At 41.0% G+C, this 68,910-nt stretch overlaps 1 long non-coding RNA gene across 1 annotated transcript; it reads left to right on the top strand.

Moving 5' to 3' along the window:
- Window positions 1–21,095: 21,095 nt before the first annotated feature.
- On the top strand, window positions 21,096–42,627 carry LOC139363717 (uncharacterized). The gene is made up of 6 exons (XR_011624515.1): window positions 21,096–23,878; window positions 24,289–24,489; window positions 28,545–28,706; window positions 30,992–31,109; window positions 33,139–33,304; window positions 41,133–42,627. It is a non-coding gene; the product is annotated as an uncharacterized lncRNA (long non-coding RNA).
- The last annotated feature ends 26,283 nt before the right edge of the window (window positions 42,628–68,910 follow it).

Here is a 68,910-nt window from a genome sequence, read left to right as displayed (position 1 = left end):
TCCCCCTCAAGCCAAACTGGAAAAGGAATGAATTTTCCCCAGTCTTCCACAGTCCCAGAAAATAGGAGGATTGTTGCCTGTGGAGGATTAGCTGAAATAGGTCCATAATGAGCCAGCCCTGAGTCATTCACAGCACTTGGCACTTAACTGTGAGGAGCAAGACTTATTTTCTAAGCTCCTACCTCGCTGGTGTACCTCAAAGCTTCCCAGGCCAACAATCCTAATAAGTATGTTTTTTCTTCCTCACCCTCTGCTGCACTGAGGCTAACTGAAAGCTTCCTGCCCCTGTGTTGATATTTTAGGCCATGCCAATTGCAGGGCTTTCTCAGACACACAATTGAAACCTAAGGCATCTTTGGTGAAAGCTCCCCTTCTACCCAATGTCATTCTTAAGAGTGGAGGAACTTGTGCCTCACAGGGTTTATTATCATTGATCTCTGAAAATCATAGCTAAGAAATGTGAGACCCTGCTGCCCTTTGGGTGGGTGTTTTGTTTGTTTTAGTGTTGTTGCCAATTGATCAGGTATTAAGAAGAGGAGTCTCTGTCACTCAATGCTGGGTGTCTCCTCTGTCACTTTGCTTGCTTTGTACTTTTGCCTGCAATGTCCTCCCTCCTTTCAAGGGTCATGTCTTCCAGGAAGCCTTCTCCAGTAATGCTAGACCACAGCACTCCATCTCCTTCCTGACCTGCTCATAACTCTTACCAATTGCTCTGTACATTTTGGTATTTTATTATATTGTTTTTTGTGCATTTTTTTTCAGATGCATATCTCTCAGTTCTTTATCAAGATTACAACTTGGTAATAGGCCAATAAATACTTGTTGAACGTATTAATGACATATAAAGGTCAAGGACAAGGACTAAGTTATATCAATCTTTGCTTGTTCCTATATACTGAGTCCATTGATGGGATCATATGAAATATTCAGTAAATATTTTTGAAGCAAATTATTAATGAATCAACTGAAGCTAGACTAGAAAGTGTTGTATCACAGTGATCAAGAGCATAGAGTATGGAATCAGGCAATTCCAAGCTACCAGCTGAAGACATAGACAAGTTCAGTAATTTCTCTGTGTGTCAATCCTCACATGGAGATTGCAGTGGTTTCCACTTAAAAAGGTGTTACTGAGATTAAATAAGATAATGCCTGTGCACAAAGCTAAATGACAGCTAAGATTATTTGCAAATGAAACTGTGAACAACTTTACTTGTGAAGGTTGAGGGTTTAAACAGAGCTTTCAGAGTGTAAAAGGAAAAAAAGAAGTGAAAAATTTTGTGGGATCCTAGAATCAACCTCAAAACACAAAGTTTCAGGAACTATTCCCTGGTGGGTGACAGGTAAGAGATGGTATAGGAGAGACAGGATGTCACAGGTTAGTACTTCCCAAATTCACACCTGTCCTACCAAGCCAATGCAGTTATTCCTTTTTCATTCCTTTTCCATCCTCTTAAAGAAAACTTTGATGGACTTTTTGTTTGATGGAATCTTAGACTGCTGGTTTCTATCCTTGTTCAGCCCCTCTTGAACCCTTGCTAATTTCTTTTTTTGTGGATGAGAGTATTTGCTTCCATCTCTGATCCTTTGATAGATCATTGCATTTCAACCAGAATTTAATTATAGCTCTGCTGTTTATTTTATGGCTATCTTTTATTTCATTTAATTAGTAATACTATTTTTTATCTATTAATGTTTAGTTATGTAATATTTCTTTTTACATTTATTTTTCGTAAAAAAAAAAAAAAGATCAAGTAAATGGGAGTCTAGAAGATTCATGGATCAATAAAATATCATGAAGGTGAAACACAAATGACCGATTAGAAAATCTGTGTGTTGATGATTAGAAGTGACCAGATTTGGGCCGGGCGCGCTGGCTCAAGCCTGTAATCCCAGCACTTTGGGAGGCCGAGACGGGCGGATCACGAGGTCAGGAGATCGAGAGCATCCTGGCTAACACGGTGAAACCCCGTCTCTACAAAAAAATACAAAAAATTAGCCGGGCGCGGTGGCGGGCGCCTGTAGTCCCAGCTACTCCGGAGGCTGAGGCAGGAGAATGGCGTAAACCTGGGAGGCGGAGCTTGCAGTGAGCCAAGATCCGGCCACTGCACTCCAGCCTGGGCGACAGAGCAAGATTCCATCTAAAAAAAAAGAAGTGACCAGGTTTGTACATACCAGTTCTGCCCTTAAGTAGATATGCAACCTTGGAAATTCATTTCCCCTGCCTAAGCTTCCCATTTTCTGATCTATAAAGCAATTGAATTGGACAAGAGAGAATTACGATGGTTCTGTCTAGCTTACGTGTTCAGACAATTGGCTGGGGAAGGTGTCAGAAAATTCTCCTTGATGGTGGTGGTGGTGGAGGGCTGACTTGATGTGGAAGGACCTGCTTTGCAGAAAGGTGGGCAGTGTTGAGGCTGAACAGAGGCATCATGCCAGAGACATGTAGAGTGTATTTATTTTCTGAATATATTTATTGATGTTTATGAGCCCCAGGATGCCATCCTCATTTTAGGACCGAAAATGTTCATTTCAGAGACCCAAATTTGGAATTGGCAAGTCAATTGACAACAACATGTGGTCAATTTAGATACTTCCTTATTTCCCCCTGATTTCCTTTCTTTATAACCTTGGAAAAATAACGTTTTCACCCCTTTTAAAGAAAATGCCTTAGGTGGGTCCAACTCTCTATTTCCTGTCTATTATACCAAGAACTATCATTTACCAAGCTTTTAGCATGTACCAAGCACTCTGCAAAGCACTTTAAGCATATTATATTGCTTAATCTTGCAACAATTTGGAGAGGAAGATATTGCTATTATCCCTGTTTTACAATGAGGAAACTAGGGCTCAGACAGCTTGAGTGATTTGCTCAAGGTCAAATAACTTCTAAGAGGTAGAAATGGGATTCAAGTACATGTCTGTTGGATTCCAAAGCCTATCCTCTGAAACCCTTAAGTCATGCATTGCTAGTATTTTTCGTATCAGTTTTTTCAAATGCTAAAGCAAAAATCAAAGTGTCAAAGATCAAAAACTGAGTTTCTTTTTTTAACTTAAATGCATTCAAGAAATGTTAACAGAATAGAATACTATCAGGTTATTAAAATAACAAGAACCTGGGCCATGCCAGTGCACAAGAATGTTTATGTGAAATATCATTTGTGAAAACCAGTGTGAAGGGGAAGGTACGTACTAATTGCAATTCTGTGATAGAATTTTCAATATACATTGGCGAAGGCTGTACAGAACCTGAAGGATACAGATTGTTCGGAGTTTAATGTGTTTTAGACTTTTTTCCTGCAAGTTATTTAATTCCTAAATGTACAAAAGAGGAGTAAGGAAGTTGTTTTTCATTTTGTTTTGTTTTGAGTAAATCTGAAATAATTCTTAAAGGATTCCAGCTGTGGCTGGACCTCTGGACTGACACATCATGGACCCACCTAAAGTATTTAGTGAGCAAGTGACTCCTGTTTGAGACCAGACTGAATTACAAATCTCTCCTGAACTTCCCAGTCCCTTATTGTTTTGAGTCAACTCTATTGAATCAGAATTTTGGGAGAAGATTCCTCTTCCCAGAAGCTCATAAACATTTTGGTAACCAACCTCGAGAAAAAATGCACGCGTGCACATACATATGGTACTTTGGCAGCAATTACAGTGGACGCATGGGTCCCTGGGCAGGTGGAGCAGCCTACTAAGGAATCTCCTTCTGAAGACCCAGATTGGATGGTTGGAATGAAGTCAGAGTGAACCTGAAAGGGTCTGGTCTCACGGCAAGAAGGCAGAGCTGTTTATTCTGGCGGCCTCTGCTGGTGAGGCCTTGAGGGTTTTACAAAGGTCTTCTGTGACTGTTTTATCTTCAGAACCACCTTCTGGCTGGACAGAGCAAATGATGCTGTAATTTTTAGAACGTAGACTCTGGAGGCAGTGGCTGGGATTCAGGTGCTAAGTTTGTTACGTATTACACATGTCAAAGTGGGCATGCCACTTAATTTTTTGAAGCCTCTGTCTCTTCTGTAAAGTGGAGATGATGATAATGATGATGATAAAGAGGACTTTGGGTAGCTCACTGGCTGGCTGCAAAAATTCATTGATACGTGTTGGGTAAGCACTTAGCACAGTGCCTGTCACAGAGAAAACTCTGAGTAAATGATAACACATTTGCTTAAGATAATATAGCCAGTGGTGATCAGGGTTGAGACTGTATCTCAGATCATTTGTCAACTCCAAGTCTACTTCTCCTTGTTACAAATTATAATGCATTCATTTATTCATTCCCTACCTATCTACTACATATAATTACATAGCTATGTATAATTATATATTTTTTCCTTTTTTTCTCCTTTCACGTAAATTAAGCATCTTTTCAGAGAAATCAGTAACCTGATCAGGAAGTATTTCTGTCAAGTCTTATTTCATAGCAAGATTAAAAGTTTTTTCTTAAGATATATTTGGAGACTTTGTCATTTAATCAAGGACTTCACTGTATGCCTACATGGGATAAAGCTTGCCAATAACTTATGGGAAATTGCTGGTGATTAATCCAACCCCATTTCTGCCATGCTGCCCCTTGCTCTCTCCAAGGGCCTCTATCCCTGATCCTGCCCTTCCCAGTGTCTACAACGTGGATTCCTCCCCACCCTCTTACCTCTCAGAGCTCGGTTCAAATGTTGCTTCCTCCATCTTCCTCCCCGCTTCCCTGATCTCAGTCTTTCTCCCATCTTCACCAAGCTAGCAGTTGCTCTGCTGAAATTCTCACAAAATTGCATTCCTTCCCTTTATTGTGCTTATCTCTGTTTCTAAATAATTTGGGGGATTATTTGATTCATATCTGTTTTCTGCATCACATTATAATGGACAGGAAAACAGGGCCGGGATATTGCACGTCCACTCTTGTGCATAACTTTTGGTTGAAGAAACAAGTGATTTTTTGGGGGCACTGACTCTGTGCCTGGCCCCTAGAGTAACACATACTCTCATCCTTACAGTAAATTTTCAGGCGGGCAGCATTTTCTTCATTCTATACTCCAAGGAAGAGGAGGGTCAGAGAGGATAAATAACCTGCCTTAGATTTCAGAGTAGGTAAATGACAGAGACTCCACTGCTTCTATGATCTCTCTCGAGGCCCAGGGACCCTCAGATGGTGAAAGGCAAGAGTCTGCAAACCCCTGGAGGCCTGGAAGCAGGATTCATGGAGTTCTTTCCCCAGAGAGGAGCAGTCAGCTCCGAGTCAATTAGCAGAGCAATCATCGGCAATCAAGTCCCTGACTAATGAGGTGCCTGAAATTGAGATGTCACTTGTAATCTCTTTTCTTCTAAACTATCTGGATTAAGATTCCAGGGTATTAAGAAATCATTTTTATTTTTCTCAGGGAAATTTAAACACTTCAATGTTACAAAAAATCTTGTTATTGGGGAGATAAGTAAAATGGGCTTCAGTATTAACTTCTTAATGATTTTTGAAATATGCAGATCTTGCTGGAGCAGACATGCAAAATGGATGGTTTCCAGTGTCCCTTTAAAATCTGGGATGCCTTGGAGGCTATAAAAATAAAATTCTAAACACAAATTCATCCTGGCAAAGGCTGGGTAGCCATTCTAGATTGAACCAAAATATCTAATTGGCTCAGGCACAGAGGATCAATGCTGTTCTTCAATTGGTGAACTTCTTATGTGGAGATTAAATGGAATCATAAGATTGTAATTAGTTGTAATCATATAAATAGTGTCTTCTGGTTTTGTCTCTTTGCTGAGACAATTGCTTGGGATGGCTTTGGAAAAAACTTGTTCCTGAGGCCAGGAAGGGCTCTGAAAAGGAAGTTTTCCAGTCAGCTCTCAAATACCCCACTTATGCCCTCAAACAAAAAATGAGTTTCTTTTAGGATGATTTATTTCAAAGGCTTTTTATTTCTTCTCCCTTAAACTGCAGCCGTTTGGCCCTGCAGGGGTTTGGGAAGGCAAGGAGGCCAGCTACAGGTGCAAAGCAGCTTCATCGCTGGAGGGACACCATGCCCAAGGTGGGAATGGTAATAATGATGAAATAGACCAGAGAAACATCCATTCACTTGGAAGAGCCAGGAGTAAGAACCTACTGCTCTTGCACTAGGCCCATGTCATGCCCACTTCTGCGCTCTTTTCCAGTTATGGGGTTTTAATTTGAGGGTAAATTACCCTACCAGGACGTCTGGAGCACATCCGCTATGGGAGACTGATTTCACTCTTTCATTTCCCATCCAATTGCTGAGTTTCATTATTCCATTATTTCCTTCCATTCGGTAAGATAATTCTTGGGTGAAAATATCCACCATGTCACTCTTTTTGTAAGCCCATTCTCTAAAGAGATATAAAGTAACATCAGCCCTGCCAGGTCTGCACATGAAAAAATCTAGAAATCCGTTACCCAAAGCAAAAGTATACTCTTTGTCTGATTCGAGGCCCTATTGAGGTTTAGAAACATAGAAGACAGGGTAAGAGTGTATTTGCAGTTTATCTTGGAGCCCTTTGGAAGGAAGCTCTGTCTTGTGGAGTTTCTATTCCTCAGAAGTAATAATAACAAGCAACAATTATATAGCAGTGACTCTGTGCCAGTCACTCAACAGATTTTCATTGCGTGCACACTTGTCAACACCATTGAAGCCACTGGGAAGAAGGCAAGGAAACCATTACTGACCCTATCCCTACCCTCGTGATGCTTATACTGCATTGGGGAGCTGGACTTAAGTGTTTGAAGTTCTGCACACTGGAAGGGGAATTAGACTTTCTGGGTCCTTCTGGGAATTACAGGGAGGAGGGAGTGGAAATTACAGGGAGATGGATGGGATTAAGTCACCTGTGCAAATTCTCAGACCCCACCCTACATCTACTGAGTCAGAAACTCTGTGGGTAAGACCAAGCAAGGCAAGTTTCACAAACTCTACTCTGATTCTTATGTGCACTGAAGTTTGAGAACCACCTGGATTTGACATAAGGAGAATACTCTACCCAGTGGAGTTTTCCAACAGCAAAATGAGCTGCCACTGCTGGTGGCATAGCATTCTCCATTGTGTGCAAACAAGACCACTCGAAACAGAAGGAATGAGGGTGTGGATTTCAGCGTTTCCCAAGCACATTTAATGATGAAATACTGTTATAATTATGAGGTGCTGACAGGACATCAATAGGAGCTTGACAATTATGCATTAAAGTCTATTGCAAAAAATACTCCCAAATGAAATAATTGCTGCCGGAAATTGTCAAAAGTTGTTCTTATACTTTATAACATACAAACAAAACAAATTAGAGAAATAAGGTCATTTTAATTTATTAATACATTAATGTGAAGATTACTAAACTAAACAGCCTCTTCCATTCCCCCTGCCCCCCATCCCCCGCCCCAGAAATACCTATGACTGTATCAAGGATGGAAAAATCAAATGCTCTGATGTTCCTTCCAATCTGGGACAACATACTTTAGAAAAAATACTGGAGGGGAGCAAACATTGTATTTGAAATCACCTTGACCTTTTCTGTGACTTCTCCGGCTCTCCATCACTTTCTTTTCCTCTTTTCTGGGCAATACTCCATCCTTGCCTCCAAGCCCCCTAGGACCTAGGTGCCATGTCTTCATCTCTCTCTCCCACCCGAACCTTCCCAATTTCCTTTGTATTTGCTCCCAGGAGGCTCATGTTCAGTGCTGTAGTCTATCCGTCCTTCTCAGCCCAGTGCTCTTCCCTCAGAGTGCAGTGCAGCCATCTGCTCAGGAACCTGTGCTGATGGGATAGCAGTTGCTAATGAGTTACTTGTTCATCTCCTGGGTAACCTGTTTGCTTTTTAACTGGAGGCTTCTAGGGCCAGCACCTGTGAGGGGAAGAGCTTTAGAATGTCAGCCTGAGAGAGGGGCACCGTGTGGAGAGAATTTCTCAGTCAAGTCCAAACTTGATCTGTCTAGTGTTTTCCAGGTCTCTGGAGTTCCATCTGCGTCCAGAACTGAAATCAAAGGTGAAACATAACCACGAGCTTGGCCTGAATTAGATAGGGGCTGCAGAGGAGAGGATTTCTTGCCACACTTCTGTTACTCAGGCAGTCTCAATCAGCTACCTCCTTGGGGTTATAATTCTGTTGGCTTTTTTTCCCAGTTGGTCCAGAAAGGGGAATGACAAGATGAAGACAGGAAGACAGGAACACTTTTCTCTGCTTTTCCCATAATCTCTGCATGTGAGTGGAGACCTGTTTATGATCATTTGTTACCATCCCCTGTCTCCCCCCGATATTTTGGCCTCATTTACAGTAGGGATTAACATGATCTAGGGCAGCCTTCTGGGTTCCTTTGTGATCATCTAAAAATGAACAAAACCCAAAGGATCCATTTCTTCTTCCCATTAATTTGAAGAAAGGCAGATGGTGCCCAATAACCTGATTTGAATTGCCAATAAAGTGCATCATCTTTTTACTAACTTGCCATTAAATTTTAACGGACGGTGTCCCTGGTGCAGAATGAGCTCCGAGAGAGGTTATTCAAAGCCTGTGGGGTGGGAGAGTGAGCAGTCAGTCTGTGTCCACACAACCTCCCTGAGGAGGAGGAGATTTGGAGCAATGAGAGAGGCTGCGGAGGGGTCTGAACTGTTGAGACTCTAGGGAAAAATGTGGCAGAAAGGGGTGAGCTGGCAGGAAAGTGGTAGTTTCCAAGAAGCTTGAGACTCATGTTGTAAATTTGAGGGCACCAACCGTATGTCACCTATTGCTAGTTCTCCACTACATTAGGTGTTTGGAGGGCAGTCACTAAAGGCTGGCTGAAGGAGTGATGAAAACTTTTGATGGATGGAAAGCATAATTTTAGTGAAGAGGGAAGAAAATACAACCAAGATAAGAAAAGGAGATACCTCCCACAAGGTACTGCAGAGTTGAAAGAAAGAGTCCTAGGCTTGGGGACTTGGGTTCTACTCCTGACTCTAATAGTACATCACTGAGAAAAGTCTTGTAAGTCTCCAGATGGAGGAAGATAGGTACCAAATTGCTGAAGGGACTTGCCTCCTTCATCTGCAACCAGAAACCAAGACTCCTAAACCTTCTAGTGATACTTCCACAAACGAACATGCTCGCTCTTTGCTTACGTGCTCAGTGAATGGTTTATTGAATTTCCTGACTCAAAATGGTTAATTCTGTTGATTTTTCAAAATGTCAAAATTAAATGGCTGGACTGGAAGATCAATAAGATCCTTTTCAACCCTAAAATTCCATGGTGTGGTCTACAATGTTTGTAAAAAGTCAAGTTTTCTTTTGTTTCACTAGTGCAGAGCATCAGGGTCCTCAAGCCAGCATAATTCAGTTATGGTATGGGAATAAGGATGTTCCATCATCTGGGAGGAGAATAAATTGTAGCATGGCCATCTCTGCTCTACGAGTTAGACATGTTGCTCCAATATGCTGGACTTAGGTAGTTTTCCCTGCTTGTTATCCTTTCCTTCTATTCTTTTCAGCTCTCCCCTTTGGAGAACCGCCTCCCTGCCATTCTCATTCCATGTAGTGATGGAGTGGCTGACCTTCTCACCCATTAGTCAAGTGGACACTTGACTAATATTCAGCCAACCAGCATATTCTACACCCTCTAGCCACAGTATTTGGTTCGAGAGTGAGAGCTTAAGAAAGCCTAATGAAAATCAGCCTCAGGATTTTTGCCAGAACAATTGAGAATGAGACTCTCCCTTTTCTTTAGACTCACTAAACTACATGGATATAAGCTTGAAGCTGCAGGTGGCCATCAACTCTTGAGGGCATCCTGGGCCTGAAAATGAAGCTAACATAAAGGGAAACAAAACTGAGGCACAGAGAGAGATGAATTCCTTGAACATGGCGCCTGAAGGTAGATTTGCCCCTGGATGTTTCAGTCCAATGAGCCAGTAAATTCCCTCTTTTACTTAAGTTGATTTTAATTGGGTTTTGTCACTTGCAATGAGAAATGTCCCAACGAACACAGTCACCTTGATACTCAGGGTGATATGCAGGGAGAGGAGAAAGAGACACCTGCAATGTAGTGAGCACATTCAGTGAGCAATAGCATAAATACAGCTAAAATACAACTGATCAGTTAATGCTTGACCTGTTATAGTCACAGTGATAATGTGGTGGGGAGGGTTTGGTAAAGTAGAATCCTCAAGCAGTTGGCATCAGGGTCATCCAGGGAGGTTGCTTTGTTTTGTTTTGTTTTTTTCTTTCTTAAGAATTTAGATTCCAGGGCTTTACCCAGACCTGCTATTTAGAATCTGTGAATAGAGGCCTGGAATTTGTTTTCCTAAAAGATTCCCAGAGTGTAAAGTTTGAGATTCACTGTCACAGTAATGAGAGCTCAGACTTTGAAATTAGAAGGTTTGGGTTTAAATCTAGTCTCTGCCATTTACTACTTGTATGACCTTGGGCTAATAACCTTCAATCTCAGCTTTTTCAGCAGTTAATAATGCCTCATAGGGTTGTGAGAATAAATAAGAAAATGTATTCATGTAAAGTATTTGCCCTGCTGCATTTTTATATAGGGAAATTTAGAAACTATTGTTATTGGTAAAACCTACACCTATGAGAGAAGGGAGCAGACTTACGAAATGCAAAAGGAACATATAAGCATTACGTTTGAATTACAGTGCTCCTTAGAATCTATGACATAGCAGGCATAGTGGTTAAGACTGAAGTCTCTAGAGTAGGAATGTCTGAATCAAACTCTGATTCTGCCACTTGCCAGCTATGTGACCTCCTATTGAGCTGTTTGTGCCTTTGTTTTTTCATCTGTAAAATGGGATTAATATTGGTACTTAACTCACAGCTTTTTCGGGGGTAATGATGATGAAATAAGATAACGAATGAGAAGGGCATAGACGATACTGACTAGTTTTATTACGACCATCTTCTTCTTTTCCAATTACATTAATGCTTTTCCCTTGTGGTTAATCCCCATATAGCCTTATTCCTCTGAGATCCTCTTCCACCGGTCCCTGCTCTTTTTGTTAAATAAAAAAATTAGATTCACAGATGGCCTCCCATTCCCAGCCTTGAACTTGAGTTCAGTCTCCCTAGAGAGGGCCCCAGGCTGGGGAATGGTGGAGACGCCTGCTTTGTGCTATGGGGCCCTGGTTTTTATGCTGACAGCCTACGTGCTTGGAGAAGTGTCTGGAACTTCAAGTTGACATTTGCAATGTGTCAAAGCCCTGAGCATTTCCTTTCTAACTGAGCCCTAGGAAACCTCAGGGCCCAATATATTAAGCAAATGAAGAACTCAGGGCCCAATGTATTGAGCAAATGAAGAAAAAGCAGCCGTCTTTGGGCTGTAAGTTATGCTGATGGATATAGCACTCCAGTCCTGCCTACTGTATCTGTGTAGGTATTGAACATCCAAAGATCTGTTCCATACAACTTTTCAAGTGAAAAAAAAATATCAGCAAGCCTCATAACAAGAAAATAATTGCAGGAGCAAAATGACAATGTTTGGCAGTGCTGCAAAAGTGCTTGGAAGAATTTGAGGAAATATCTGTACCTGAAATACAAGTAGTGCCTCATCTTCCTCATTTATTAAATTAAAACATAATATTTAATGTTGCTTTTAATCTGGATTATTTAAGATTCTTAGATTCAAGATTCTATGACATTATCCAAAGGCACTTCTCTTAGGAAGTCTCTGTTCCCACTGGTTTCCAACAGTGGGAGGTGGGATGGGTGACATCTGCAGATAAAACCAGGCCGTGCTGTTGAACAGTTGGCAAATCCAAGTGATTCTCTTCTCCCTGGAATGGGTGCAGAGTTGCATATTAATTTACAATTACTCATAAAGTAGACAGCAAAGGTTTCTCTTTTGTCAACACTTAGACATACAAATTAGGTAATATTGAATGGGCAATGAATATTTCATTTCCACCTTGCCTCCTGGTGCCAATCACTGTAAATGAGGCTAGATTAATATCCGAAGTGACTCACACTCCGTTAGGTATCCAAGTCTGGGCCTCTCGGACTCGCTCATTTTGGCCTTAATTTGTCAGCTGAATTTTGTTAGTGACTATGCAAGACAGAAGCAGGAACATGTAGTTTACCTCAACTTTATGCTGGACATGAACTTCAGTTTTTCAAAGTGATCTTTGGTTCTGATAATACGGCAGAGCAAACTTGTACAAAGGATGAATAAAAAATAGAAATAGAATTTTTAAAAATACTCTGGCATAAAAGAAAAAAAAATCCCCAGGTACAAGAATTGAAGAGAGAAATCAAAGCCAGGACAGTAATGGAGAGTTGGTATTTCAGCAAAATTTTCTGACCCAGATATAAGCCCTAAGAGCTGAAGGTTGGGGATTTAACACCCACTGGGGTACAGGAAATGTGGCCTCAAGCCCTTGCTAGGTAGGGAAAATAGAACTGAGCTTCAGCATAAAGCCATGAGCCTTGAAAAGTTGCGTTGTCCGTGGGATGGTGACTACAAAAACTCCACATCTGAGTCCAGGAAAGCAGCAAGTAAGCTTGCCACCCATCTAGAACCCCAGTTAAAAAAAAAAAAAAAAAGAAAGAAAAGAAAAGAAAAAGAAGTTGTGTCCAAAAAATCAAAACCCCAGGTCTGAGCCACATATGGGCATGGTGTCTAAATGTATACCAGTGATAAGTTAGCACACGTTGCCTAAGTCTATGAAACCCCTAGGATATAATAGGGGAAATTGTGAAACTGCATTGTTGGGACATTTTTACACATCAGGGCATGAAAGACTCACACCCGGAAATTTACCATCATAAAGAAGATACTAAATGCTTCAAAAGGATAATTAGCACCTTAAAGATTCGAAATAATAGACATATCTTTATGAGACTATAAAATAAGAGCATTTAAAATTATTAAAGGTAAAAGAAGTAGTATGATACAAGAAGCAGAAAATTTAAAAGAAATACATAAATGGGAATCATGCATAAGTTGGTTTGCCCGGCACGAAGGCATTTCTCAGGAGACAAGGTTCTCAATATTAAGGGAGACTCTCATTAGGCAAAGCATGTGGTGGTCATGTTACTTCCACTGGGTAACCAAAGAGATTTTAATGAAGAGACTGTTTACAAACATGTGGACAGAGTTTGGGGAAACCAGCAAGGAACAATATAGTGCCCTGGACCTAACCACAGGGAGCCACTACTACCAACTCTGGGAGGGAAAACGGCTGATAGGAGGCAGGACTAACTTACAGCTCCCACTCGGACAGACAGAGCGGTGTGTGGAGACCCACATCATGAACTTTTGCTCCATTACTACCCTCAAGTCTGAAGGGGCAAGGAGAGGGTGCCGTTACTGAAACTCTGAGAAATAAGCCCCATGGAGAAGCCCTTAATGGAAGGAAATGGGAAAGAAGCAAGGAGAATAAACACACGATTTTCACTCTCCACCTACCTTCCCTCTGAACTCCTGTTGGGACACCTCCCATTGGCTAGACTCAGCTAAAAGCCAGAGAGCAAAGAAGTTCTGTGACCTAGTCTACATAGGCCAGCCTCCTGAAACACAGATCAAGAAGGATGCAGAATGGATCTTGAAGGGTAAATGAAAAACAATCAGGACAAAAGCACAATGAAATTGACTATCTGAATACCTGTATATAAAACCTTGCAAGTTAAAGCAGATTGTGCAAAACCAGAATTAGGAGTAAAATAGCAGGCTAAAAGTTAGAAGAGCTGAGCCCTGGTGACACCTTTGGTATTCACAATCAGTGTGACTTTGAGAAAGTGTCTTTATTTACTCAAGCTTCCTTATTATTAATTAAGAATGAGGCTGGGCACGGTGGCTCACGCCTGTAATCCTAGCACTTTGGGAGGTCGAAGTGGGTGGATCACTTGAGCTCAGGAGTGTGAGACCAGCCTGGGCAACCTGCCAAGACCCTGTCTCTACCAAAAAAAAAAAGAAAAAAAAAAGAAAAAAAGAAAAAATTATCTAGGCCTGGTGGTACACACCTGTAGCCCCAGCTACTCGGGAGGCTGAAATAGGAGAATCGCGTGCACCTGGGGAGGTCAAGGCTGCAGTGAGCCATGATTGTGCCACTGCACTCCAGCCTGGATGACAGAGTGAGATGCTCTCTAAAAAAAAAAATAAATTAACAGTGAAATTGTTCTAGAATAGAAGTCTCACACTAGAAGCCCTTGGATCAAATCTTAGTGGAGTATATTGCTTATAGAATGTTTTAGACTAAGTCTGAATAATTCAATGACATTGAAAAATTGAGGAAAATTCTTAAAATAATGTGGATTTCTAGCTTTCTTTGTGTTTTTGTTTGGCAACCATTGTCTAAAGGCAAGGCCCTCACTCCCAGTTCTACACCGACCATCCCTTCTGGCCCACTTCGCTCATTTCTGTTACCTGCCTGCTCCTTGTGGGAACTGGTATTTGCCACCTTGAATAGCACTTTCAGCTTTCAGGTTTAACAATCTGTGAAATTTAAGGCATTCACTGTAGGTTTTGACTATGAACACGGACTTTCTGAGTTTTTTAATCGAGGTGGATTGGGAAGTTGGCAGGTGGCTGTTTTTGCATATCTTCCTTTACATCTTAAACACAGCACATATGCAGTTTTATGAAGCATATGGTTTTCCATGTGCATAACTACACTTTGTTGGTTTTTCCTTTTCCTAAGTTCTCCAAAAGCCCAGTAGAATAAACACAAGCTGCCACTTGGAAAACAATTCTGAAGAAAAGCCCAGCTGGGGAGAAAAAGTGAGGCAATCCAAAAAGCTGCCAAGTGACCACATTTTTGGTGTAAGTTTTTACAGTTCACAGAGACCATGACTCTTCTCCTCTTGGCATGATATATGATGAGCATGGTGTAAAACACCTTATGGTGACATTGCCTTTGCTCTTTGGGCTTTTGGCAGGGAATGGGTAAAAAAGGCCAATTCAACCTCTCTATGGCAGACCTTGATTGGAAACACGTGTGAACGTTTTACCTGGTGATGAGCCCTGAGTTTTACATCAGCCAACAGCCATGGCAGCAGATGACAGAAAAAAAGGGAATCTTTTCCAGGCTTGGAGAAAGATAAATCTGAAAAGGAGTTTTTCCCTGTAGACCAGCTCTTCTTAGGAGATACTCACAGTGAGTTGTCAGGTCAGGGAACTTTGAGGTAAGCATTAATAAGAATTGCACTAATTTTCCATGAGGGACCAAGAAACCGGGATTCTCTAGCCAACATTTTGTCCTAAGAACAACTACTCACCCCGCTCCATGGAGGATTTTCCCCTCAGCCCATCCCTCAGGGTTTACCCTGTGCACGGTTTCAGCTACTGCTGGAAAATGACTCAGCCAAAGAAAGTGTTGAAATAGATGCTCCTAACTCCTTTGCTTGAATAAACAAGGATTGTGGGTTGAATATAAATTATTAAAATGTATTAACTTCCTCCTGGACAAGTCTGGTGCTAGTTAATCACCTTTGCCTCGAGGAAAGGTAAATGGGTTGTGTGTGTTGCAGGCTGAACTGGCACCTGATGAAATTGTTGAATAGCAAAGTTTGTCTTGATGATTCCTGTTCCAGAACATCTCCTATTCCCTTTCTGGAGTCCTGTTTGTCGTCCATCATTTCCCATTCCTGTGCCTTCCTGCTGCACACCTGGCACCTCCTATTAGCTTTATGTGCCTGTCTCCCCTCCGAGCGCAGCTGTCCCCTGGCCCTCATCAAGGCTTACTTCTCCTCTGTGCCACTATGTCAATGAGATTTCCTGATGAGTAAGGTGACTGTATAATTTAGTATCCAAAATTGGACAAGTTTGAGAGTAAAAGAGAGTTATTAATAATAGTCGTAGTCTGTTTGGGCTGCTGTAATAAAATAGTATGGACTGGGTAGCTTATAAGCAACAGACATGTATTTCTTACAGTTCTGGGGCCTGGGAAGTCCAAGATCAAGATGCTGGCAGATTCAGTGTCTGGTGAGGGCCTGCTTTCTGATTCACAGATGATGCCTTCACACTGTGTCCTCACATGGTGGAAGGGGCAAACACACTCCCTTGGGCCTCTTTTATAAGGAAACAGTCCCATTCATGAGGGTGGAACCTTGCAAAATACCCCACCTTCTAATACAATCACCTTGGGAGCTAGAATTTCAACCTGTGAATTTTTAGGGGGACATAAACTTCACACCGCATCAATCATTATACCTACATGACAACATTTTAGTCCACCCCAGAGAGTATATTTGTATTTCCACAGGGGTCTTCTAATGATATTTTGTCTTGACTCAGAAAGATACTCTTAAGGTTGAAGATTCTGATATTTTGACATAGTAGCAGGTGAGCTCAACAATTTGGGGGCAGGTAAGACTTTTGTAGCAAATCAAAGCAAACCATGTAAGTGTCTAGGGAGTCTCATTTAGAAATAAATAAACGTAACACCTACCTTTGGAAACTTTTAATTTAATTTGGAAAGTCAAAACCAACAGGGATGAAAAGTGTTTGAGACAGGTTTAGAGAAAAAAAGTGCTGAGTGTCACTTTTTAATTAAAACAAATTTTAGACCTCCATCCTCTACACCTTCCAACAACAACAACAACAACAAAATACTAAACTATTTATGGAGATGGGAACTTACCTTCTGTGGGCTGGCAAAAGTAAGTAGATTGACCAAAAAATAGCAAGGATTATTAATAAATGCTATGAGAGAAACAAACTAAGGGCAAAGACAACCAAGCAGGGCTACTTCAGGTATAGTCAAGAAAAGCCTCTCAGACAAGCTGTCATTAGTCTTAGACCTGAACTATGAGGATGACCCAGCCATGTGAAGAAGCAGGGGACAGCACCCAGGCCAAGAAGACAACACATGCAAAGGCCATGATTACTGGGGTGAGCTTGAGGTGCCTGGAGGATGGTCAGGAAAAGATAGTGTGGAACAAAGTAACTTGGAAAGGCAGGCTGGAACCTTGAAGGTCTCCACGGAGTCTGAATTTTATTCTAAGTATAATGAGGATCACTTGAAGTTTATGAAATTTATGTAAGCTGAAATGTACAGATCTTAAGTGTACCATTCTACCAGGAGTGATAAGTCCATATACCCTACAACAAGTTCCCTAGTCACAACATAGAATAGTCCCATCAACCCAAGAAGTTCCCTTATGCCTTTTTCCAATCAATTACCACCCCCAGTAGGCAACCAGTCTTCTGATTTCCGTCACCCTATATATGTTTTGCCTATTCTTAACTTCATATAAATAAACTCATACACTATGTATTGTTCCGTGTCTCGCTTTCCCTCAGCATAGTATTTTTGAGATTCATCCAAGTTGTTCATCCCTCGTATTGCTGAGTAACATTCTATTGCATAAATGTTCATAATTGGCTCATCCATTCTGGTGAAGGGCTTCCCCCAGCCCCCAGGTTTTGGCCATTATAAATAAAGCTGCTATAAACATTCCTATACAAGTCTTTTTGAGGACTTCTCTTAGGTAAATAACTAGGAGTGGAATTGCTGGATCACAGACTAGGTATATTATTATTTCCTTTTATGTTTTGAATTAATCAGCTTTATTGAGGTATAATTTACATACAATAAAATTCACCTATTTTAAGTAAATTATTTGATGAGTTTTGACAAATACATACAGTGTGTAACCATCACCATAATCATAATATGGAAATTTTACATCATGCCCCAAATTTTCTCATGCCTCTTTGCAGTCGATGTCCTTCCCCTACTCATTGTCCTTGGCAGTCATTGATTTGCTCCCTGTCATCATAGTTTTACATTTCCTAGACTTTCATATGTTAATGAAATCATATGTTATATGGTCTTTTATGTCTCACTTCTTTTACTTATAATGCTTTTGATATTTATCCATGTTGATACATGTATTACTAGTTCATTCCTTTAAATTGCTGAGTGGTATTCCATTGTATGGATATGATACCATTTGTTCATCCATTCATTCATCAGTTGATACACATTTAGGATGTCTTCAGTTTTGGGCTGTTGTGAAAAAAGTTGCTATCAACATTTAAATATGATTTTTAAGAATGAAGTTGCTTAGTTATGTGCTAAGTATATGTTAACTTATATGAAAGTGAAAAATATATCCCAATGTAGCTGTTCATTTTACATTTCCACTAGCAATGCCAGAGAGTTCCAGGGGCCTCACAACCTTTTTAAATTTTGACCATTCTAGGTTGGGCACGGTGGCTCATGCCTGTAATCTTAGCACTGTGCGGGAGGCCAATGAGGGAGAATTGCTTAAGCCTAGGAGTTTGAGACTAGCCTGAGCAACGTAGTGAGACCCCATCTCTACTAAAAATATAAAATAAAATAAAATACATTTTGACCATTCTAGTCAGTGTGTAGTAGAATGTTATTTGATTTGGCTTTTGACAATTTGATTATGGTTTGTCTAGGTGTCAAGATCTGGCTTTATCTTAATTGGAGTTTGTTGAGCTTCTTGGATATGTAAGTTAATGTTGTTGTTGTTGTTGTTGTTGTTGTTGTTACATCAAATGGAAAATTTGGCCATTATTTCTTCAAATGCTCTTTCTACGCCTTACCTACCTGGCCCCCACTCCCATTTGGCATCTCTTGGTATGCTTGGTGTTACTGCATGGGTCTCTGATGTTCTATTGATTTTCCTTCATTCTTTTTTCTTTTTATTCTTCAGACTGAGTCATTTCAATTGACCTATCAGGATGCTAATTAATATTTGCTAATTCTTTCTTTAGCCAGTTCAAATATGTGGTCAAACCCCTCTGGTGGATTTTCACTTCAGCTATTATGCTTTTCTACTCCAGAGCTTGTATTTGGTTCTTTTACATAATTTCGATCTCCTTAGCTATAGTCTCTATTTGGTGAGGTATCAGTCTCATAATTTCCTTTAGTTTTTTGGACATGGTATATTTTAGTTCTTTAAAGACATTTAAAATAACTGATTTAAATTATTTGTCTAGTAAGTCTAATGTCTGTGCTTTTTCAGAGAGTTTCTATTGATTGCTTTTTTTCCCTGTATATGGGTCAAATTTTCTTATTTCTTTACATATTTCATAATCTTTGTTGAAAACTGTATATTTTAAATAACATGATGCAGCAACTCTGGAAATCAGTTTCTTTCCCCTTTCTAGGGTTTGTTGTTGTTGTTGCTGCTGCTTTCTGTGTAGTTATTGTTTGTTTAATGAACTTTACTGACCTAATTCTATCAAATCTGCACTCTTTGTTGAGGGTGGCCACTGAAGTCACTGCTTAATTAGCTTACTGGACAGCTAATGACTGTGCAAATATTGTCTTAAGTGCCTAGAACCAATAAGTCACCCAGTTTTAGCAAAGCAGCTATGTGTGAACACAGGAGCATGCTCTGAACACTTGGCAAGAGAGTTGACAGCTCCACCTCAGCCCTCCATTTTGTCTTTCATGGAGCCTCATGGTCAGCCAGAAGTGACAGCTTACGGCCTTCTCAGGCCTTTCCTGACACTTTCCCATGCACGTGGCTTCTTAGATATTCAGGAATATGTCAGAGCTTTTCAGAGCCCCTATGGATATCTCATTCCTCAGATTTTCCCTTTAGGCTCTTTGGTTAATCAACTGTTTGCCCAAGCTTTATCCAGTACCTCAGACAGCCATGATGATAAGCAGTTGCCAGTAACTATCTTTGACAAATGTCCCCAGGGAGGCCCTGGCTGTGCTCTGACTCAGGTCAAATAAATACAGCCTTGCTATTGAAGTCTTCCAGGGAACCACCAGACAGGTCAAATGACAATTCTTTGGAAGTGGGGTTTTAAAGGAGCTCTAACCCTACCTATTCTGCCCCTTCCAGTGGCTGCCAGGTTGCTGGTTTTCACTGTGATAAGGGGCTGTTAATTTTCAAGGTTAAAGTAAAGCTGGAGAATGGGAATGGGAGAAGTTCAACTTACAATGCCACAAAGCTCATTGTTCTTCATGAGGTTCACCTGTTTTTCTTGAATAACTGCTTCCCTGATTCACACAATAATTTGGTTAATTCTTAGAATTCTGAAAGAGTTAATCCTGACCATTATTGCAAGTTTTCTCATTGCTTTTACAGAGGAATTTTCAAAGATGCTTATTTTGCCCTTTTTCTCACTTGGCTTTATTTTGCATTTTCCTAATGACTAATGATACCGGGGAGCTTTTCATATGCTTCGAGTCATTCTCATAGATTGGGGAAATGTCTGCTTAAATCTTTTTACATTAAAAAATTACATTACATTCTTGTTAATGAGTTTTGAAAATTATTTATTTTGTATACAAACGTATCTCTCTACCGAGATATGTTTGGCCAATATTTTCTCCCAGTTCGTGGCATGTATTTTCAGTTTTGTAATGGTATATTTTGTAAAGCAATTTATTTTTATTTGGCTCAAGTCTAATTTATCATTTTTTTTTCTTTTATGGTTAATGCCTGTGTCCTCTCTAAGAAATCCTTCCCTAACCTAAGGTTACAAGGTTTTCTTCTAGAAGTCTTACATTGTTAGTTTTATGATTAGGTTTATAATCCACTTTGAGTTAATTTTCGTATATGGTGTAAGGTTCATTTTTGTAAATGTATATTCACTTGTTCATGAACCATTTATTGAAAAGACTATCCTACTCCTCATTAAATATCTTTAACACCTTTATCAAAAATCAATTTAACATATATAGTGATTCTATTTCTGTATCCTCTATTCTGTCTCATTTTTGTGCATGTCTATCCTTACACCATTATCACACTGTTTGATTACAATAGTAAGTCTTGAAATTATATGGTATAGTCTTCTAATTTTTTTTGATAGGTGCATATTTATAAAAACCTTCCCACAGAATTCCAAAGTAGATGTGCCATTTTATCCTCCAAACAGCAATGTATTAGAGTTCCGGTTGTTTCCAAAGCTCCTGTCAACATTTGGATTGTCTGTCCTTTCTAATTTTAGCCATCCTAATGGGTATGTGATAATATCTCATGAAATGTTAATTTGTCTTTCCTTGATAATTAATGACTTAGAGCACCTTTTCATTTGCTTTCTGTCCTTACATATGTCTTATTTAGTGGTGTGTTTTGTAAAGTTTCTTTAATTGAGGTTTTGGTCTTTTAATTATTGATTTGTAAAATGATTTTATATATTCTGGAATGTATATATATATATAAATATTTTCCCCCTCTCTAAGACTTTTTCTTCCTTTTTTTTTCTAAGACAGAATCTTGCTCTGTTGCTCAGGCTAGAGTGCAGTGGTGCAATCTTGGCTCACTGCAACGCCCAACTTCTGAGTTTAAGTGATTCTCTTGCCTCAGCCTCTCGAGCAGCTGGAATTACAGGCCTGAGTCACTATGCCTGGCTAATTCTTGTATTTTTAGTAGAGACGGGGTTTCACCATGTTGGCCAGGCTGGTCTCAACCTCCTGAGCTCATGATTCTCCAGCCTCGGCCTCCCAAAGTGCTGGGATTACAGGCATGAACCACCATGCACAGCCTCTTCCATTTTCTTAATTGTGTTTTCTGATGAACATTAAGCTTTTAATTTTGATGAAGTCCATTTGATTTTTTTCTTTAACCATTAATGCTTTTTGTTTTGCCTTTCCTAAGGTTGTGAGTGACTTTCTTGACTTTTTAAAATAGAAACAGCACACTTTTCATTTTTATGTTTGGATTTATGATTCATTTTGAATTATATTTTTGGCCATTATAGTGGTTAATTATTATTATTTTTTTTTCTGATGTTTATCCAGTTGTTTCTGAGCCAGCTCCTTTCTCCCTTTGAACTGCCTTAGTGCTTCCTTGAAACATTTTTTTTTCTTTAAAATTTTTATTTTATTTAATCTTCACAACAATTCCACTGGGTTAATATTAGCACCATTACATTTTTTTATTATACTTTAAGAATATACATCCTTGAAGCATTTTAAGCAGAGAAGTACTATGATGCATTTGCTGATGTGAACAACATGGACTGGAGGTAGTAGGGAGATCAGTTAGGAGGCGACTGCAGCAGTCCAGGAGTGTTGTGATCGTGGCTGCAGTCAAGGCAGCAGTAGTGGAGATGGGGAGAAGAGGAAGTCACTATGTTAGTCCAGATTGTTGGAGACTGATTTGTGTTGATCCTGCATGCTTCCCACTTTCACCAGTCTCCACAGTTTCAGCACACAGAAAGGGACAACACAACGTGATAGTCTAATTCCATGAATGATGAGTCAAGTGTTGGCAGTTTCAGTCTAGGCTCTGCCACTAAATCTTAACTAACCTTATGAAAAGAGTATTTTCTCATAAAAAAACTAGGTCATTAATGATGTCATCTTTCATACTAAAATGATGTAATTCTATGCTGTTCTCTGAATGCTCCAGGAAAGGTAGCCAATGAATTCCTGATGTCAATAAACTCTTTTTGATCTTTACCTAATCTGAGCTCTCTGTAACACTAGGGACTTTACCAACCATTCCTTTCCCCTTGAAATTCCCATTTTCCTGGGCTTCCATGCCCCTACTCTCCTGATTTCCCAATTTTCTCTCTGGTCAGTTTTTCCCAGTCTCCATTGCTGCTTCCCCTCAATTTGCACAACTTCTAAATGTTGGCCTTACCAGACTCTTACCATGGGCACATTCTAATTCCACATTTCTTCTGGGTCATCTCTTTCATATTCATGACTTCAGGTATCTAGATACTATTTCTTCAGGTATCTAGATGCTATTTTACATATAGAATTTTTTATTTTTATTTTTGAGACAGATTCTTGTTCTGTTGCCCAGAGTGCAGTGGTACAATCTCAGCTCACTGCAGCCTCCGCCACCCAGGTTCAAGTGATTCTCATGCCTCAGTCTCCCAAGCAGGGGGGACTACAGGCACAGGCCACCACACCCAGCTAATTTTTGTATTTTTAGTAGAGACAGGGTTTCACCCTGTTGGACAGGCTGGTCTCAAACTCCTGACCTCAAGTGATCCACCCACCTCGGCCTCCCAAAGTGCTGGGATTACAGGGTGATACTATTTCACACATTTCTATCACCAGATGATGTCTTTCTCTCTTGCATTCTGAACTTACATAGTTAACGTTTACCTGGTCATCTGTACCCAGCTACGTCCTAAGTCCAAAATTTAACTCATTAACGTATCCCCTAAAACAATCTCCCCTCCTTGATTCCCTGTTCTGATGACTTCTATTTCTATCTACCCAACCTCCCAAATCAGATGCCTGAGAGTCATTGTAAACTCCTTTCTCTCCTTGACTCTCCACAACCAATCCCCAAACACTTCCCTTCTCTTTCCTAGATATTTTTCATGTTCTTATCCAAATTGGAAGGCTTATGAAAAAGGGTCACTATTAGTAATAATGCCAAGATAACCAGTGTAAACCAGTATGATTCTGGGCAAACAGCAATGTATGATTAGCCTAATGTTGAGAAACAGAAATAATTCATTCCAGAGTGGTTTCAGAAAGCACATTGCTCTCGAAGAACTGAGAGAATTACAGTCTGCTTAGTCTAGGGTGTGTGATGCGGACTTACACAGTGAGAGATGAAGCTGGAAAGGTCATTGCAATACCAGATTCTGCAGGTGTAAAATATTTCTTACCTTGAAATTATCCATGAGTGGTAAACAGTACTGGTTGTTTGCTTAGAATTAATTTTCTTTCCTTCCTAGCAAAAGCCATCTCCCATGTAACCACATACTTCAGGAGAAGCTGACCCTACACCCAGCTCTACTAGTGAGTCTAATTTGTCCAAGGGTCTTCTTTTCCCTTTGCTAGAGATTGGCTCATGGGTCAAATGATCCAACTCCAGCCAATGAAACATTAGGGGAGTCTGCTGGAGGATTTCCAAAAAGAGTTTCCTCATTCCAAACAGAAAACCATAAGAAAGGAATGTCATGCCTATAATTGCTGCAGCTATTTTAATTCCAAGTATGAGGTTGAAACAATCATGGATGGCCAAGTGAAGAGATGGAAAAAGCAGGATTCAGGATAACTTTGTGAGTTGCTAAGTTACCAACCCCTGCCCTACTTCTGGACTTCTGAAATATGAAATGATACTTGCTTTGTTACTTAAGTCAGGATTTTCTGTTACTTATAGCCAATGACACTCTGATATGCCATGAAATTTAAGAATGTGAAGTAATGGCCTTGACTTTCACGGAACTGGAAGGAGTGTGACTGCCATGTCACTTACTGTCACTATCACTTGTTTGACAATTACAGCTGCTATTTATCTTACCTTGTGTTGTTGCTTATTTTTCTATGTGATTATGTTGAATATGCATCTAATCTGGAACTTCAAAGAATCAGTTAGAGATAGATCTTACTTCTTTGTAGGCCCATAATCCATTACATAACCCACACATTTTTGTCAATTATTGACTTCCCCCTTATTCTACCCACATAGATTTTTTTGGAAGATGACCAAAATGCTATCTCTATTTGGAGATAATAATTAGTCTTATCTTCATTGGCTTCCTCTTGAATGCGGAGGGAATTATCGGATGAGTACATTGGAACATGGTCGCCATGTGGCCTGCTGCCCCCATGTACCACTTGGAGACCAGCCTAGCATGGAAATGACCAGATGTTGGAAGCTGAGCTACTGGTGAGTAAAATAAATAAGTTAGCTGTACCACTTCCCATCTGCACGGACAGCTTCTGCATTGCGAAACTACGGGTGCATGTCATTTCACATGGCAGCAGTTAATCTCTTAACCCCTTCCTAAACTTGGCATTGGAAAGCCCTAGATGGCCAATTAGGCTGTGTGGGTATATGTACACTAGTGCCCATCTGCCACAGGAATTGGAATCAGTGGCTCAACTCAAGTCAGTACCCAGATACACAGATGCTCTGGGATCTGAGGAAGTGACTTATAGAAAATGAAAAATGACCAGGTAAAGGCAATATGAAGGGAAGTAGAGGAGCTTATTAGGCAGCTCTGGACAAGCAGAGAAAAGTGATGGTTCAACATGTAGGGTGTGCCAAAAATGGGCTTGTTTCACTGGTTATTTGAACACAGAAGCAGGGCTTTCTGTCTCTCTCTCTCTCTCTCTTTCTCTCCATTCATTAATTATTTTTCTGAGTAGACTAATAATATACACTTTTTGTGAAACATTTGAGAAATGGAAGAAAGTATAAGAAAAAAATAAAAATCACCTATACATGTATCTCCTAATATTTCATTATATCTGTACAGACCCATTTCTTTCTAGTTTTGTGATCATTTATTCGGTCAACATTTCCACAAATATTTAATGCATTTTGTATGTGTCAGGCACCATACCAGGCACTAAGAATATAGTTGTGATCAATAATTGGCATAATTCCTTATAGAACTTTGGGTCTAGCAGAAGTGACATATAAACACACAACTGCATTAAGAATTATTTAATCTCAAATTTGACAAGCTCCGCAAAGAACAAGCACTAAGTCTTTGGGAAGAATGGGGCATCCTAACCTAGCCTGGATGTAGGGAGTGCACCTAAAAGAAAAACTCTGAAGCTGAGACTAGACTAGTGAGAAACTGCTGGCCAGGGGTGAATGTGTTGGTCCTAGACGGGTAGAGTAGGGGCAGGCTGGGAATAGAAAGGAAAATTGCCGATGGAGGGAACAGCTTGCCTGAGGTCCTGATGAGGAGACAATGACTAGATGGGGGTGAAATGGCTTTGTGGAAATTAGAAAGAAAAATAGGAGCCAGATCCTACAAGACAAGTGTTGACAAACAATAGCCCAGGGGCCAAATCTAGCACCCCACCTATTTTTGTGAATAAAGTTTTATTGGAACAGAGCCACACCCACTCATTTATATAATGTCTGTAGTTGTTTTCACACCACACTGTCAGGGATGAATAGTTGTTACAGAGACTGCAGGGTCCATAATGCTTAAAATATTTACTATCTGGCCCTTTCCAGAAAACTTTGCTGACCCCTGCTATGGGGTTTTGTGGCGGGGCGTATGGTGGAATTCTTTTATCACAAGTACAATGGAAAGGCTTTGAGAGGAAAGCAAGGAAGACATCATCAGATTTTTCTTTTAAAAGAACTCTAGCTACAGAAGCATGTAGAGATTAGAACTGGGGACTCTGGGTGGATATTGGGCACCTAAGAGTATCCAGGAGACAGATGTTGATGGTTTGGACTCAGGATGTGCCAAGTGGACACAGGAAAAAAGAAACAGATTTGAGATCTCTTTAGCATTTGTATCAGACAGGACTTGATGGCTGATTGGGAGGGGAAGTAAGGATAGAGAGGTGTTCAGGAACACCCAGGTTTCTGCCTGGTGCACCTGCATGGATGAGGGTGTCATCAACCAAATGGGGAGCCATGGAGGAGAAGCAAGATTGAGAGGGAAAGTCAGGAGCTTTTAGCGCCTGTCTAATGTAATCACAATGGGTAATATGATAAATCCCCTATTAATGGACATGTAGATTGTTCCTATTATTTTTCTTTTCAAAATAATGCTGCGATGCAGCAAAAGGAACAGTCAGCAGAGTAGACAGACAAGCCACAGAGTGAGAGAAATATTCACAATCTATACATCTGACAGAGAACTAATATCCAGAATCTACAACGAACTCAAACAAATCAGTAAGAAAAAATAAACAATCCCATCAAAAAGTGGACTAAGCACATGAATAGACAATTCTCGAAAGAAGATATACAAATGGCCAAAAAATATGAAAAAAAATGCTCAAAATCACTGATGATCAGGGAAATGCAAATCAAAACCACAATGCAATACCACCTTACTCCTGCAAGAATAACCATAATAAAAAAACCAAAAAAACAGTAGATTTTGGAGTGGAGGCGGTGAACAGGGAACACTTCTACACTGCTGGTGGAAATGTGAACTAGCACAGCCAGTATGGAAAACACTGTGGAGATTCCTTAAAGAACTAAAAGTAGAACTACCGTTTGATCTAGCAATCCCAGTACTGGGTATCTACTCAGAGGAAAAGAAGTCGTTATTCAAAAAAGACACTTGCACAGGCTTGTTTATAGTGGCACAATTCACAATAGCAAAATCGTGGAAGCAACCCACATGCCCATCAGTCAATGAGTGGATAAAGAAACTGTGGTGTGTGTGTGTATATATATATAAAGAAAAACTAAAAGAAAAACTCTGAAGCTGAGACTAGACTATACACACACACACACACACACACACACACACATATATAAACATATATATACATATATACACAATGGAATACTATGCAGCCATAAAAAGAAATGAATTGACAGCATTTGCAGTGACCTGGATGAGATTGGAGACTATTATTCTAAGTGAAGTAACTCAGGAATGGCAAAGCAAACATCGTATGTTCTCACTGATATGTGGGAGCTAAGCTCTGAGGATGCAAAGGCATAAGAATGATACAATGGACTTTGGGGACTTCGGGGAAAGGGTGGGAGGGGAGCAAGGGACAAAAGACTACAAATATGGTGCCGTGTATACTGCTGTGGTGATGGGGGCACCAAGATCTCACAAATCGCCACTAAAGAACTTACTCATGTAACTAAATACCACCTGTACCCCAGTAACTTATGGAAAAATAAAATAAAATAAAAATAATGCTATGATGAATTCATTTGTGCATATATCTCATTGTTTCCTTAGACTGCAATCCTAAAAGCAGAATGGCTGGACAAAGACAGCTCACATTTTTAATCTCTTTGATCCATATTGCTAAATTGTCCTCCACAATGTTATTTCAATTTATACTCGCACCAGTGTGTGCTGCTACAGCCATTTTTGGTTCAATAGGCACCAAATTGCCCTAGGGTTGGGTGTCAGAATCTGTCCTATGTCTTTAAAACAAAACAAAACAAAAAAACTCTATTGCTTCCAGCTCAAGTTATTAATGCTTGAAAGATATTCCATGTTTGAAGGGATTTTTGTGGTACTGGCCTGTAAGTTGACCTTTCTGAGATGAATAAGAAACATTCTTCAAAACTGTGGTTGACATCCAAGGTATGAATTCTGGCACAAGAACTTTTCGAGTTCCATCTCTCCTTGGTGTGATAAAAGGTAACTTACAACCCAAGTCACATTAAGCCCCTAATATATGTGAGCTGGTGTTTCAGGCCACATCTTCTCTCTGTCTCCAAAGAGGATTTTGTTTTTTGTGGCACACCCATCACCTGCCAACTCCACATCCATACTCCATACTCCAAAGTTGCAGCTGCCACCTAGTAGCAGCCAGACTCATGAAGCCTTTTGGCACGAGGCATAGGTTTGCAGCATCAGGTAAGCCTTCTGGTGTGACCATGTAGGGAAAGGGAGGTGTGATGTTGAAGCCAGGCAGCCTTGGATATGAATCCCAGTTCTATCTATTACTTGTTTTCTATCTCGTTAGGTCATGTAACTGCTCTGCCTTCACTTTCTTGTCTGTAAAATGGGAGTTTTTTATAGCTAGCTCAGAAATTGTTGGGAAGAGTAGTGACAAGGCCCAGCAGATGCTCAAAAGTGAAACTGGGGAATGGGAGAGGATCTGTGGAATTTGGGGGCCTTCTGCCCTCTGCACTTCAGCCCCCTTCAAGCACTTCAGACTTTAGGGTCTCAGAGTTAATCACAGCTTAATACACCAAATTAATCACAGCTCTTTTTTAAGAAGGAAGAAATAATGAGTGAGTTTAATTTTCCAATCCTGCTTTAGGCAGTCAGCTCTCAAGTAGAGGAAGATAATCATGGGTAAGGCGTGCTGCATGGCCTGTCTTCTGCAGATGTCTTTCTCACTAGCTGAATGTTCCACCTGAAACTTCCAGCATGCATCTTGTTGTCTCCAAGATGCCCTTGTTAAAATACAGATATCTTCAAGGTAAGCTGTTAGATGTTAGCACAGACTCTGGAGTTAGATGAACTGGGGATAAATTCCCGCTTCCCCACTTGTTAGCTATGTGACTTTGGAAACGTCACTTCACATCTCTGTGTCTCAGTTCCTTCATCTGTACAATGGAAATAATAATCTTGTTAAGGGAAGAGTAGATGAGATAACGTCTGGGACATTATAAGTGCTCAATTAAAGTTAGCTATTGTTAGTAGCTATTACTAAACCCTGAGAAGAAGAGTTAGGTGGTGATACGAGTCCACCAAGAATACACTTAAGTTTCTCCTTCATCTGGGTGAGTTTCCATAGGCTTTGCAAAATAGGTGCTATTTCACAGACGAGGACAACTAAATCTCGGAGAAATTAACTGGTTCTGAGTCACACAGCTTCATCAGGATGCCCTGAAGAAACAGGATATAATGAACACCCTCCTTTAGCTGTGCCCCCAATAACCCTCCTGAATAACTTCTGGCTTCCTAAGAGAGGACTAATGGTTGTAGCCCCTGGAATCCACCTACACACTCTCCCTGAGATAGTCTGTAGTGGACAGCTCCCAAATGCTTTCCAGTTTGAGGAAAGACAGCTTGAAGAGCAACTTGCAAAAGCAAGGTCAGATACCAAGCCCAGAGGCCGTACGGATGTCACACCTCAGTTCTTATGGTGATGACTTGGCATTTAGAGATGAAAAAATCATCTCCATGACAACGTAGGTGATTTATTTACAGATGATTAATCCCATTGTATACTACTGCCAAATCCACTTCTGGCTTCACGCCTGGTGACATGGGGAAAATACCACGGCTTCCTTGTCTTGGGTACATTTCCATCTGCTGGGCATTCTCTGGGTTCCTGGGGGAGGTGAGTCAACAGTCTGTCAATACTATGGATTTAGTGTCTTGATGTGGGTTCTAATGAGAGAGTTTTTATAATGTTTCACACACTCCCAGCCCTGCCGGCCACAGTGGTAATATCAAACCCAGAGACCAGGAACAGAGGAACTTGCTTTCTTCCAGCTTTAGATCTTCCACCTAATATGATCAGAGAATTCTTATTTCATTTAATATGTCTTTCATGAGTGCCTGTTCTGCACCAGATACTGTCCCAGAATAGAAGAAAGCATACTTCCAGAAAATTTGCTATGATCATAAAGAAACTGAACTCAGACAATAATAGTTATAATAATATCTCCTATTTATCAAGCATTTACTGTGTGCCAGTTGCTGTACCAGGAACATCACAGTTTATCCTCCCCAAAGCCCTTGGCTGCAGGTCCCATGGTATCCCTATTTTTCTCTTAATGAAGATAAAACACAGAGAGGTTAAGAAGCTCTCCCAGGATGGCACAGCTGGGAAAGTGGTGGAGTTGATTTTACCCAAATACAGTGAATTCTCCTTATCTGTGAAGGTTATGTTCTATAAAGTGGCTGTGAGCACCGAATTAGCAAATACTAAACAGTTGCTCCTACAGGAAATACAGGGTGAGATTCCTTTGAGCTTCTGATCAATATTTAACCTTGTTTTAATGATGTTTTGTTTAAAGATATCTTATTCAATATACACATTTGATTCATTAACATTGAACTTATAACAACAGCACTGTGACCCACGCCCAAATGATGCTTCCCTTATGCATATATTTTGTCTGTAAGGCACACAGCAGCCTTCTACTTAGGATCACTTTAGCACTATGCTTTGGGACCATTTGAAACAGCAAAATCACCATCATAAAGCATAAAAATGGGAAAAAATGGGGCACTAAATAGACCACAAAAGAGACACTTGTTCTCAGACTGAGAGCTGAAATGAAAAAGCAGAGTATCACTTTGTTGTCCCACCTCAGCTAGGAATGCTTGTGTTGAGTGTTGAGTGACCCAAGTTTTTTGCTGCTGTAAGAATACCTGCAAGTGACGACAAATGTGCCTGAGTATTGATTTTAAAGTTACAAATAAATTTTAGCATGTAGAGAAATTCCATTCATAAGGAGGATTGGGTATAATCTTATTCCAGAGCATGTTTTTACTGTTCTTCACACTTTACGCTGCTGTGGTCAGCAGCCTCTAAGATGACCTTCAGGGATCCCCACCTCCTGGTCTTCATGCCCTTGGTAACACCCTTGGGAATGCCAATCCCCTTGAGTATGTGCTAGACCTAGTGACTGATTTCTAATAAATAGAATGTGGTATAAGGTCATAGGATATCACTGTCAAGTTCAATTACAAAAAAAACTATAGCTTCCATCTTGAACGTTCTTTCTCTTTTATTAGTTTTCTGGGAAGTTTGCTGCCATGTTTTGAACTGCTCTATGGAGAATGCAACATGGCTAGGAATATGAGAGAGCCAACAGGACAATGAGGCCCTCAATACAGCAAGAAACCAAATCCTGCCAACAACCATGTGAGTAAATAGATCCTCCCCCAGTCAAGACTTCGAGTGAGATTGTTGCCCTGACCAATACATTAGTTGTAGCCTTGTCAGAAACCTTAGAACCAGAGGCAGTGAACTAAGCCATGCGTAGATTCTTGGCCCAAAGAAACTGTAAAATAGTAAGTTTTTGTTTTAAGTCACTAAGTTATGTTTTAAGTCACTAAGTTTTAGGGTAATTTGTTACAAAGCAAAAGATAACTAGCACAACTGCCTTCTCACATGCTACATTTATTAGATTGCATGGCATTATGAGCTAGATTCTTTACATGACCTACTGCATCTGATCCTCACGATGACCTGGTAAATTACTGATATTATTCTCATTTTGTAGATAAGGCAACTGTCCATCAGAAAGGTTGAGTAACTTGACCAAGGTAACACAGCTAAAAGTAAATCAGGTTTTTGACCACAGATTTGATCAACCCCCAAACTCTCAAGCTAGACTTGAATTGCACAATACCATTGAGCCGGGATCAGAATGCATTCCTCTTGATTTCAAGGTCAATTTTTTTTTTCCTGTTTCTCACTTAAAAACACAAACCTTCAAGTGAAAGAAAGATTACATGAGATGGAAAGGTTCAGGTGGCCATAATGATATTCAGTCTCTGCCACTACTTCTTCCTAATCCTCATCTGCAGAAGAAGCCCTTTGAGCAGGATTGTGCAAATGTTATCTCTTACAAAGTCACCCCACCTGGAATCTAATTGTATTAATCTTCTCAGGTTGTCATAACAGAATACCAGAGGTTGGGTGGCTTAAACAACAGAAATTTGTTTTCTCACAGTTCTGGAGGCTGAAAGTCTGAGATCAAGGTTCAGCATGTTCAGTTTCTGCTGTGGCCCCTCTTCCTGAGGTGTAGATGGTCACTTTCTCCCTTTTTTCTGCCATGGCTCTCACAGAAAGAGAAGGCTCTCTAGTGCATCCTGTTCTTGTAATTCCATCAAATTAGGACACCACCCTTATAACCTCATTTAACCTTACCTCCCTAAAAGTCCTGTCTCCAAATACCACCACATTAGGGGTTAGGGCTTCGAGATATGTATTTTGCTGGGGGGCTCGTAGGGGACATAATTCAGTTTATAATATAAATCAACATTCATTTATTGGCCACTAGGTCCAAAACAGGTAGAGATTAAGGATGCCACTCCCAGTGTATAAGCTTGAAACTTGATGTGGAAAGGGACCAAGAGATATCCAGTAATCAACTTCTTACCTCTCTAGTCCTTGATTTCTGACAGACACACTGAGACAGATAACCCCTGCAGCGGAGGCCTAAACTTAGGCTATGTGTAGCATTAGTAAATGGCTCAAACAACTCCAAACTCCTCATTTTACAAATGAGGATCTTGAAGCTCAGAAAGATAAAATGACTTGCCCAGGGTTGCAGAGCTGGCTAGTGGCAGGGCCAGGCTTGGGTTTAAGTGTAGTGGCTTTCACCTTCCCCTTGGCCAGGCTAGAAGATGGGTGTCCTGAGAAACCCTCAGAAGGAGAACACTGGACAAATCCTTGGAGTCTCCTGGGCATGTGGGGGTTGTGATGGAGGGGTGTATTGTGAGTGTGGGTGTGTGTATGCAGAGTGTTGCTGGGCAGCACAAGACAGCATAGCTGGCACCTTTGTCTTCCTCATGATTCCGTTTCTTCTCTTGGGCCCCTCTTCCTGTGTAAAATAAAAGTCCCTCTTGGCAGTTCACTAAGAGTATGGATTGACAGACTTTTTTTTTTGAAAAGGACCAACTAATAAATATTTTAGGCTCTGTAGGCCAGACGATCTCTCTTGCAACTCAACCCGGCCATTGTAGCTTAAAAGTAGCCATAGACCATATATAATCAAATAGGTGTGGCTGTGTGCTAACAAAACTTTATTTACAAACAGATAGCAGCTGGATTTGTTGTAAGGGGTATATTTTGTGGAGCTGCTGAAGCTGGGGTGCTTTCTTTGTCCCTCACAAACATCCTCACGTGAACTTACTCATCCCTTTTCTTACCTTATTTTGCCAAGTTCTCAGATTTTAAAGACCAGGACTCCTCATGAATCTGTCAGCCCCCCTCAGCCCAGCTCTGGGCCTCTCTGTCACCACCACTGCCACCTCGTCATTATCCTATTTCATGCCAGTCACTGGACTAACAGGCTTTATCACATTTAATTCCTTCAACAACACCAAGAGGTAAGTATCACTCCACATCTAACACGACTTGCCTGAGGCTTAAATAACTAAGTAACTTGTCCAAGGTTGTTGTAAATACTAAGTGCAGATTTTGACCTTTTTTTTTTTAATTTGTAAATCCCAAGCTCTTAATAAATTCTCTACGAACTCCTAAATGGATGGTTTTAAACTAGCACAGTGAGAAAAATCATCAAAGTGAAAAGAATATAGAGTAACAAGTTGAATCGTTTAATCTCAATTGTAGGCCTAGAGATCTAGAGCAGTGATCACAGGCCAGGGATCAAATGAAGGTGAGCATCAGAATCTCCTGGGGAGATTGTGAATATGCACATTCCTGGGCCCCGCTCTCAGAGATTCTAATTTCTTAAACACAGGAAGAGACCTAGGAATCTGCACTTAAGACAGCATCCCAGATTCTAGGACCAGTGAGAGACACACAACTTCTGAGGTCCTACTGAAAAAATGCTGTCATCAGACTCGATGTAGCTAAGATGCTTTGGGGCATCTACTTCTGCATCTCCAGTCTTGTGGATGACTCAGCAGCAGGGCAGCTCTCGCTGTGATTCAGCACTAATGACCTAACGTTATGCTCCTTAGAAAGCGTAACTGCTCTACTCTAGGTACAGCCCCAGGAGAATGAGAGCTCTGGTTTTCTTTTCTCTTCTCTTCTCCTCTTTTCTTTCTCAATTATTGGCATGTCTATGCATAACAAATGAGTGAATTTTGTCAGAAACTTTTAATATCTTAATGTGGGCCTTTGAAGCCCCCCCAGGACTTTGGGGAAGAGAGAAAGGGCTCATTTCAATTTGAACCTTCAGTAATCTCACTAATACAAATAAGCAAGGGATGACTACTTAGCACATACATGGTTGCTATTTATGAGAATGTGGAGGTTAATGCAGATTTTGCATACACTATTTTTTTTTTTCTGCTTGGTGATTTAGGCACTCATGTCTCTACCCCACCAGCAGCATCTTAGAGGCAGTGAGAACCCTATTTTAGAAAGAGAGTCTGTCCTCTCAAGTTGACAACGTGCTTGCTTTTCGGTCTAACCCTTGTCACCTGCCCCAGACCCATTCTAGAAGTGTCCCATTCTCCCCATGAATGAGAAATGAATGTGCTGTTGCAGGCTTGCAGGCACAATGCATCACTCTGAGTGTGTGCTGGCCTCCTTGGCTTCTATTCCAAACATGCTGTGAATGCTCAATTGCAACCACTGGGTTTCTTCAACCTGACTTGCCATCAAATGGATATTGTTTGTGCAGGGGTGGTAGAAAGTGAGTAATGGTGTGTAGTTTCATGGAGATACTTGTTCTAATAAAATATTTCAAGGTCCAGTCTTCCAAATCTCATTACAATTTTGCTATGAAAAGAAATGGGGTATGTATGTGTGTGTGTGTTTGTGAGAAACAGGTAACAGGTAAGCTAGCTTGCTTTCTTTCTTTCTTCCTTCCTTCCTTCCTCCGTCCCTCCCTCCCTCCCTCCCTCCCTTCCTTCCTTCCTTCCTTCCTTCTTTCCTTCCTTCCTTCCTTCCTTTCCTTCCTTCCTTCCTTTCCTTCCCTCCCTCCCTCCCTCCCTCCCTCCCTCCCTCCCTCCCTCCCTCCTTCCTTCCTTCCTTCCTTCCTTCCTTCCTTCCTTCCTTCCTTCCTTCCTTCCTTCTTTCTTTCCTTCTTTCTTTCTTTTTTTGAGACAGAGTCTTGCTCTGTCACCAGGCTGGAGCACAGTGGCGCAATCTCAGCTCACTTCAACCTCTGCCTCCCAAGTTCAAGCGATTTTCCTGCCTCAGTCTCCCAAGTAGCTGGGACTACAGGTGTGTGCCACTACACCCAACTAATTTTTGTATTTTTAGTAGAGACGAGGTTTCACCATATTGGCCAGGATGGTCTTGATCTCCTGACCTTGTGATCTGCCCTACTCAGCCTCCCAAAGTGCTGGATTACAGGTGTGAGCCACCACACCTGGTCTATTTCTTAATCTGTTAGGAAAACAGAAAACAGCTCAGGAAAAGAAAGAAAACAGAAGTCAAGACGTCCCATCTGTGATACAGAATAACCCATGACTTAGAATATTTCATGTAATGACTTCAAACCACAATAAGACTTCAGTACTTCAGAGCACAGCTGTTGGATGGCTTCACCATTCACTGGCTCTGTGTCTTTGGGAATCTTCCATAACCCCTGTAAGTCTCAGCCTCCTTGTCTGTAAAATGAAATTAATAACAGTCCTTCCATCATTAGGCTATTGCAAAGATAAAATGAAACAGTATATGTAAAAGTACTTGCATACCTGGCACGTAGTAGGAGCTCAATAACTGTTAGTTTTCCATTCATCAAGTTTTCATTCAAAAAACATTTATGAAGTGCCTGTTAACATGTCAAGCACCATTTTTACGTACTTATGAAAAAGCAGTGCACAAACAGACAGGAATCCCTACCTTTATGTCTAACGGGGTCAAACAAGTAAAACACAGCTGATATGAAGTGGTGTTGAGTGCTTTGGAAAAAATGAAGCTGGGCAACAGTTCTGGGTAATGGCAAAGTGGGCAGGGGTCATTTTCCTGCTGCCCCTGAGCTGAATGAGGATTGCCATCTGGGACATAAGGAGTGGTGTGGGAATGTTGAGTGTCTTGTAATGATAAAAGAAAACTGGGAAAAGAGGCATAAAGAAGTTAGCACTGACCTAATGATGTCAAGGCAAACAATATTTAGGGGTGAGATGGGAATAGAGGTTTTTCCTGAAACACACAGAATTCTGGTGCCTTCACTTTTTCTCTGCTATTAATTAATGGAAGCTTGGGAAGAAGTGGCTTTATAGATCATGATTATTATCTTTACTATACAAGGCTCCCCAGCTCGCGATCAATTGATGAGATAAAGGGGGCATCTGGAACTCCTGAATTTTTAAGTAAAATTATGTACATATGGGTAAGTATGTGCAAGGAGAAAGTTCATACATTTTATCCCATTCTCAAAGGGACCCAAGACCAAAACAGAGTTAGTTCTGCTTCTCCTTGGTTCATAAGAAGGTGACCACACTGAACAGTGTCAGTTGACACTTCTTGTCCTTGCAAGAGTATGAATGGTGCTCCCTTTCATCCTCCGAGCTGTGAAGGTAATTTTAGGGTCTCCTGAGCTGTAAGGCTCCTACCTTACTTCTTTGTTTGATGCATCCCTACATCTCTCAGATGGCCTTCAGCCCTGGGTTGAGAAGAAGGGTCTAGAACACTTTTCAAACAGAATATTGGAACCGCAGGTTGTACAGCTCACTATCTGCCTAGGCTGATGTCCTTGGGTGTTCCTTGACCACAGAGGAGAGGACAGGAGTGGCTCCCCTTTAGGAATCAGGGGTAAGTTTCCAGAGGATTCCTTCCAACATGCTCTTTCCCATAAGTTCGCTTTCACACGCTCCCTCATTTCCCAAACTGAAACTGTGACAGTGTGCCAGCTTGGCTGTAGGCAGGACAAAGCGAAAAACAAAGCACCCAGACAACCAACAAAATAGATGATGAGAGCCGGGGGCCTCTAACACTGGAGACTTAGGTGGGGAAAATCCTGGATCTTTTTCTACTGGACTAAGCTTGAGGTATGTGTCTGTGTGTCCAAGGGGTTTATTGAAAATGGTGACTGGAAGATCCTTGCCTTCTAGGCACTTAAAATGTCTTAATTTTACTTCCTTATCAGCAAAACGAAGAGAGGTAAATGGAAAGTAAATGTTAAGCTGCATAAAGAGCCAACAGAATTAAACATAGATAAGTGACCTAATTCTAGCATCCCCACGCCTGACTTTCTGCTTCATTTCTTTTTGGTCTCCTTATGAGGCTACCACTTTCCCTGCACAAGAAAGACTTTGGTTAAAGACTTTGGACTCCTTTGGGTCTTCTGACCTTGGAGCAGCCAAGGAATTCCTTTTTCTCTCTCTTTTATGAAAAAGTCTGATTCCTTTTTCTCTCTCTTTTATGAACACAGCTCTATTTCCTCTAAGGAAGAAAAAAAGCAAGGAACTGGGAATTGCAGTGTCCGTTGAGAAACATACCCTCTTGGTCATTTTTGGAAGGCACATTGTTTAAGTTTGGAAGTCTAAGGCCATCAGTGGATCATGTTACGTTTGTTTCATGGCTTTGGTATTATAAGTGGAAACCCACTAGTGGTGGGCTTTCCAAATGATTCAAATTTATTATAAAATTATTGGACATAACAAGAGATTATCCAATATGAAGCTATCTAATCTGATTAAACCAAACATTTTCTTAAGATATACCTCAACATAGGCACATACACATTCCTTTGGGATAGAAGAGACCACAGCACCCCAATCCTTATACAGGGTATTGTGATGGCTCATGTGGGTGTGGCTTGAAGTTCTGGATGCTCTCTCACTCAGAAGCCACCTAGAACAGTGCTGAGGATGGGATATTGGATGAGGTCCAGAGTTCCCAGTCTGAGACTGCACCTTCAAGCGCCAGGGCAGTGGAAGCAAGTGTCATGAAGCTGTGGAAACTCAGGGCTCGTATACTTGGTAAACCCTGCTGGATATGACCAGTGTGCATGCTGGCCCTTCTACTCCCACCCATCAGGCTGTAGACTTCAAGTTTACACAAATCAGGCAATCCTAATATGTTGATCCTGATACTATGCAGTGGCCCTCACTGGGACATCGGCAGCTCTATTGGATTGATACGATAAAGTATTATGGGACTCAGAGTCATAACTGAACATATACACCATACTGTGCAGAGGTCATGGGTCAAATTGAGTCAAAAAATATTTTTTCGCTACCTTCGTGTTGTTTTTGTCCTCACAGTGGGTTTGTTTGCTTGTTTTTGACACTCAGACATTTTATTTATTTTTATTTTTTTTTATTTTTTATTTTATTTTTTTTTTTTGAGACGGAGTCTCGCTCTGCCGCCCAGGCTGGAGTGCAGTGGCCGGATCTCAGCTCACTGCAAGCTCCGCCTCCCGGGTTCACGCCATTCTCCTGCCTCAGCCTCCTGAGTAGCTGGGACTACAGGCGCCCGCCACCGCGCCCGGCTAGTTTTTTGTATTTTTTAGTAGAGACGGGGTTTCACCGTGTTAGCCAGGATGGTCTCGATCTCCTGACCTCGTGATCCGCCCATCTCGGCCTCCCAAAGTGCTGGGATTACAGGCTTGAGCCACCGCGCCCGGCCAGACACTCAGACATTTTAAAACAATGAGATTTCATATGACAATGCAGTTTCTGGTTTTGTGTGTATGTGTGTGTTTTTTTAATCAGAAGATATAGGTTTCCTAGGCCCTCATTATCACACACCAAACAGGAGCAGACATTTGCTTTCCATTTGGCTCCCGTTTCTACCTGGCACAGTCTTCTGTCCCTGCAGGCATGTCACTCTGCTGCCTTGATTTGGAAGCCTAGATTCTCCTACAGTCTCAGGTCCAGACTGGTGATGTCCAAGACTCCATTTAAGGAAGGACCTTCCCAATGACCTTCTCTACTGTTTCCAGATGGTAGATCTGCATCTGTGGCTGCTACCTGCAGGACCTGGCACACCACAGAGAGACTGTGATGAGAGCCCACGACTCCCTTAAGATGAAGGCATGAGTGTTAGAGCACCCCATGAGTAAAGGGGAAGTGTCTTAGTCCATTGATGCCGTTATAACAAAATACTTTAGAATGGGTAATTTATAAACAACAGAAATTTATTGCTTACCGTTCTGGAGGCTGGGAAGTCCAAGATTAAGACACCAGCACATTCAATGCTTGGGGAGGGTCTGTTCCTCGTTGGTGGCACCTTCCATGTGTCCTCACATGATGGAAGGACAAAGCAGCTCTCTGGGGCTTTTCAATAAGGGCACTAATCCCATTCACAAGGACAGAACCCTTGTGACCTAATTACCTCCCAAAGGCCCTGCCTTCTAATATTATCACCTTGGTGATTAGTTTTCACTCTATGAATTTTAGGTGGACACAGCATTCAGAACATGGAAGGAGGGGTAGCCTCGGCTTTTCTTTTCCATTTTTTTTTGGAATGGAGTCTTGCTCTGTCACCCAGGCTGGAGTGCAATGGTGCAATCTTGGCTCACTACAACCTCCGCCTCCCAGGTTCAAGCAATTCTCCAGCCTCAGCCTCTCGAGTAGCTGAGATTACAGGCACCCGCCACCATACCTGTCTAATTTTTGTAATTTTAGTAGAGACAGGATTTCGCCATGTTGGCCAGGCTGGTTGTGAACTCCTGACCTCAGGTGATCCACCTGCTTCAGCCGGCCTCCCAAAGTGCTGGGATTACAGGTGTGAGCCACTGTGCCTGGCCGCCTCAGCTTTTCTATCTCAAAAGCTTATTGGTAATTTTCTCCTCTAACTTCCTCACTCATAGATGTGAAAACACAAGCCCAGAAAAGTTCCATGGTTGTTCTAAAGTCCCACACCGAGCCAGCAGTAGAGCCAGGATGAAGGTTTAGGTCTTCTGATCCTTGGCCCAGATGATTTCCCTGCTCTTTTTCCCTTGCCAGTGTGTTATTCTGGGATGAAGCCATTACTCTGTCTGCCCTCCCAACAGAAGCTTCTTCATTTGTGTTCACTTTCTTTCTCCCTGCTGGTCAGTGGTCTTGAATTTCACAAGTACTGCAAGTGTGAATTGCCTTGGGTTATCTGTTGGTTGGAGTCTATGGCAGTCAATATTTTCTCAGGATGGTGTCTCTCAGCAAGACTTAAGCCAATAAATGGCAAGCAGGCAATCAACAAGGACTTATTAATTCCCCTGATCTTTGTTCAGCACCACAGGCTTTCTGAAGAACTATTACATTTAATTCCTTCTGTAGCAAGTAACAGACCACCTTGTCAAAATTGCTTAAGCAAAGGAAGAATTTATTGGCCCCAGAATAAAATATCAACTCATGGGAAAGGCAGGGCCACAGCTGGGCCTTGGGAAAACTAAAAGTAGAACTCCAGCAAGAGCAGTATTCTCTGTTTAGATCTCACATCTGCTTTTTACTGTATGTTGGGATCGTTCTCCATATGATAGAAAAATGTCCACCAATGTTTCCTGACTGTATCCTCTCAACTTTGACCATTGGAAAGAAAATGACTTCCTCATTCTGGGTCCTCCAAGCCTATGGAAATTCTCTGATTAGTCTGACCTAATTCAGGTGCCTATCCCTGGACCAATCAACTATGGTGTGGATGGAAGTGGAGGAGATACTCAGGTCAATCAGCTGTGACCTGAGGTGGCCCATGTTGTACTAAGAGGACAGCTTCCACCATAACTATGTGGAAGTGGCATGGGTTGAAGGTGCAGAAGACTGTCTCAGAAAAAAACCAAAAAAGGATGGGAGTCTTAGGAAGACTAAACCTTGCATCCAGTACATCTGCATATAGGATTTTATAATTGAATAGGGAGTTAAGAATTACATATAGAAACAGCAGTGATAAAAGACTGTTGTGTTACTGATTGTGAGATAAAGCAGGGGCTCCTTACAGGGACCTGCTGGATTTCCCCACCCGCTTCAAAGCATGAAAATAAAGAAAGATGAGAGTCCCTTCAAGGGAAATTCTAGGCACCTAGCTTGCCCTGAAACCAGCAATGAAGGAAATGAGTGAATAATCCACTAAGCAAGAAGGTAATAGTAATGTAAACAATAGTCATTCAAGTAAGTTAGAGTCACACGATGTTTGGTTTCCTATAGAAACAAAAGCTAACATCTTAACATATATTCTTGAGTTGTTTTTCAGAAATCTGGACCCTCCCACCAGATGCAAAATGTTGACTGCTTTCATGTAGATCTCAGAAAATTGGGAGCTGAGGACTTAACTCCAATTGCCATTCTTTGCTCTTTTTTTCTTTTTTTCCCTAAGGAGCCTGTCAGGCCTCTGAGCCTAAGCCAAGCCATCGCATCCCCTGTGACTTGCACGTATACACCCAGATGGCCTGAAGTAACTGAAGAATCACAAAAGAAGTGAAAAGGCCCTGCCCCGCCTTAACCGATGACTTTCCACCACAAAAGAAGTGAAAATGGCCAGTCCTTGCCTTAAGCGATGACATTACCTTGTGAAATTCCTTTTCCTGGCTCATCCCAGCTCAAAAAGCTCCCCCACTGAGCACCTTGTAACTCCCACTCCTGCCTGCAAGAGAACAACCCCCCTTTGACTATAATTTTCCTTTACCTACCCAAATCCTATAAAACGGCCCCACCCTTATCTCCCTTCGCTCTCTTTTCGGACTCAGCCTGCCTGCCCCCAGGTGATTAAAAAGCTTTATTGCTCACACAAAGCCTGTTTGGTGGTCTCTTCACAGGGACGGGCATGACAGAGCCTGGAGAGAGTCACACCCATAGGCCAAATCTTAACATTCCTTTCTGCTGACCCCAAGTTTTTAGACAAAGGCTTGCTTCCTTAACCAATTGCAAATCAAAGAATCTACCTATGACCTGTAAGCTCTCGCTTCAAGATGAAACCACTACTGCAAAGTTATAACTGAGACAGTGAAAGAGATCTGACTTAACCAACTCCATCTCCCTTCTAACTTGCAAGCTGTCCTTTTTCATTCCTGGGCATAGGCTGAACTAACTTCGGGAGGAATTTGGTTTATAGTTTATAGTTTAGAGCAAAGACAATAACAGCCCTTTCCCAAAACAAATCCCCCTCTTGCTTGGGGGCTAGACTGCCTTTGTAAGACTAGCAAATTAGCCAAAAGATTAGAAATTATGGTTTAGCAGTCATGCAGCTTGAGGCTACCAGATTCTGACCCCTCCCAAATTGCTCCTGGGAATAATAACACTATTATAAAGCCTAAGATCAGTGTTTGAGATGTTTTGCAGATTCTTCACTCAATGGATCAGCTGGTACCACCCAGATTGATAAACTGGTTCATCTTATCTTCTGGCCCCCACCCAGGAACTGACTCAGTGCAGCTTCGACTACCTATGATTTCATCTCCAACCCAACCGGTCAGCACTCCTGACTTTCTGGCTGCCCCTTGCCCACCAAATTATTCTTAAAAACTCTCATCCCTAAATGTTCAGGATACTGATTTGAGTAATCATAAAACTCCAGTGTCCTGCACAGCCAGCTTTGCATGAATTACTCTTTCTCTATTGCAGTTCCCCTGTCTTGACAAATTGGCTCTGTCGAGGCAGTGGGTAAGGTGAACCCATTGGGTGGTTACAAAAATACTCCCCCTTTTTGGGCCAAACAAATGTATAACCACTGTGTATCGAGCTATAATTTTCCCTGTAACTTCTACTTTTTTGAAATATGCCCCTACCTTTAAAAACCATTCCTTGTAAGTCAATGGAGAGTTTGTGTCCTAATCATCAGCTGCCTAATTCTTCCTGCTTGAAGCCCTGCAATAAATGCCTCACTTTCTCTTGCAGCAAATCCTGGTGTCATTGTTTGGCTTTTTTGTGCACTAGGCAAGTAGACCCAAGTTCCATTCAGTACTAGTTTTTAGAAATAAGTGTGCAAAATGGGCTGGTATTATCAAGAATGACACCATCTAGTGCTGGCTTTTTCAAATTGAAATAGTGGGATAGAAGAAACTTTAAATAAACATAATTCTTTCTCCAGGAGTTTCAATTTTACACAAAATTGGGGTGAGTTCATTAAAAGCAACACAAAACACAGAAATATAGGGGATGGTACAAAATTTGTATGATGCTTAAAATAAAGGTACAATTTTAAAACTAAAAATTCAAGGCACGGTGGCCAAAAAATTTTTGGCCAGGCACGGTGGCTCATGCCTTTAATCCCAGCACTTTGGGAGGCTGAGGTGAGCAGATCACCTTAGGTCAGGAGCTTGAGACCAGCCTGGCCAACATGGCAAAACCCTGTCTCTACTGAAAATACAAAAATTAGCCACACCTGGTGTCATGCTCCGGTAGTCCCAGCTACTCAGGAGGGTGAGGCAGGAGGATTTCTTGAACCCAGGAGGTGGAGGTTGCAGTGAGTTGAGATCACACCACATCACTCCAGCCTGAGCGGCAGAGTGAGGCTGTTTCAACCAACAACAAAAAAAGAAAAATTTAAGCTTTTTGACCTGGGACTCCAGTCTTCTTCTCAATACACTTTACTGCCCTAGTAAAACTAGTGAGGAAGTTTTAAAAATTTGGAGGATAACTTGAAGTTCTTGACTATTGCTTATCAAAAGCTATGTGGTCTTCGAATACTGAGCTCCTCTGGGCTAAAAGAATTTGAGGTTAGTGGGGAGGGATGATACAGACTGTGGAAGGGGATTCCCGAACTCCCTCTGGCAATAACATTCTGTGTAGGTTTTGTTTTGTTTACTTTGGAAAGCAGGATTTAAGCAATAGAGCCACCGACTAGATGAGGTTTAATTACTTTATAGTGCTTTTACCTCAGTTCTGGGATCTAAAGATTGTCCTTGTGATTAGCATATTACCTTCAGTACTTTCTAGGAAAATGCTGCTTAAGTAATGCAAATGAGTAGAGCTATTTTGCTAATTAGGGGTAGTAGACTGAAGGACACCAGGCCTCAAATAGGACAATAGAATAAAGAGAGAATGGAAGTAGTTGGAATGAGGTCAGTGAAGTTGGGAGGCCTTTGGTTAGCTGTTGGGTAGCTGCCTGAGGGGCAGTTGAGCCTAAAAAGTAGGTTTGGAAATATGAAGGTGATCTTCTCCCTGGGATAGCTAGCAGTACTGACTTTGCTGGGGAGGCCTCACAATCATGGTAGAAGGCAAGGAGGAGCAAGTCACATCTTAAGTGGATGGTGTCTTAATTTAATTTAATTTAATTTAATTTGGGAGAGCTAAATAGTTAAACATGAGGCCAAAGTACATAAGAAAGCGGCAGCCTTTTATTGCAAATATGCACACACTCTCGGGCGAGGTTCTCCGGTCCTCAGGTATGGGGCCAGGGAAGTCGCACTGGCGCTCTCGGGTAAGGTTCTCCAGTCCACAAGTAGGAGGGGCCGAAGAAGTCACGCCGGCTCCTGTGGCAGCAGACTTTTATGCATTGTTACTGGAAGGGGGAGAGCAGTGGGCGGGATAAGGGCGTGATAGGGGCATCTCCGTAGGCGTGGCTGGGTAAGTTTTGATCTCTTAGGATTGACGTCACCTGGCACATGCTTGGTTGTCCTGCACTTTCCTGGGCGAGGGAAAGTTGGTGATGAAGGACCCGGAAGCATTCAGGACTGTGCCATCTTGTTCACCTTCCTCCATTTTGTCCCTTCTCCTTCACCCAAACAGATGGCAGCGAGAAAAGAGAGAGCTTGTGCAGGGAAACTCCCGTTTTTAAAACCATCAAATCTCATGAGACCCATTCACTATCATGAGAACAGCATGGAAAAGACCCACCCCCATGATTCAATCATCTCCCACTGGGCCCCTCCCACAACACATGGGAATTATGGGAGCTACAAGATGAGATTTGAGTGGGGACACAGAGCCAAACCACATCAAATATTAAAGATGTTAGCTCTCTTCCCATATTAAACACCAGACAACACACCACTGAGTTGATGTCAACCCCTCAGTAGTGGAATTCTATCTATCTCCTGCCATTTACAGTCAAGCTTCTTGAAGTATCCATACTCGGTTTTCACTTCCTTACCTCCTATTCAGGCATCAACTCAGCAATTCTTTGCCTACTTACATTATTCTGTGGAAACTCCTCTCCCTGAGGTTACTAAAGATATATTTGTCCCCAGGTCCAGTGGATATGTCTTCACCCTTGATCTTACTTAGCCTCTGAGTAGCATTTAACTCCTGAGCTGATACCTTCTAGAAATTCTCTTCTGGTCTCCATGGCACCCCATTCTTCTGGTATTTTGTCCTCCTCAGTCTGTCTCTTTGTGCACCCTTTTTCTTTTACTCATCTCTGTTCTTGCTCCTGTGTCAGGGAGGAAAAACTTTTTCTTATACTCTCTTAGATTCAGTGGCTAGGGCCAGTGAATCAAATTAATAAGGGAGGGATTAACAGAAGGAAAGGTACAATGTTTATTTAATATTTATATGTTCAGGAGTTCACAGAAAAGAAGTGAAACTCAAAAATCAGTTACATTCAGGGGCTTATGTGCCATTTTAACAAAACAAAGGAGGTTTGGGTTTCAAGGGATGACAAATATAGAAAAGTGACTAAGAAATATATGGGGAAACTAATGGAAAAGAAGGGTTGTTTTAGTAAGGTCTAGTTATACACATTTGTTTTGGTGTTGACTCTTCTCCCAGTGATAAGTATGCCCTTGTCATTCTGGCCTGAGGGGGCACCTTCCCCAAGGGGAAATGTGTGCCCTGTTTTTAGGCTGATAAGGGGAGGGCAGAAAACTTTCCTGCATCTGTTGATTCTCAGTTGCCTTCAGCATAAAATAATCTTTGTGCAAAAGTGGCCTATTTGGGGCAGGGGGGTACATTCTGATTCCTTTCACCTGCATCATCAGTTTTTCTCAATATTGAACCATTCCAATTAGCACACAACTCAACTGCCATTTCTCTCATCTTTAAAGAAATCCTTTCTTGGGTCGAGCACGATGGCTCACGCCTGTAATCCCAGCACTTTGGGAGGCCAAGAGGGGTGGATCATGAGGTCAGGAGATTGAGACCATCCTGGCTAACATGGTGAAACCCCATCTCTACTAAAAAAATGTATTAAAAAATTAGCCAGGTGTGGTGGCAGGCACCTGTAGTCCCAGCTACTCGGGAGGCTAATGCAGGAGAATGGCGTAAACCGGGAGGCAGAGCTTGCAGTGAGCCGAGATTGCACCAGTGCACTCCAGCCTGGTTGACAGAGCAGGATTCCATCTTAAAAAAAAGTAAAAGAAAGGAAGAAAAGAAAGAAATCTTCTCTTCACCCCTCTCCCCACTTTGGCTTCCCACAATTTCTCTCTTCCCTTTACAGAAAACTGCTGGCAAGAATTATCTACAATGCCCAGCTCCTCTTCTCACTTCTCTCTTAAGCTCTCTCTAGTCATGCCTTTGCTACTGATACTCCACCAAAACAGCACATATCAGACTACAACTTGGATCTGCTAAAGTCTTCTCAAACTTAATTTATCCAAAACTGAACCCTCCTGGCCCACACTTATTCCATCCACCATCTTTCCCAGTTCAGGAATAACAATCTCATTCTTCATTTGTTCAGGCCATCATGTTGAAATCCTTATTCTTTCTTTCACACCCCACATTTAGACTCCTCACATTCTGTTGGCTTTGCTATGAACTGAATGTTATGTCTCCCCAATCTCACCTAAATGTCTGTTGAAGCTCTAATCCTCAATGTGAAGGTGGGGCCTATGGGAGGTAATCAGGTTTAGGTGAAGTTGCAAGGGTGGAGCCCCCGTGACAGGATTGATGCCCTTATAAGTGGAGAAGGAGATTAGAGTGTGTGCTCTCTCTCTCTCTCTCTCTGCTTTGTGAGGATATAGCAAGAAGGCATCCACCTGTAAACTAAGAAGTGGGTCCTCACAAGGAGTCAAATTAGTCAGCTTCTTAATGTTACACTTCTCAGCCTCTAGAACTGTGAAAAATAACTTTTGGTTGTTTAAGCCACCCAGCATATGGGATTTTTGTTATTGCAGCCTCAGCTAAGACAGGCTTCATCTTCAACTGTTTCTAGACTCGTGTTTCTCCTCACCACTTCCATGATTGCCACCCTAGTACAAGCCACTGACATCTCTCACCTATATTAATACTGTAGCCTGTCTACCTGTGCTCTTGAATTGTTCAGTATCATCTTATCACAGACAAATGTTGCTGTTAAAATGTAAGTTGGACCAAGTCAGTCCTCAGCTCAGTACCTTCTAATGGCTCCCATCCCACTCTGAGTAAGGGCCAACTTTCTTTCAGTAATCAGAGTCCTATGGGATCTGCACTGCTGCCCTCCCCTCCCCCCGTCTCTTAAACCCTTGTTCATTCCTCTCCAGCCACATTGGACTCCTTGCTTTTAGGCATGCTCCTACTTCAGGGCCCTTGCACTTACTGTTTCTCTTTGCCAGAATGCTTTTCTTCAAAATATCCACAAATTATGCTTCCTTCTCTCCTTCAAGTCTTTGCTCAGCTGTCATCTTCTTGATGGGAACTTCCTTGACCTTGAAATCTAGAATTTCAACTCTCCTTCTCCAAACTTATTATCCACATTCTTGTCTTTTTGTCTTCTTGGAACTCATTAGTATCTAATGTACTACCTATATTTTATTACTTATTTGTCTTGATTATTCTCTGTTCTTCCCACTGGAATATAAACTCCAAGAGGGCAGGGATATTTCTGTCTTTTGTTTACTAGTGGATTTCCAGGTCTGTTGCATAATAAGCCCTCAATAAATATTTGTGGAATAAGTGTAGTTATTTTTATATCATGTTTACAGTTTTTGCTGATGTTTTTCTTTTAATTGACTCACTTGATGTATTAGCTAATTTTGTATTGTCATAAAGGAATATCTGACACTGAATAATTTATAAAGAAAACAGGTTTATTTGGCGCACAGTTCTGCAGGCTGTACAAGCATAGCACCAGCATCTGCTGATCTCCTGGTAAGGCCTCAAGAAGCTTTTACTGACGGTGGAAGGTGAAATGGGAGCAGGCATGTCAAGTGGCAAGAGAAGGAGCAAGAGAGGAGGAGGTACCAGGCTCTTTAAAGAACCAGCCTGTGCATGAACTAATAGAGTAACAACTCACTCATTACTGCAAGGAGGGCATGAAGCCATTCATGAGGAATCTGCCCCCATGACCCAAACACTTCCCACCTTCAACAATGGAGGTCACATTTCAAAATGAGATTTGGAGGGGACAGATATACATATTACATTATTCTGCCCCTGGATCCAAAATCTCATGTTCTTCCCACATTGCAAAATATAATAATCTTTTCCTGACAGTCCCCCAAAATCTTAACTCATTCCAACATCAACTCAATCAAAAGTCAGAAGTCCAAAGTTTCATCTGAGACTTAAGGCAAATTTCTTTCACCAATGTGTCTGTAAGATCAAAGACCAAGTTATTAACTTTCCAGATACAATGGTGGTACAGGCATTGAGTAAAACATTCTCATTCCAAAAGAGAGAAATTGGTTAAAAGAAAGGGGCAACAAGCTCCACAGAAGTCTAAAACCCAGAAGGGCAGACATTACACCTTAAAGCTCCAAAATAATCTTTGACTTTATGTCCCACATCTAGGGCACACTGGTGTGAGGGATGGGCTCCCCAGGCCTTGGGCAGCTCTGCCTCCATTGCTTTCATGCAGTCCATATGGCTGCTTTCACAGGTTGGAGTTGAGTGCCTGTGGCTTTTGCAAGCTGAGGGTGCACATTGCCAGTGATTCTACCATTCTCTGATCTGGAGGGCAGCAGCCCTGTTCCCACAGCTCTGCTGGGCAGTGCCCCAGTGAGCCTCTGTGTGGAGGCTCCAATCCTACTTTCCCCTTGGCACTGCCCTAGTGGGGTATCTCTATAGGGGCTCTGCTTCTGCAGCTGACTTCTGCTTGGGTACCCAAGCTTTCCCATACATCCTTTGAAATCTAGGTGGAAGCCATCAAGCCTCCTTCACTCTTGCATTCTGTGTACCTACAGGCTTAACACCATGTGAAAGCCTCCAAGATTATGACTTGTGCCCTCTGGACCAGTGGCCTGAGCTATGCCTAGAGCCCTTTGAGCTCTGGCCAGAGCCAGAGTGGCCAGGATGTTGGGGTCACTGTCCTGAGGCTGCACAGGGATCAGGGTCTTGGGCCTAGCCCCCCAAACCATTATTTTCTCTAAGGCCTCTGGGTCTGTAATGGGAGGGGCTGCTTCAAAGATTTCTGAAATGGCTTCAAGGTCTTTTCCCGTTGTCTTGAATATTAGCACCTGGCTCCCTTTTTGTCAAGTGAATCTCTCTAGTCAGTGGTTGCTCCACAGCCCATTTGCATTCCTCTCCTGAAAATGCTTTCTCCTTCTCTACCACATGGCCAGGTAGTGAATTTCCTAAGTGGTTATCCTCTGCTTCCCTTTTAGTTATAAGTTCTAACTTTAAGTCATTTCTTTGCTCCTACATCTGATCCTAGGTAGTTAGAAGCAGCCTGCCACCTCTTGAATTCTTTGTTGTTTAGAAATTTATTCTGTCAGATACCTAAAGTCATCAGTCTTAAGTTCAACCTTCCATAAATTCCTAGGGTTCTTTGGTAAAGGATAGTAATGGTGACATTTGCTCAAGTTCCCTATAAGTTTCTCATTTCCATCTGAGACCTCATCAGCCTGGCCTTTATTGTCCATATTTCCGTCACCATTTTGGTCACAACCACTTAAATAGTCTCTATGAAACTGCAAACTTTCCCTCATCTTCCTTTCTTCTTCTGAGCCCTCCAAACTCTTCCAACCTCTGCCCATTACCCAGTTCTAAACTTGCCTCCACATTTTCAAGTATTATTATAGTAATGCTCTACTCTTTGATACCAATTTTCTGGGTTAGTCTATTTTGCATTGCTATAAAAGAATATCTGAGACTGAATGATTTACAAAGATAATAGGTTTATTTGGCTCATAGTTCTTCAGGCTGTACAAGCATAACATTAGCATCTGCTTAGCTTTTGATATGGCCTCAGGAAGCTTTTATTTACAACAGAAAGTGAAAGTGGAACAGGTGTGTCACATGTCATAAGATGAAGCAAGAAAGAGAGGAGGAGATGCTAGTTTCTTTAAACAACTATCACTCTCATGAACTAGTAGAATGAGGACACACTCATTACTTCAAAGAGGGCATGAAGCCATTCATGAGGGATCCACCACCATGACCCAAACCCTTCCTATTAGGCCCACCTCCAATAATGGGGATCACATTTCAACATGAAATTTGGATGGGAAAAATATCCAAACCACATCACTTTATAGACTCAAATTAATTTCCTTATAAGGAAGTTTTATGTCGCTGTTATTAACAGAAAAAAAGTACAATTTGCCATATATGAAAAATATAACTCAAAACATTTAAAATAAATACATAACCATTAAATAAAAGTGTACTTCTATATAATCTAAACTCAATTTAGCACCAATGGTATTGAAATGACATTTTGGGAAACATTTCCATAGATGCCCATTTCTTGGGGTTCTGCCCTACATCATCTTTTCATATGCTTTCCAAGGGTGAACTCATCAACAGCTGATGATCTCAATTTCTGCCTTGTTCCAACAACAATTCTCTGATAACAACTGGACGTCTTGCAATTTAATTCAATTCTGACACTAACTACCCAGAGTTAGTGCAGACTCCACAAGTAAAGAACAACATCCTTCACAAGATTGCCCCCACTTCAGACACTAAACATCAGTCTCAGTCAGTCACTGACTGACCAGCTACAAATTCAGGGATTTCTATGACTCCCTCAGGTTCAGTAATTTGCTGGAACAGCTCATAAACTCTCTGAAAGTGCTATCTGCATCATTACAGTTTTATTGTAAAGGATACAACCCAGGAACAGCTAAGTAGGAGAGGCACATAAGACAAGGTCTTGGGAGGGGTAATGACAGTGAGCTTCTCTGCCCTCTTCTCTAGGAATCCAGGCATATTTATCTCTCAGCACATCAGTTGTTCACCAACCAGGAAGCTCCTTTGAGCCTTGGTTTCCAGAGCTTTTACTGGGGCTTCATTCTGGTTGATTGATCAGATCACTGATGACTGATCAAATCATGATTGATTAAATCACTGGCCATGTTGTCGAGCTCAGTCTCCAGCCCCACTTCTCTCACTGGACATTATTGGGCTGACAGCCTAAAGTTCTACCACTCTAATCATGGGATTGGTCTTTCTGGTGACCAGCCCCCATCCTAAAGCTATTTAGGAACCCAGCATGAGTCATCCCATGAGCATAACAAAGACATTGTTATTACTCAAGATTTCAAAATCTTTGCACCAAGAACTGGGATAAAGACCAGATGTATTCTTTATTATATCACATGTATATATGGATGAATCACAAATTTATATTTCAGCTCTTACCTCTCATCTAAAATTGAGACTTTCAAATACAACTGCCACCTGGGTGTCTTTTTCAGGATGTACCACTTGCATCTCCAAGCCATCAGTATTCATAAATAAATCCCCATACCCACCCCATCACCCTAAGCAAAACATACACTCTCTTTCTCCTATATTTCTTCTTAGTAAATGTCATCATAACACCATTCTCCCAGCTACCTAAATCTGAACCTGGGTTTTGCCCTTGTTTTTTCTTAATCACATCGAGTTTCCTCCTTTTTGAAAGTTTCTCTTGTTTCCCCTTCTCTTTCTAGTTATTGTTTTGATCTTAGCGTAAAAGTCATGCTGTCCAGGAAGACTTTGCTCGTCTCCCAGGATGGGTCAGGTGCTCCTGCACTTCCATAATCATGGATGTGATAATTTCCTGTTTGTCTCTCTTGCCCAGTAGCTTGGTGAGGGCAGTAGTTGAGTCTGTCTTATTCACTTTCATACCCTTGTACCTGGAACATAGTTGACACTCAATAAATAATTACCCAGCAAATGGATAACATGATACAAAGTTGGAACATTTCAAAATAAGACTTTTCTTGTAGATAACTACTTTCTATACCAGTAATTTATCAACGTTCCAATAGAGGATGACTTGGCATAATCTTATTTTGAGAATTAAATAATTTGTGTTTGTTCATAATAACTGACATATAAGTGTATTTATTCATACATTTGTTCTTTGGATATTTATTGAATATCTACTAATGTGAGAAGCAGTGCCCTGGTCCTTGGGGCTGGAAATGGGTGTAAACCTAGTCACAGTCTACTGAAGAATTATGTATTTATACAAGCAAAATTGCAATAAAATATCATGGGTACTGTAAAAAATGGATGAGCAACATATTGTAGGAAATATTCAGTGTGATTACATTGAATTATTGCTCTCAGCTCTTTAATCCTTTCTACAAAGGATTATACACTCACAACCTCTGCCATATACTTTCTAGTGCCTGTCACAATAGTAACCAGAGTGTACATACCTGCCCCTACTTACCTGGGCTTGGCTATGTGACTTTCGTTGTCCAATGAATACAGGCAGAAGTAAAACGAAAATGCACCAATTCTGAGCAGACACTTTAAGAGACAAGTTTCTGTCAAACTTTTTACCTTTGAGTGAGGCTTATGTTCCCAGTAACCATTACTCTTTCAGCCTGAGTCCTGGAATAAGGACATATGGAGCAGGCATAAACCCAAACCACAGATTGGAGTCTAGCTTAGCCCAGCTGAGCAAAGCCAATTCACAGGCAACCTATATCCCTATCTACATTAAATTGAATTTTTTTTTGTTAGTTATTGAGGTTTGGGAGGAGGGCTGTTGCTACATAGAATTATTACAGCAGAAATCTGCTAATACACTCAGTATCCATCAATCTACCAGTGGAGTATGAGACATGAGACATAAGTAAAAGGCTACATGGCTGTGCTCTTTCCCAGGACACAATGCTCCCAGTTCTCTGATGGTTGTAGACATTTAGTTAAAAAAAAAAAAAAAAAAAAAAAAAAAAAAGCCAATACAATGAGCTCAGTGGTTTGTTCCATATGATGTGAAACTTAAAAATTCAGATGTGGCAAGAAATAAACACGGGGCTCCCTAAAAAATCTGACATAGCTGGGCACAGAGGCTCATGCCTGTAATCCTAACACTTTGGGTGGCCAATATGGGAGGATCATCTGAGGTCAGGAGTTCAAGATGAGCCTAGACAACATAGTGAGACCCCATCTCCACCAAAATAAATAAATAAATAAATAAATAAATAAATAAATAAATAAATAAAACCAGCTAGAACTAGTGGCTTACACCTGTAGTCCCAGCTACTCCAGAGGCTGAGGTGGGAGGAACACTTGAGCCCAGGAGTTCAAAGCTGCAGTGAGCTATGATGGTGCCACTGTACTCCAGCCTGGGTGACAGGGGGAGACTTTGTCTAAAAACATATATATATATATATATATCCTGGCCTATTTGTAGCTGAAAAAGCTACCTTAGATTTACTGGCATTTCTCCAACAGCTTATTTTCAGAGTGCAAGCTAGATGTAGTGGCATTGACCAATTAGGGCATACAGTTTTAACTGTGCAGAACATTAGAGTTCTGATACAACCACTGTATAATTGTCATCACTTAAATAAGAAAAGTTGGTTTTCCAAAGCAAAGAAGCACACTGCTACTTGTAGGGGTGGTTGGTTTCTCAGTGTGAGTTTGCTTTTGTCGACCATTTGTAGTTGCAAACTGGTGTATAATTTATTTTCATTTTGCATTAATAATGAGCAGTAAAAGTAATAAAATGGTATAAAAGAAACTCTCTAATTCCTAAACTCTTTTTCTCCATTTCAACAATATTTTATTTGTTTTAAATGAGAAGTGGTCAGGCACAGTGATTAGGAAAAAACACTCTGAATTAGACTTCTTCGAATTAGACTTTGAACCTAGGCACCATCAAGAATAGTGTAAAAATGATCTGAGCACTCAGCCTCAGTCTTTTCATTTGTGAAATGAGGATCATATGGTGCTTATCTTTAGGGCTATGAGGAGTCAATGAAACAATCTTGTGAGGTCTCAGCACCGTGTCTAACAGATAATAAGCAGTCAATAAATGACAGAAATTATTACAGGACAAATTTTGTCCAACTTTTCTTAGGAAAGCAGCTGTTTATTATAGAAAAACAGCCTGTGTCATGGCATTTGCTTTGACCTTTACTATTGAAAAAAAAAAAAAAAAAGCCTCAGGACCCAAATCATGATTAATTTATATGCTATGTTTATGAACAGCTAAGCTTTTTCTACTTTGGTTCTCTGAGAGGAATAAGGGTCAAAGACACAGAAAATTTGAACTCACCACAAAACAAATACTTCCTAAACTGTAATTTGGCTAAGGTACAATAGACTGGACTCTCTGGTAATGAACTGTGGGCAAGTTTCCAGGCAAACATGTTGTGCACTTGGATTCTTCCATGCATACTATGCTGGAGTGACAGCAACTATGCTGTGGAATGGCCATGGTCAAATGTTCCCCCAGTGAATTTGCCAGGAAGATAAGAACATTCCAGCAGCCTGTGTGTTGCCCAAATAGCAGGTCACCTCATTCTCAGATCTTCTCATTTCCTGATTGCAGAGTATACCAGTGTGGACAGCCTTGAGTTTACAGAATATATGGTGGCCGAGCAAAGTTAACTATCTTTGGAAACTGCGAATTGATATTGGTAATAATGGTTTTGATATACAAGAAATAATTTGTTGTAAGACATATTTGGCTGTTTACTTTGAAAGATCCTGCAAAGTGTGTGTGTGTGTGTGTGTGTGTGCGCGCACACACACGCATGGGTGCATGGGCAGGTAACCTGTTTAAATTGAACAAGCAATTGTAACTTCAAATTATATGAATCAGCCATTTGAGGTATGTCTCAAATGCCTCCCCTGGAGAAATACAAGACTTTTTCCCACTTCCAGGCATTCTGTTTCCTAGTCCTTTTACTTTCACTCAGACATTTCAGAAATCACTGGACTCAGAGGTGAAGCTAGGGGAATTTACATTTTTATTTTTTGTAATACAGAGCTTGAAACTTGCTCCCATTCAAAAAATACATACACAGTCTTAAGTTCACTTAGAAAGAAGCCATTAATTTAATGTATAATCCTATAGCAAAGATCAATATGACTCACATGAAGAATTAAGGATGGGCCACGTAGTAAAAATCCACTTTCTTTTTTAGAAAGAAAATATAAGATATTTTGCTTCTCTGAGGAAAATAAAAGGATAGGGACTATATACCATTATTCAATACATAAAATAAATTTTAAAAATACAGCCAGAGAGCATACATTGTAGAAGGGAACTGAGACAGAGAGAGTAAAGAGAAGAAAAAAGAAGAAAGATAAAATGAAGGAAAGAGGCATAGGGGGAAAGAGTGAAAATAAAAATATGTGCCAGATACAGACAGATGCATAAACATATACCAGACAATTTTCAGAGGGGAGAATTACTATTTCTCCTGTTACATTTTCTAACTCTAGGCCCAAATCAGGACTTCTAGTTTGGGGCACATGCTCTTTGGTCTGATGAAATTTATCTACACTTCTTTCTACTATTTTTAGTAGTGTCTTATATAGAGATTATTATAATATTTGTTCTTTAATGTATCACAGTCCACCTTGAATTATCGTGCCAATCCATGAACAATGTTAGAACTTTGCTATGATATGATTTCCTTTACCCACCCCCTCCACCTTTTGTGCTATTTGTCATATGTTTTACTTCTAATATATCATAAACCAGAGAATATATTATCTATGCTTATAATAGCCAATAGTCTTATGAAGAAAATTTTTTAAATCTCCTTTTATATTTATGTACACATTTTTTTTTCCTTTCAAGTGTTTTTCATTTCTACCTACAGATATAGACATATTTGCATCATTCTCCCTTCAGCCTGGAGAATTTTTCTTAATACATATTTTTACAGTGCAGGTCTGCTGATTATAAATTCTCTCAGTTTTTAATTTTCTGAAAATATCTTTATGCATTTTCACTAGATTTTAGGTTGATAGAGTTTTTTTTTTTCTTTCAGTACATGAAAAATGATGTTTCATCATTTCTAAATGAGAAGTCAGTTGCAATTCTTATTGTTGTTTCTATAAATGTAATGATTAAGGTTTTCTATTTACATGCAGAAGAATGAAACTAGACCCTCAACTCCGGCATATAGAAAAATTAACCCATGGTGGGTAAAAAATTTAAATATAAGAACTCAAACTATACAAATCATAGAAGAAAACCTAGGAGGCACTCTTATGGACATAGCCTAGGCAAAGAATTCATGAATAAGTCCTCAAAGGCAATTGCAACAAGGACAAAAATTGACAAGTAGAACCTAATTAAACTAAAGAACTTCTGCACAGGCCGGGCGCGGTGGCTCAAGCCTGTAATCCCAGCACTTTGGGAGGCCGAGACGGGCGGATCACGAGGTCGGGAGCTCGAGACCATCCTGGCTAACACGGTGAAACCCCGTCTCTACTAAAAAGTACAAAAAACTAGCCGGGCGAGGTGGCGGGCGCCTGTAGTCCCAGCTACTCGGGAGGCTGAGGCAGGAGAATGGCGTGAACCCGGGAGGCGGAGCTTGCAGTGAGCTGAGATCCGGCCACTGCACTCCAGCCTGGGCGACAGAGTGAGACTCCGTCTCAAAAAAAAAAAAAAAAAAAAAAGAACTTCTGCACAGAAAAAGTGTCAACAAAGTAAACAGACAACCTACAGAATGGGAGAAAAAATTTGAAAACTGTGCATCTGACAAAGGACTAATATCCAGAATGTATAAGGAACTTAAATCAATAAGAAAAAAAAAAAAAAACAAAAAACGAATAACCCCATTTAAAAAATGGGCAAAGAACATGAACTGACACTTCTCAAAAGAAGACATATGAGTGTCCAACAAGCATGTGAAAAAATTCTCAACATCACTAATCATCAGAGAAATGCAAATCAAAACCACAATGAGATATCGTCTCACACTAGTGCCAAGTGCAGTGGGTCATGCCTATAATCCCAGCACTTTGGGAGGCCAAGGCAGGTAGATTGCTTGAGCCCAGGAGTTTAAGACCAACCTGGGCAACATGGCAAAATCCCATCTCTACAGAAAATACAAAAAAAAAAAAAAAAAATGTAGTCCCAGCTACCTGGGAGGCTGAGGGGAAAGATCTCTTGAGCCCAGGAGGTTGAGGCTGAAGTGAGCCATGAATGTCCCACTGCCCTCCAGCCTGGGTGACAGTGAGATCATGTCTTAAAAAAAAAAAGTGAAAAAATAACAGATGTGATGAGGCTGCAGAGAAAAGGGAACACTTATACACTGTTGGTAAGAATGTAGGTTAGTTCAGCCCCTGTGGAAAGCAGTTTGAAGATATCTCAAAGAATTAAAAATAGAACTACCATTTGACCCAACAATCCCATTACTAGGTATACATCAAAGTAACAAATAAATTGTTCTGCCAAAAAGACACCTGCACTATTATATTTATTGCAGCACTATTCCTAAACAACCTATGTGCTCATCGATGGTAGACTGGATAAATAACATGTGGTACGTATACAACATGGAATACTATGCAGCCATAAAACAGAATGACATCATGTTCTATGTCACAGCATAGATGTAGCTGGAGGCCATTATCCTAAAGCAAATTAATGCAGCAAGAGAAACCTGAATATCACACATTCTTGCTTATAAGTGAAAGCTAAACCCTGTGTACACATGGACATATAGATGGGAACAATAGACACTGGGGACTCCAAAAGGAGCTGTGGTGGGGAAAGTTGAAAAACTTCCTATTGGGTAACTGTGTTCACCATTTGGGTGATGGGATCAGTAGAAGCCAAAACCTCAGAGTCACACCATGTACCCCTTGCAACAAACCTGCACATGTGCCCCCTGAATCTAAAATAAAAATTTTAATAATAAAAAAAGAGTTTCTATCTGTCTTAGAATGTGCGTAGGTGTGGGTTTTTTGTTTGTTTGTTTGTTTGTTTTTGTATTTATTCTGATACACATTTGCTGTGCCTTTAAAATGTATGGATTGAAGTGTTTCATCCGTTTTAAAATTTGGAGCCATCACTTCTTCCAACATTTTTTTCTTCGCTATTCTCTCTCTCCTCTATTTCTGGGACTTCAATTACGCTTATGTTAGCTGAGTTTGTTTATATTGTTCCACAGGTCTTTAATATTGTCTCGTTATTTTTACATTTATTTTTCTCCCTGTGCTTTAGTTGAGATAATTTCGATTGACTCACTTCCAGTTCACTAATTCTAGGTTCTGCTCTCTCCAGTCTAATGTTAAGCCCATCCAATACTTTACTTTTCAATGGTATATTTTAGTTACAGAATTGCTATTTGTTTCTTTTGAATAGTTTTTGTTTATTTGCCAAAATTCTCCATCCCTTCTTCCCTCCAAATTGTAAAACATTTATAATAATTGTAAATAAATATTTTTCTCTGAAAATTTCATCATATGAATCATCTGTGGGTCTGAATCTATTGATAAGTTTTTATTTCTCTTAACTATGAGTCACATTTTCCTGCTTCTTGCATGTTATAATTTTTAATTTTATTTCAGTCACAGCATATATGTAAAAGACCAGTAGAGACTGAAGTAGATGATAATTTTCTGCAGAAACGGCTCACCCTTTTGCTGACAAGCAGCGATTGTTAGCGGCTGAGTTCATCAATTTAACTAGTTGGATAGAATTGGGGCTGAAGTAACAGCAGAGTTAGTTTCAGTTCGCTTCTGGTTCAAATGACTTGGGAGAGATTAGGCCCTTCCCTCCAGCAGGATTTTGGATTTGGGGATCTAAGCACCACAACACTATGAGATCTCTCTCTGAGTTCTGGACCTCATTCCAGGCTTTCTGATTATTCTACTTTTTGATTAAAATTTCCATGGGAATGAATTGGGGGATGGGGAAGGCTAACTCTGAGTTTAGGGCTCTTCCAGATTCGGATCCACCATGCCAGCCTCCTAAAAACTTGGCTGATTTCTCCTTTTTCACACAAAGTCCCTCCACCTGCGGCAGGCTTGCTTCTCCCCTAGACTTAACAACTCCCTATGAATTGAAATGGTCTTCCACCTGCTCACTCAAGAAGGCTCTTCTCCCTCTATGAATTTTAGTTTGTTTAGAATTTGTTTGCATCTGCAATCTTCAATGGCTTTAAAGAGAAGTAAGATTTTTTTTAGTTTACCTGATATTTTTGTTGCTATTAGAATGATGACCTTTTATAAGCCCCTATACCTAACTGATAGCAGAACTCTTGAGTCTGATTCTGAGGAATTAATTCAGGAATCTATTTTATTTTAAAATAAAGTGATTAATGATTTATCAAATTATAATACACTTACAGGTGATTTTTCTCATCTGCAGTGCCCAAAGCCAACCAACTCAAGAAACCTTCAAATTGTACTTCCCTGCCTCCTTGAACTGTTGAGCTAGAGATGATAACCTAATTTATATAATGGAATAAAAATGAAGAGTAATTAATTTTTATTAAGTGCCGTGATATAGTATATCTCTAAGAACTCTGCTTAGCCCTTTTCATATATCACTTTATTTTTTAAAATGCAAAAATATTTATTAGGCATTTACATCGAAATAGGGAAAACCAGTAGAGATAGAGGTTGCAAGGCAATCCTCGGGTCAAGGTCCCAGCCAAGGAACATAAATAAAGATGAGGGATAGGTCCTTCTGAGGGAGGAGGGGTGCTGAACTGTTTAGGTGTTGGTCTCGGGAATGAATTTACTTGTTCCTGATTTAGTGAGTACCGGGAACCAGGATATGAGGCATCTGGACCTCATGTGTAAGCTGCACACGCTGATGACTGGTTCTGGTTCCCTGTTTAAAAATAGGACCCTTAGGCACCACTACGGCGGGAATAACAAAACAGGACAATCTCACAAATGTGGAATGCTTAGTTATCCTGAATTTCCCACTACTTTACAGACGTTTCAGTTACTTTACCTGTTCCATTTCCTGGGAAAGATTTTGTTTGTCATGGAAATAATGACACCACACGGTAGTGCCCTCAGGTGCAGGGCTGGCTCCTATGCTTTTTAGGCAGCTTGAACACAACTGATGAAATTGTGGGTAAGCCACATTATACTCTGTGGGAAATAGTACACTTTGAATGATGTTCCCCTAAAGTTACAGTGATGCCTGCTGAAAAGAAAATGAGCAGTTTCTTCCTGTTCTTGTCACTTAGCCCTTATTCCACCTTGTGTAGTTTCACTTGACATATATTTTCTCTCCCCTCCCTGCCCCTCCCCTTACCTCTCCTCCCCACCTTTTCCTCTCCCTTTCCCTTCTTCCTCTCACTGTCTTATCCCTTTCCTGTTTCGCTTCCCTGCCCTTTCTTTTGCTTTCTTATCTCTTCTTTTTTCTTTTTATTTCCTGTTTTTTTGAAACAAGGTCTCACTATGTCACCCAGGCTGGAGTGCAGTGGTACCATCATCATCATCGTGACAGATTTGCACACAAGTCCCATAAACTTAGCCTATAAACTCCAAATTCTTAGACGCCTGTCTTTCCCAAATGCTCATGTGTCTTATTACTATAATCTTCCAAAATTCCTCTACTGATAGGATTTTGGAGGAGAATCACGGCAGGGGGTTGGGGGAGGAGATCAGGGCAGCCTAAATTTTAGGCCCCAACTCTCATCTAGCAAGATGAAGCAGAAGAGAGTAAGAAATTCTATAAAAGAGACTTTGCGGGACACTAGAGAGCTCAAGTCCAGGTCATTCCAAGTGCCACCTTCTTCTCAGCTGCCATAGCATAATATATTATAGGTTGGTGCAAAAGTAATTGAGGTTTTGGACCATGAATTTTAAATCATTATAACTAGGTTCAAAGACATCTTTATTAATCAAAATAGGAACCATTACAATCAACACATTTTTGCCAATGAGAAATAAGTTTGTGTATTCCCGTAGCATAAAAATCCATGCTTTGGGATTCGATGAATTCTTGGAAAGCATTTTCTGCATCCTGCTGGTTGTGGAAGCATTTTCCCTGAAAAAAGTTTTCAAGATGCTTGAAGAAGTGTTAGTCAGTTGGCAAGCGGTCAGGTGAACATGGCAGATGAGGCAAAACTTTGTGGCCCAATTTGTTAAACTTTTGAAGTGTTGGTTGTACTATGTGGTCGGGCATTGTCGGGCATTGTCATGGAGAATAATTGGGCCCTTTCTGTTGACCAATGCTGGCTGCAGGCATTGCAGTTTTGGATGCAGATGGAGGTTGCAGTGAGCTGAGATTGTGCCACTGCACTCCAGCCTGGGTGACAGAGTGAGACTCCATCTCAAAAAAAAAAAAAAAAAGAAAAAAGAAAAAAAAATCCACTTTTCATTGCGTGTCACGATACGATCTAGAAATGGTCCGTTGTTGTTGCATAGAATAAGAGAAGATGACACTTCAAAAAGACTTCTTTTTTTTTTTTTTTAAATTTTCACTCAGCTCATGAGGCACCCACTTATCGAGATTTTTCACCTTTCCAACTTGCTTCCGGTGTCAAATGACCGTAGCATGGCCGGCGCTGAGTTCTTTGGCAACTTCTCGTATAGTTGTAAGAGGATCAGCTTCGATGATTGCTCTCAATTGGTCGTTGTCAACTTCCGATGGCCGGCCACTACACTCCTCATCTTCAAAGCTCTCTTCTCCTTTGCAAAACTTCTCAAAGCACCACTGCATCTGTCAATCATTAGCATTTCCTGGGGCAAATGCATTCTCGATGTTGCGAGTTGTCTCTGCTGCTTTACGACCCATTTTTGAACTCGAATAAGAAAATCACTCGAATTTGCTTTTTGTCTAATATCACTTCCATAGTCTAAGAGAAACATAAAATAAACAGCAAGTAATAAGTCATTAGCAAAAAAAATAAAGTGAGAAATGTGTATTAAAATGATGTATAACATAACCACGTTTATTTAAGAATGTATTCCAACATCAAACAGCAAATCTCAACAATGCAAAAATCACAGTTAACCAGTGGTATAAATGAGGGATTTTATGACTTTGGATGGTGAATCTGAGATGTGAGCATCTCATTTTTTATAAAATCCCTCATTTATACCACTGGTGAATGGATTCCAGAAGTAGCAGCAACGTCATTGGGTGACAGGAAATTTCAAAGGGTTGAGAGAGGAGGAAAAACTTGAGTTCCCAGGCTCTTTGAGGAAGGTAGGTCTTCTGCCTTGGGAGTGTGAGTGGGACATATGTATGCATGCATGCATGTACATGTGTGTTATTTTAATGCCTCAAATATTTAGAAAAGATCCCTCCCTTACACAGTTATTCTGGAGGCCAAATGTATCAGTTGAAATACTTTGGGCTGCAAATAATACAAAAACCTAACTAGCAGTGACTAAAACCATAGCTATATTTATTTTTTCTATAGAATAAAGGCAGACGTTTCTTTCAACTTTGCTAACTCCTGACTCTGGAGAGTTGGCAGCTACTATGGTTTGAATGCATGTATCCCCCCAAAAGTCATGTTTTGGAGTCTAAGACCTAATGTGATAGAATTAAAAGGCAGGGTCTTTAGGAGGTGATTAAGCAGTGAGGGCTCCGTCATGGTGAATGGGATTAGTATTCTTATAAAAGAGCGCAAGAGAGCCAGCTAGGCCCTTCTGTCCTTCCATCTTTCTCTATGTGAGGACAAAGCAACCTCACACCATCATGGAAGCAGAGAGCAGCCCTCACCAGATACCAGATCTGCTGCCACTTGATTTCAAACTTCCACAATAAATTTCTATTATTTATAAATTACCCAGTCTCAGGTGTTTTGTTAATGCAGCACACACAGACTAAAACAATGATTTAACAAGATCATCAGAACCTAGGGCTTTCCATTCTGTCATCCTCAGCATTTTAGTTTTTCATCCTCATCCTGGAGGCCTCACAATTGCAAAGTGGCTGCCTCAGATGCAAACCATCACATTTTCTTTTGATCACATACAAAGACAGGAAACAAAGGCAGCCAGAGTGTTGAGAAATTGTCTCGTGTCTCTCTCTCTCTCTCTCTCTCTTTTTTTTTTTCTCAGTGCAGCTCCCTTTCCTTTTATAGATGAGTACTCCATCATGTAATACCTATGACCACAAGTAAAGGCTGGAAAAGTGAATCTATTGAAAAAAAAAAAAAGCAGCCAAGTTTATTGTGATTGAATTAGCAAGAGCAATTATGATTTATCTCTCAGGGCTGTGTACTTGGCAGCTCAAATAAAATCAGGATTCTGTTAGTACTGTATTGTGTGCATGGTAATTTACTTTAAAATACTTCAGTACAAGTGGTGTGATGTGTATGTGTGCAAGTTAACACTAATCAACACTCTAGCAATGAGTGGTTAATTAGTATATGAAGAGTCCTTACCTGAATCAATCCTTTTGAGTTAATTAGCATATGGATGTTAGAAATAATTTTTTGTTGGTGAAATTCATTGTGCATAAGATCAGTTAGGAGTGGGGTAGCAGCATCCCCTACTTGTGCATGAATAAAGCAGGAGAAATGCGCGTGTTCAGCCATCGGTACCGGAGGTGGAAGTTCTGGAGCCCATTGACCCCACATCCTCCTACTTCATGGGGATCCCTCTAGCTGGCCAGTGATGAGGCCTTGGATCATACTTTTAGGAAACCTGTTTCTGAGCGAACTACTCCTGCAAGGGTCATGTCAAGGAACCCAAAGGCAGAGAGAGGGGGAGTCTTTCCCAAAATACAAGTGGTTGTTTGCCTGCTTGCTAAAAAATGATGTGTATGGTGGACAGAATTTGGCCCGAGACTTGCTTTCATATTAAGACACCACCTTGGAGCAAAGTTGCAGGAAAATAAACATATCACCCCCTCCCCCTCCTGCCTCTAGAGGCTACCAACATGTACTAAGAAGAATCTATATCTACCAAACAGCCTAAGTAACATAGGTTTGGTCACTCCAGTTAGCCAAAGAGGAAAGGGGTGGGTTGTTGGGGAGACCATGAGACCAATAATATCACATAATAAGATGTTAAACTGAAACCATTTCTACTAAAACACGATGGGTACAAAATTCCAAAGCGAGGTGATAAACCAAAATACAATTTTTCAAAAAAAAAAAAAACAAAACTATTTTAGAACATAAATCGTCATTACTTGATTTTGAAAAAGAATTTGTAGCAAACTGTATTTGGGTATCTGCTGCTATTCTGTGAGCCCCATCTTCCATGAGTTGAAGGAAGGGTGTTCTGTCCCTCCCCTCAGCTGTAAAGAGCTTTATCAGAAGGCCACTCGGCCCGCTGATGTATGCCCCTTGCAGATGGGCATGGCTGTGGTAGACTAATGTTTGATATGCTCTGTGGAAATCTGAAGGATTTCTACCATAGATGACAAGGCAGAAGGAAATGGAGCTACTGCTATGTTAAGGAGTAACGATCTCCCCTCTATAGGCAGGCGAAAGGTGCATGAATACTGGGCACCAGATGCTGAATCCATAGCAGGAATGTTAGCATGGGGTTGCTTAAAATCCTGCTGCAGAGGGATTCTGCCAGAAGGCAAGTTACCCCAACAGAATCAGCCTGTAAGATGTGGCCTTTCAGAAAACAAACAGGCTGAGGAGAGAAGTGGGAAGAATTCACACAAAGGGGAACTATTGCCTGCATCAAGGGAATAGCAGACACGGTGATCCAGCAGGAGAGCCACTGAAGTCACTCCAAAGTGTTCAGAAAATGAAGAGCCAGCTTTACACCCTTGCTGGGCCTAGAGCCCACAGCCATCTCCCAATAGCGCCAGACAAGTAAGTGCTTCCCTTATTCTTTCCACTCACCCATCCCATGTCTTCTCATGCTCCAATAGTGGAGAGGCCAGAAGCCACTTCCTCAGAAGCTGAGGAAGGAGAAGTAGGGAAATAAATGAGATAAGGACCCCACACTTGCTCAGCAGGCAGGAGGCTGGCCCTACCTGAAAGGAGAAAATTTAAGTCTCATTACAGTCCAGTTTTGATTACTGCAAGGTACTAGGCATCCTAACTTGCAAAAATAAGACCGTGTTTGCTATTTAAGAGGTGGTAGGGCTTTCTGTGACCCAAGGGTCATGGGCCTGCTGGAGCTTCCATCTGGGTCACCAAGCACATTTAAAGGACAGAGGGAACCACCTCAGATGGGCATGAAAGGAGTCCTGCCCCTGTCACTTCCCTCCTCTGCTTTGATCTTTCACCTTCTCTGCTCTTCTTTCCAGCATTCTGCTTCTTTTTAATCTTGGCTTCTTTGTCAGTTCTCTATTGCTGCATAGCAAATTACCACAAACTTCATGACTTCAAAAAAGCACGCATTCACCATTGCATGGTTTCTGTAGGTCGGGAGTCTAGGCATATCTTAGCCGCGTGTCTCTCGCTGTAAGACCTTTCATAGGGCTTTAATTAAGGTGTCAGCCCAGATTCCAATCTCATCTCAAGGCTCCACTGGGGAAGGATGGGATTTAGGACTCATGTGGTTGTTGGCAGAATTGAATTCCCTGTGGCCTGTTGGACTAAAGCTTCAGTTTCTTGCTGGCTGACAGCTGGAAGCCACCCTCAGTTTCTAGTCTGTTGGCAAAAGGCTGTACTCAGTTTCTTGCCATGTGGACCTCCCAAATATGTCTACTTGCTTCATCAAAACCTGCAAGTCTTTTTCATAAGACAAGTGTTACAATCTTATGTAATGTAATTGCAGAAGTGACTCACATTGGAGTCATATTGCCATATTCCTTTTGGTTTCAGGCAGGTCCCAGATCTCACCCACATTCAAAGGGAAGCAATTACTACACAAGGCATGATTATCAGAGACTGGGATGATGGGAGACCATCTTCAAGTTGGTCTGTCACAACTTCTATTCTTCAATCCATTTGTATCTCTAGCCTGGGGACAGGGATGGGGAAAATTGCCAAAACATCTTTAGAGTGAAATGTCTATTAAACAAAAATACTGTCCTAGTGTTGAGATAAAACAACTCACAGAGAACAGGCCCAGTTAATTATTATGGGAGGAAGGGTCTGCCCCTTATTTCAGAGTACCCCAAATCTTCTGCAGTGTCAGTTTAGAGTGTGCCGCCTAGAGGAGCTGGGTTTGGGCTCCAGGGAAGGGAAAGGCTGAGGAGATTAAAAAAATAATAATCCATTCCATCACACTGACTTGTATGATGCACATGCTAAATACCAGGCTTGTCTATGCCCTTTATATGTATTATTCAAATAGTGCTGACAACAGCCTTATGTGAAGGTGTTCTTTTTAGCTGCATTTTACAAATTAAAAAAAAAAAAAGGAAGATTTTATAGGTCTCAGTAGCTTGCCCAGGGCAAGTGAGGGAGCCAGAACTTGAAAGAGGTTTGTCTGCTCCAAACCTGGATCTTATCACCATCTTAAAGAATGTGGGCACCTAGACAGTGGAGGCAACACACAAACAGCACTTTATTTGGAATCAGAAGACCTGGATTCAATTATCACTTAGTTGCCTCTAAACTGTACGACTTTGGGCTCCTTACTTGGCCTCCTTGGGCCTCACTCTTTCATGTGTATGAAGAAAATAATAAATTATTTCTGTTCTTCAGATGAAAAAAAGTACCTTGACCCTTATTTCCCACCATGCACAGAAAATGAACTTACAATGGAGCATAGGCTTAATTGTGAGAAACAAACCTACGAAATTTAAGTTAGGCAAAGATTTCTTAGATATGCTATCAAAAGCAAACCTATAAAAGAAAAAAGTAATAAATTGGACTTCATAGAAGCTAAGAATTTTTTCTTTTCAAAAGACATCATCAAGAAAATGAAAAGACAATGCCATTGTATGGGAAAAAATTGCAAAATGTATATCTGATTAAAGACTTCTATCCAGATTATATTGTCACCTCTTACAGCTTAGTTATATGGCAAAAACCCAATAAACAGTGGGAAAAGATTTGAATGGATTCATTACCAAAAACAGATATTGAAATGGAAAATAAATACATAAACAGATGCTTAACATAATTTATCATTAGGGAAATGTAAATTAAAACATCAAGGAGGCCAGGCACGGTGGCTCACACCTGTAATCCCAGCACTTTGGGAGGCTGAAGGGGGTGGAACTCCTAAGCTCAGGAGTTTGAGGACAGCCTGGGCAACATGGTGAAACCCCATCTCTCTAAAGAAATACAAAACAATAAGCCAGGTGCAGTGGTGTGCACCTGGTCTCAGCTACTCGGGAATCTGAGAATTGCTTGAGCTTGGGAGGCAGAGGTTGTAATGAGCTGAGATTACACCACTGCACTCTGGCCTGGGCAACAGGAGTAAAACACTCAAAAAAGAGAAAAAAAAAATTAATGAGATACCACCACCATACACCTACGATGCCATATATTAATTATATCTTAAATCCTTACCAAGACCCTTTAAGTAGGGCTCTTGTTATTCCCATTTCACAGATAAGAATACTTGCTGCCTTAGGTAGGTGCTCGAGGTCACAGAGCTAAGGTGCAAGACAGCAAGCTTCACCTCAGGCAGTCTGATTGTAATGCCTATGTGCTTCCTGTGACCTTACTAAGCCATTTGATGTCAGCTCCATGAGAGCAAGGACTTGTCAGTCTTGTGCACTGTTGGGGCTCCAACACCTAACACATAGCAGACACTCGATATTTGTTGAACGAAAGCTGGCCAGTGCACAGTGGGACTCAGCTGGCACTTTTTCCTACCATCACAGAACCTTCATGTATGAATGAATCATACCAACTTAAAATTTAGGATGCCCTTTTATGATACCTTTTATTTGATCTTGGAACACTCTACAACTAATTTCAGGTAGGTCCTCTCCACATTCCTCTTCTCCCTTACTTCTCCTTTTCTCATTCACTCCTCTTTCTTCTCTCTCTTCTTTTCCTTTCTCCAGCGGCTGGTGTGGCTTTACCTCACTTTGGAGAGGATAAATGGTGAGGCTGACCTCCAGGGCCAGCTACTTGGCTTGCCAAGACAGTGTCCTCAGAGACTGTGCATGCAGACCCTCAGCCTATCTGCCCTACCCCCAGGTCCATGCTCTATCTTTAGCCAGCCTTTGAGGGCCTTTACTTCCCAGCACTACGAGGGAGGCTGACTGGCCTATTTCCTCCTGACCCGAGGAAGATTTGCTTACTCAAAGATTATCCAGTGAGTACCAAATGCTCCTTTTTTATTTTTATTTACTTTTTTAGAGATGGGGGTCTCACAATATTCCCCAGGCTGGGCTGGAACTCCTGGGCTTAAGCGATCCCTCTGCCTCGGCCTCCCAAGTAGCTGGGACTACAGGCATGTGCCACTGCACCTGGCTAATGCTCCTTTCTAAGACAAAAACCAGAAAAGTCTAATAGTCCCTGTGGAAGAGGGAAGCAGCAGGAATCCAGGACTGGAAGGTCCAGGCATCACACAGCTAACTGAGGCCTGCCTTCCTCAGGCTGGAAGATAGAAGAGGCAGGACAACAAAGTTTGCTTCCTCTCCTGCTAAGAAGGGAGGATGGGGGTTAAACTGGATTTGCTTTCAACTCTTGAATCAACATTGAGCCCGCCTTGTCTGCCAGACCATATGGTATGCAGAGGCAGACTTGGACTGGGTTTTGGCAGATGGAGGGAGCTATGCTGAAAATGACAGAGTCTAGCAACTGGGGAGGCATGGGAGTTGGCAGGCGAGGACCTCAGGAGGAGGCTGATTGGGAACAGGAGGAAAACGCAAGAAGCAGGAGACAAAGCAAAAAGAAATCATTTTCCAGTAGAGAAAAAGGGAAGAAGCATTATTTGTCTTGGAGAGTAGCAAGGACCGCTGAATAAGGATGTGTGTACAGTGCAACACAATGTTTTCCCAGATCTTTTATTTTGCCACATTTGTGTGCTACCTATACTATATTCAGTTAATATTTTTTCTTTATACTGACTTTTGAAAAATGTAATAAATTTATTTTAAAAGGAAGGTTTTATCACGGCTACATGTGAAAAATTTATCATAATTGGATGGTAATCCTAAGCATAAATAAAAAGAAAACCTTGTGATGATATTAAATTCTAACCATATGCTACAACTTACTAAAGACTGGACTTTCATCTGCTCTTTCTTTAAACAAAAATAGAATATTGAAGACATAGTATCATCGAATTCAGCATTTTTCTTTGATATTTACAGAAAGTTTGAAAAAGAATGTGATTTGATTGATTTTGGAGAC

This window comes from Macaca nemestrina, chromosome 6, assembly GCF_043159975.1.
Source record: "Macaca nemestrina isolate mMacNem1 chromosome 6, mMacNem.hap1, whole genome shotgun sequence".
Lineage (NCBI taxonomy): Eukaryota > Metazoa > Chordata > Mammalia > Primates > Cercopithecidae > Macaca > Macaca nemestrina.
Note: the sequence above shows the minus strand (reverse complement) of the source record. Positions and strands in the feature narration are given on the sequence as shown.